At 36.0% G+C, this 72,089-nt stretch overlaps 1 protein-coding gene across 1 annotated transcript; it reads left to right on the top strand.

Annotated features, from left to right (window-relative positions):
* Window positions 1–42,288: 42,288 nt before the first annotated feature.
* Window positions 42,289–47,690, top strand: SLITRK5 (SLIT and NTRK like family member 5). The gene is made up of 2 exons (XM_065649733.1): window positions 42,289–42,361; window positions 44,806–47,690. Exon 2 carries the CDS (start codon window positions 44,814–44,816, stop codon window positions 47,688–47,690), a length of 2,877 nt encoding a protein of 958 aa, XP_065505805.1. The 5' UTR covers window positions 42,289–42,361; window positions 44,806–44,813.
* Window positions 47,691–72,089: the final 24,399 nt, after the last annotated feature.

Below are 72,089 nucleotides of genomic sequence, written 5' to 3'. Positions count from 1 at the left end.
CCTCTCTAAAGCCACACAGGAGAAAAGATGAGTTTTATAATGACACCATGAGATTAAAAGATATGAGCTGTAGCAGACCAAGGAGGAAAACAAAACAAACAAACAAACAAAATTCTGAATCAAGTAGTCCTAAATCAAACAGCCTGACAGCTGACTACATGGAAGAAGTTCTAGGTCAGGAATTTCTGGTTATCATAGCTCAGGCAATATAGTACAAGAAAAGAAATAGTCTAACCAGCATAGTTTAGGCTTTTGAAGGTGAATCCTTAATGCATTAATTTTACACAGAAGCTCACAGGAAGTTGAAACTCAAAGGTGTCCACTGCTGACATAAGAGTGCAAATCCTGCTGTTTGGACTGCTGACTGAAGTGAAATGCAATGTTATTATTTTGGTATATATTTATTTCACTGTAGGCTTTGTGCTGGTGAAAACTACAGAGTTCAAAGTAAATCTGATCTGAAAGCATTATATTTTCAAATTTATCATCAAAATCACTGTTTTGCTCATTGTCTTCACAAGCTAGATTTTTGGGGCATAGACAGTAAGAACATTAATGAAATTTCTCCTTCTCTCAAAAAAAAGTCCTGGAAAGGCTTTGCACTCTGTTTTATTTAATAAGTACACTGGAATGCTTTGTATTAAATGTTTTATGTTTCATGGAACGAAAGTGAATTGCACAGAATCTCTTCTCCCTTGTATAAAAACACTATTTTTAAAGATACTGTAAAATCCACTTGCTAAGCACTGATCAAAGCTTCTGCATTACAGCTAGGGAAGTTATCATCACTCTCCTTTTGTGATTCTGAAGGAAATAAAGAAAACATGACTATTCAAAGCTATCACTATTGTCACAGACAAATTATGTTCAGACTTCACAAATATTGAATCCTACCTTAATTCTGAGATCTGCAAGTTAAAATGGGTCTAAATAAATTCCAGATCATTACCACCAATAGGAAGGAAGGAGGGGAAGATTTTTTTTTGCAGCTGAACGAAAGACTTAGGCCTGTTTGCAGAAATAAGGAAAGGACAAAGTAAAAAACCCCAGAATTCTCACCCTATTTTTTTTCGGAACTAATTTTCTTCCATTTACTCCCCTCTCTTTCCTCCAATAGAGACTGTCATGCTGAAATTAATTCTGGTAGGAATATATATTTTTTGCAATATACTCTCTTAGGAAGGTCAGTTATGAATTTAAATCTGGTAATTGAATTAGAAAATGTTAAGGTATACAATATAATTAGAACTACTGCCTATGCTCTGTACTCTAATTCTGAATTTTAAATATATGACTTATTTGCTTACCATAGAATGAGTTGTTGAGGTAACTTTGCTTTATATCTTTCAAAAAGAGCTCTGAAAATACAATTTTAAAATATAATAAAAAACTGAATTTAACATATTCAGAAGATTCAGCTGAACTGTTTTACAACTAAGTTGAGAAGCTGGTTAATCTAACAAGAAATCCTTACTGATTGTGAGAGTAAGGAAATGAGGGTGCTGGGTGGAAAATGCAAATACTGGGGAAATGCAAGATTTTCATCAAAACTCAGTCTTGAGAGTAAAGGGCAGGAAGGAGTTATGGACATCATTGTAATAATGAAAAATAAACACTGTTTTAGCATGTATTTTGTCACATTGGTCTAGAATTTTTGTTAAGAGTTAAATATAATTTTAATCATTATTCTTTTCACTAAATGGAACACAAATAGATTTGAATAGCAATTTAAGACATAGTTTTATAGATATCTTATGTATGTCATATTTCAGCCCTGTATGATGGCTGAGGTGTTAAATACTGAAAACGGGCATAAAATCGAAATACTGAAAGACAGGGAAATCCAGCAGTGCTACTGAGTGTAGTTACTGCACAATAATTTGCAAATGAAATACAGAACATCACTATGTTTCTTTTTACTGTCAGCTTAGCATGATTTATCTCAAATGGTAATTGCATGTATTGCATTATAATTCTGCTACAGAGCTTACAGGGTACTATTGCACTTTCAGTATACACAAATAGCCAGTAAAATTCGTTACTGTTATCTTTACAGTGAATAAATTATTACTGCTCAATGTTTCCAGTTATTTAATACACTTTATGAATATTTGGATTTATTTTATTTTTTATTTGTTACTATGATATAGCATTTTCCTACTACAGTGAAAAATAGTATGCATTAATTCTTCTGAAGAGAAGATACTATTTTTATGGAATACTACCATGATTTACTTTCCCTGAGAAAAAAAAAAGTAGGCTTCCTTCCACCCATGAGATTCCTTCATTCTTCATCTGAAGAATGCTGATGCCTTTATAATCCTTAATTACAGTGTTATGATAAGTAAATCCACAGATTGTAGCCACAGATAAGAAAATCTTTTTCTCCTCACAAATCATCTTGATCTGGCCACTTAATATAATGGAGTTTTGCATCCCTGGAGCAGAAAAATTCTGATGGTGCTACTAAGAAAAAGAAAAATTTATTAATTTCTTTAAACAACTCACTTGAATCAACTATTATAACTCCGAGAAGACAAGCCGAGGAATGCCATATTCTCCCTTGATGCTACAAACAGTTTTATAATATATGTTCTTTGGCAAGATTTCACAAAATATTGTGATGGAAATGAGGAAGAAGAGGATTGTATGCAAAGAATAGTTATTCAGTATCTGTTCCAGTTGACTAAAATCAGGCTGATGCCAAGGAACATAAATTGTAGATTTGTACTGCTGTCCATACTCTATTAATGATGAATTCACTTCCTGTGTTGTAGAAGGAAACAAGGTCATCACTTCAACATGTTCCTGTGTGTTCTTTGAACTTATCATTGAGTGACTGCTCACCCTTGGGGATTACAGCTGAGCAGCTCCTAAGCTTGCTATCCAATTCTAGCTTAAATGTATATTTTGTGGGGGAATTTGTTCAAGTTTTGAATACTGCTACACTTTCTAATTTTGTTGCCACAAGGGATATTTGAATCTTTCTGCTCTGAAGAGTTTGTCTTCATAGTATTTCTTGTGTATTGAAGCAGGAAGGGTAAGAACTCTTATGACAGAACATCCTTTTAGATTACCCATTATATAGACACAAAAGATCTCATCCAGTTTTCTACTATTAACCTGTTTATCCAAAAGAGTAAAATTTCTTGAACTGTCTTCCTAATGCTATGCATAATAAATGTTGCTACAGCATGTGTTGAACGTTTGAGGAAATAAATCATTTATTTGAACATCATCTATGTATTTAAAAGTAGTTCCAGTAATCTTTGTCAAAGGTAACTAATTCTTCCATTTTACAAGACTGATGGAAAGTTTAACTCTGAAAGCTCTTCTGTCTGACTACTGTAATAAATCATTATTCCTGCATTTAAACTAATCTTTAATTACTGAGTAGTCTTTGAAAACAAAGAGTTCTTAATCATTTTAATGACAATTACATAAAAACAAATTTGCAGAAAAATATTTTTAATATTCCATGTAAGTCTGACTAGTCTTGCCTTAAGAAGATGTTTGACTCAAAACTGCAGAGATTACACTGTCACTGCCTGCAGTATGCAATAAACAAAAGTTAGCTTTAAAATATTACTATCTTCCAGTGGTACGTTGATATTTAATATACATTGAAACATATTGTAATTAGCTTTTTTACATATTTGCAATTCTCACACCTCAAGACTTGTGGTTTATGATTAATATTTCCTTAGCTGCTACCACGAAGGAGTTTTTTTCCTACCATAGGAAATTATTCTTAAGCATCGGTTTCTTTATGACCAGGGTTTTTTTAGTTTATTGCCCCCACATTCCCCAAAATGTCAGGTTTTGCAAGTGAATGAACTTCTGAGTTTTGACTTTTGCATCGAATGACAGATCTTCAGTGTCCTTTGAATCTAATTACTGGATGGGTTGGTAGCATAAGATAGTACTCCGCTTTTACTAACATGAATTGTAGATGATAAGAAAATTCCTCCTCAGAGAATTTCTTTCAAAATTGCTTTCAGTTCATTCATTACACAGTATCCTTCTTCAGGAGATGTGAATGACAGCTGATCCCCAAAATCTCCCAATTCCTTCTCATTTCATTTCAATAATATTAGATTCAGAAAGGGGCAATAATTGTTTCAGTTAACTCTGATTAGATTTCAAATCTTAATTATAGCCTATGGTGCACGTCACCGTCTCTCGGACAAACAAGGCATATGTGTACTGCTATTTTGAAAACTCATTACCAATCTATTTTTTCCTGTTTACTGATATAATAGTTACTGTGACCACCTTTCTGAATTTTTAAGTTCTAATTTTTCTGATGTTTATAATGAAAAGCATGCATGCCATCTGGATGTTTTCATGTCATCCTTGAAGCTGAATCAAGCCATTTGCTTAGAACAGTTGCCTCAGCACACTGACAATACTTCACAGATCACTTGAAATGTGAATGGTAGAAGTGTAGGAAATGACAGCTTTGCATCATGTTGCTCAGCTGCTCCAGACTTCTGAGCACATCCTGTCTGATTTGTCATTCAGATTTTTTTTTTTAATAGAAATAAGATGTTTTCTGAATTTAATGGGAATATTTGTTGCACAAGTACTGTTTGGAAAGAAAAGCGACAATTGGGGATGGGCGGTTAGGCAAAACTCCTGCTGACTGTAATGACAGTTTGCCTAAGTGAGGACTTCTGAATATAGCTTAAATAATTTATTTGTTTCTCCATTATAGTTCTTAGCAAAATGGCTTAAATGTTGAGCATAACACATAAAAATACATATTAGAAATTAATATCTGCCACTTGTCAAAATATCTTTAGCAGTACTCACAGACACTGAAAACAGAAATAGTGATACGCAAAATTATTTTTTATTAATATTTATGTATGTGTGATGAGTTAACATTTTAAAATGTACAAGAGAACACATAATTTTCATATTTTTCTCTCTTTTCTCTTGGACTCTCAGGTAGAATCCACAAATCAGTGCAGTATTCAAGAATTCAAGGTATTTTACTGGACGCACAGCTTAGTAGCAAGTGCAATATTTTGAAAATAATAATTTAACCTCACTTCTAACTAAGAGGCCAATAAACTAATCAGCTGGTCTGCATCTGTGAATTTCATATTACTAGTTTGCCTTTGTGAAGAATAGAGGGTATTTGAAAAAATAATAATCTGTAGAAAAGTATTTGTCCATTAATAACAGTATCACATTTTGATGAAGTTACAGACTTTATGTACTAACTGAAACTGCTGATAAGTCAGGCCATTCAAAGGACATTAATTCTTGAATTTCATTTAGGAAAATGGCACTCAACCTTTAACAGCTGAGGAGCATGGGGCTACTTAGACAGGCTTCGCTGTAGATTCTTTCACACTTTTGCTTCGCTGTGGATTCTTTCACACTTTTAAGTTCTCATGCCCAGTCTACTCCTTTGTGCTTTTGACTCCTCTCCACCTATTAATTCATAATATTTTTCTCTGCAAATACCACTCCTTCACATGTTTAACATCAGAGACACTGTACATACTGCAAGGCATTTTTCCAGAGACCTTATATGCTACTAGCAGAGCTGTATCAATCCAAGTCTTCATTTCATTTTCTGTTTTTTTTTTTTTCTTTTTGATGCTTATCCAGCCTCTATAACTCTGCTATAAACATGAAACTGTTTCCTGAATGAAAGTACCTTGAGTCAATTAAGCAGCTGCCTATTGGTGAGGCTACCCCTGGACTAGTGTGTCCAGGAGTGGGGTCCTCAGTACAAGAGAGAAATGGGTGTACTGGAGAGAGTCCAATGAAGGGCCACAAAGATTATTAAGGCAATGGAGCATCTCTCCTGTGAAGAAAGTCTGAGGGAGCTGAGATTGTTCAGCCTAGAGAAGAGAAGGCTCAAGAGGCTCTCATCAATATATATAAATACCTGAAGAGAGGATGCAAAGAAGATCATAGCTTAACCCTCTGAAGGACATCCCATCCCTCAGGCATGTGAACTGCACCACTCAGCTTGGTGTCATCTGCAAATTTGCTGAAGGTATACTCGATCCCACTGGCTATGTAATTGATGAAAATATTAAAGAGTACTGATCCCCAAAATGGAGCGAGTTTCTTTTCAGTGGTGCCCAATGACAAGTCCAGAGGCAATGGGAAACAACTAAAATACAGGAGGTTACCTATGAACATCAATAAATACTTTTTCACTGTGAGGGTGGCTGAGCACTGATACAGGATGCTCAAACATTTTGTGGAGTCTCCCTCCTTGGAAACATCTAAAAGCTGTAGGACATGATCCTGGGTAACTGGCTGTAAGTGGACCTGGCTGGGGCAATTGGACCAGATGATCTCCAGGGGTTCCTTCCAACCTCAGCTGTTCTGTGACTATGTGATTCTGTGATGCATGGCTGCCCACTCTTCCCTTTCAAATGCTGTATTGTGGTTTAACCCTTGCCAGCAACTAAGCATCACACAGCTGCTCACTCAGTCCTGCTGGTGGGATGGGGGAGAGAATAGGGATTATTTTTTCTTGTATACCCTCCTACTAGCCTCTAATCCTTTCTCAAACTCTTCAGTTCATATGACTCTGCCTCATAAATTCCCTCCAAGGCAAGCATTTAAACACACTCTGCTCAAAAACATTTTTAAGAAGTCCTCTGCACAGTTACAACAGTTGCTAGAGCTGGCATAGAGAAATGATTTTGCCTCCAGATTGTATCTGCTTTTTTTTTTTTTTTTCATTTCCTGTTGCACAACAGGAATGAGCAGGATGTCAAGAAGAAGATGGATGCAGCCAGAACTAACTCTAGCTATTTGCAGCCATCTCTGTCTTGAAATTGCAAGGTGATCTAATTGCAATATACTGTCAGAACTATTTCCAGCCCTGTTTTTAAGTCTGAATGTGAGGACGTAGGAGGGAACTGCTGTCAAATTTGTTAAGGTTTCTACCTCACTATTGCCAGTTATATTCTTTCTAGAAAGACTCTACATAAACAGTGCTCACACACACAAACTATACTATATAAATATACTATGTATTTTCACTTCTTATATACACAGGAGATAAAACCTACAAGCTAAGGCATGTAGGTTTTGTTTAATATTAAAGTAAGTTTAAATGGTGTGACAGTTAAAAGGGGAAGGTCCCTGTATCTCTACCATTTTGTAATCCAGTGAGTACTACTCTAATCTTACCTTTATTACTTCATTAACTGCTTGAAGAGAAAAGTTTAAAAAATGATGTGTTCTGCATCCTCTTCTGTTTTATTATCAAAAGAGTAACTAAAGTTTTTTGAGACACCAAAGAAAACAGTGAGCTGTTTACAAGTTACATCACTTCATCGAGTGTAAAAATTTCAAAACGATTATTTTAGTTTCCTTTTGAATCACAGCCAAACAAATTTCTTGGTTCTTGGTCTCCTCTGGGGCCCTTCTGGTGACCCTCAGACCTCAAGTGTAATTATTTTTCTCGCCTCTTTTTATGTAGTTCAAAGTGCTTGGAATAGCATGAAGTAGTGTAACAGCTCAGTAGAACGAATATTTACATTGTATGTCTGAGATGTAGCATAAGAGCATGTGGGAATGTTTGAGGGTGCAAAGCTGGCCAGAAGAGTGGAAAGAACTGCAGAGGGTAAACTAAAGTTGATGTAATCATATAAATAACTACTCTTTTGGAGCAGCCCTTGAACAAAACTGTTCTTGTAACCATTTTAAAACAAACTTGGACTTTCAAAGAGATGCTTGGAAAAGTCTCAAACACAGGCAAAGAGTGAGAAAAGAAACGTTACAGATGATTAAGAGTCTAACATTTAAGTTTTCTCTGACTGTCTAAAAGATAGCATAGTAAATATGCCACGAATGTTTATAATGTTTTTTTAAAGTTCAGATGAAGATAAGGTTAGTAAGACTTTTTTTTTCCTTTGAAACTGAAATGTTATGCCAAGCACAAATAAATACAGATGGTGGATTAATTTACTTTTACTTTAATTCTTCTACTTTCTGAAAATACAGCAGCAACTCCTAAGTGTTTCCTTTATAATCAGTGAAAAGGAAAATTCCTGTCACTTAACTTCCTGAGTAATCTTAGAAACCTCTCAGTAAAAAAACATATCTTTTTCTACTGAATAAAAATGAAGCATGGACTTCTGGATTCCTTCAAAAACCCGAAGTACATTGTAAACAATCTCATTCTTACAGGGTAGTATGGCTGACCAAGAACGTAGAATAGCTTAGTGCCCTTGCAGTAGTAAAGGCATACATACCTGACCTCCCATTAGGTGCTCCATGTAGGTAGGTGTCAGCCATAACAGCTACATCCTTTATTTAAAGTTGTTACTAACATCGCATGTATTAATAAATGAATTCAAGAATTTCAAATAATATCACAGGACAGAAGTTTCTGGCTGCCAATGCACTTGTGGCCAATATTTCCCCAATAAAGAAAATTATTAAATTCAAATAAAATTATGCATATTCTTTCCAAAATGTAATGCTATTCAATTCATATTAAAAGTTTCACCAAAAACAAGTCTTGATTATAAAGCTTAAGTAAACTCTCACTACATGCATAGACTGTCTTTGATTTCAAAAGTATGCAATATATCATAACGATTGTTTATACTGCTGTCTAGTGTACTTGAAACATCATTGCCATACCTTGCATAGCTTTAACAATTAAATGTCTGAATATGGTATTTTTAAATGTTATATTTTGAAAATAAATAATAAAAAATCTGACAATTCTGTTATCAAGTTACTGCAAAATACAGTTCTTTTACCTTTTAAAAATATTTATTAGAACATCTGGGACTTATATAACTTTTTTAGGGTTAGTATGTATGAATAAAAGGGAAAACAAATTTGATAAGGCAGAACCCAGTATTTCTCACAATTAAACACCTTATGGGAGTTCAAGCTTACCCTCATTTTCAGAGGCAACATTCCCATAGCATTGTATTTTATGCACTCTTTATTATAGATACCTGCACAGAAGAGAGGAGGTATTTAAAAAACAAGCAGATGCCAATCTCTCAGTGACATTGAGAGAGAGTAGGTTAGATAGTTACCTTTAAAGATCTGTTTCATATTTTCGTACAATCAGGTTGCCTTTTTATAAAAATTAGCCTTTTTTAAAAGGTATGTGTCTAAGCTTTTTTAAACTAATTGACATCACAAATTTCAACTTATGATTACTCTAGGTTGGAAAAAGTATAGCTGGCAAACCAGCTAACTTACTATTAAGAGATTAATAAATCTCTGTTGAAAATTATCAGTATATAGACAGCATTTACAGTGAGTAGTACAGGCATAAAGCGGAACTATGCCAGCTTAGGCCTGTTAAGATGTTGGCTCATGATGCCATCTGTACTTCTGTGGGTTTCCTGTTTGAAAAAAGTATGATGGGCCCTCGCTGCTTTTTCAATCACTGAGCTACGGTGTGTTGAACAATTTTGAGTGATTTCTGTTTCAAGACATAGCACCACCTTAAACTGACATTACTGAAGGCTTAGCTGTTATAAAAGTGAAATTGTAAATTGTGGCTACTCAAGCTGTTGTTTCCTACCCAGCATGGATTTCAATAAAATGTAGCACATGGTCTTAACCACTCCACAACCCTGAGGAATTGTTGACATTTGAACAGGCACAGGAGTCATGGAGAGAGACTATAAATATCATCCAATAGCAAATGTGAGTTTGACTGAACTTTGTAAATTAAATGTTATTAGAATCATAGAATAGAATTGCCTTTGTTAAGTTCAGTAGGTGAAGGGAAGGACAACAATAATATTTTTATTTAATTTCACCTACCCTGTTCCTTGCACTGAATAATGCCATTGAATCAATCTTTCTTAAAGGAAGTCTGATGATAGATTCTACCTTTTTTAGGAAACATGAATCTCATCCAAACTTTAGATCTTTGCTCTTTCTTATAATCATTCTCTTTCTGTGTTTGTTTGCTTGCTTGCATTGCTCAGAACACAGGTTCATTTAAAATCTATTTTTTCTTACAACTTCGCTAAATTTTCACGTCTGGGTATTTTGTGGCTCTGGATTGTATCATAACCAATAGACAAAAACACCATGAGAGAAGCACTTTAAACACAACTGTAAATTCTTACATAGCTGGGTTAAAATGCCTGGTATGTTTTTTTGGTTTGTTTGGGGTTTTTTGGGGGGAGCTACTTCTGAAGATCAAAGAGTTCCAACAGATGTGCTGTTTTTCCAGTCTCCACTTTTTCCCAAATGAATATTTGGGATTCATTAATCAACAGCAGGTTCTCCTTTCCTGTTTCTTTTAATTCCTGACATTATAATCCAGTATCATTGCATATTTTATGCCAGATAAATGAATAGATATATCTAAATTACTAATTTATATTTACAATAAACTAAATCATATTACAAAATTTTATCTACAATCATGAAATTATGTTTACAAACTCACTAAGTCACTACATTATAACTCTAGTTTGTACCAAAATGAATATATACAGCCTGATTCATAATAGATAATATTATTCCAGGATTTGCACTAATGTTTTCTTATTCTCTTTCTTTAATCTTTTCTTGTAGTAATTGCTTGAGGCAGAAGCTTTATATTGTTGATTTTAGATTGTATAACAAGTTACGATATTTACCAATATAAGTTCTATATCTACTGATTTGTTCCCTATGCTACAATCTGTTTTGCTCTTACTTGAGCTCCAGTTTTTGTGCTAGTTCTTGTCTATAGGCACCATGGTGATATAACATTTATTTAGGTTATTTTATAGATCGGTCCCATTGGAACCCTACAGAAAATATAGTATAAAATTATCTGGTAAGGTCTGGTTGGGCAGCTCCTAATAGCACAGCTGCAACATCACCCAAAGACTGAGAAAAAACTGTTCAAAGGAACTTGAAAACTAAGCCTCTATGCAAGCTAATTTCAGTAAAAATCCTCTGAGATTTGCATTATGGAAGAAGAGGACCTCTGAGCTCTTCCAAGAGGGCAGTCTGATAGCCTGGCTAATGAGGGATTTGTAAAGGTATCTTACATGGAAATTGTCTTTCCTCAAACCACTATTCAAGCATTCTTCAGTGGGAAGGAGAGGTATAAGGTACAGGTCAATGCGCAACGTCTTGCCACTCTGGTAGATACTCTCACTACTCAATGCTGCAAATCTAGTTTTGCATGACTAATTCCACCAAAACTGCAAAATGGTTTCATGGTGACAAAACCATGTTCATGTACTGGTACAACAAAACAGAACAGCAATTTGTTTGGAGACATATATTTCATTCTCTGTTGATACTTCAAGTCAAGGAAAAGGCATCTCTGATGTGAACAGGGAGTGGGAAGACAGCTGAGACTCCCATACTTCATATCAGTTTACCTGTCAGGCTGTCTCTCCCTTTCTGTGAAAATCTGGAAATATTAGTGGGGAAACAATCAAGGCGCTTTTTTTTGGTTTTGTTGTGTTGTTTTTGGTTTGGTTTGGTTCGGTTTTGTATGGGTTTTTTGTTTGTTTTTTTCTTTGTTTTGTTGGTTTTGTTTGTGGGGGATTTTTTGTGGGTTTTTTTAACTAGGGAAAAGGATTTCCCCTCCATTTCTTATTTGACCCTGACTTTCAGACACATTAAGCATCTCTTACATGAACTGTGTTTCATTTGCCTTAAAACAAACATCTGCACTTGAGAGACAGCCCTTCCTGGCCAGAAAGGTAACTCTCCTACAAAACAGATCTAATATGTGCATATTCCATATAGTTGTCTCAGATACCCTAGAGCCTTTCAAATATTTAATTGAACTGCACTCATAAAGTCAAGGCATGAGTTAGCAGCTGAGCTGCTGCTCTGAGAGCAGTAACAGCATCAGTGCTGCAGCAGGAAAGCTGCGTGTGAGGGCTAACGTGAAGGCTAAAATTTCTCTTCTTCCTTCTCTATTTCTCCCCCATCAATCCCACACATAGTTCTTCATTCTAGAATTTCTAAATATAGTCAATGTTAACAACAGACATATTTAATTTCAATGCTAAACATGTCAAAATACCACAAAACCTGTAAGCTTAAAGATGTGGATATGTATTGGTTTCACAGATGGCATTGAAATATGGACTCTTCTAAAATCTGAGAGGAAGTAAAAGGTAGACACAGGTGACGATGAAGCAATCAGTGTTTGGCATGTGCTAATTCTGAAAAGAGAGCATAAAAAGCTCAGATTAGGCACTAGGCCAAAATGTAGGATGTAATTAAAAAATAGAGAAATCAGCTGGCATCCTATCTGGCATGTGAAAATGTCTGATAGGCTCAATTAAAACAAAAGGATTTGTGAGAATACTTATTTATAATTACACTAAGATTTTATTTTATTTCAGAGGAGGCCTGTTATGTTGCCTAATGACAGCTGAATGGTTTTATATTTATTATATGTGACCATATAAAATAATAAAATAAATACCTCCAGCAAGAACTACAATCAAAATTGGTGACATTGTGCATTTACAAAATAAATCAATTCATTCTAACCATGTTTGCAACATTTTTGTTTCACTTGCTTTGAATATCCCAGCAAAGGAACTTCACTAGCAATATAGCCCACAAAAATTGACTGTAAATGTTGATCTTGGGTGAATGAAGACTGATTGGAAGAGTTTGTAGAACTGCATACAAACCCAGTAAACAGTAATTTTAGACCACAATTTAGCTGTTGCCAATTGCTTAGCTGAGTTAGGAAATCAATGAACATAGGTTGCACTTCTCTGTTTATGCAGCGTATTGCAAATTTTAATTATCCTTAATTAATTGTTCAGGAGTAATTTCAGGCTATTCTGTGAATTTGATCTGTTCCCTCAGATTAAATGTCTACATGTTAAGTTATTTAACTTTCACGAAAGATTTGATTAACAAAGTACTAGGAATTATTTTTCCAGTTCAGTTTTCCATGTCGTTTGCTGTACCTTTTCTAGGGTATCTAACTGTTGACAGTATTGATCAAGTGCATGTTAACTCTGACTTGAATTCTTTACATACTATAAAGCTCATTGAAAATTAAGGGGAGATATGGGTGGTCAAGGAATGCCACATCGAGGAGGTGTCTTTTACTGCATCATTTCATTGACTTATTTCAAGAGGACCCATAAATCCTGTGGGTTACTTTCTTAAAGTGGGAAGAAAAAAAAAGAAAAAAAGAGGTGGGAAAAAATCACAAGTTCGTGTCGTAAATAATTATTTTGTCCTACATCTTGACAATTTCACTACAGGATGAACTTTCCAAGAAGACAAATGGAGAAGGTAGCAGCAGCCTCTTTCCCTAGGATCCTTCAATGTAAATCCAAAGTCTTTACATATTTTTGACCTCGAAGATTTTACAAGGCTCTTCACTGCAGAAGGGTAAGTTTGTCTAAGTAAAATTGCACACTGGAGTTTTTCTCAGAAAAAACTCATCTTGCTACTTTCTTTGGGATGGTGTCATTGAATTCATATAACCCTCAGCATCTCTACACAAAGAAAGAATTAGATATTTTAACTTTAGACTGCTATATTGTACAGTAGTAAAATGTAACTGATTCTGCAAATTTATAGAACAATACAGCTCATATCTTCACACTGAACAGTCCCACCTGTCGATAAAATTAATGTGGATCATGCAAACCCCTAAACACATAAGTATTTTATGCATTTCAATGGCTTTGAGGTATGAAATGTATAATTTAAAACTTGTGCTATTTGAGTGAATTACAGCATAGAAAATGAATGTCCATATTAAGAAAAAACTGCCTATATTGTATTCATTACTTTTTCCAATTTGGATCTTAGTCAAGATCAGAAATTAATGGTATAATTGTCATATTGACTTATTTTTCAAATATTATTTCTAAAGTACATAATCAAGAAGAAAAAGGATACAATCCTGTATATCCGTGATCTTATGTGCTTTACATTTCAATTGTTGAAATTAAAGATAAATTATTTTAAGGCATTTTATGCATCATTTTAGTCTTACTCTTCAGAAAACAAGAAATGCAGAGAAATTAGACATTACTGCCAAGTCCCTGATCTTAATTCAAGGAAAAATCAATTTCTTTAGACAACACAGACTATTGAAGTTTAAACCCAGCTAGGAAGCAAAACTATGATAGCCACTCACTCATCCCTGCCTCCCACCCCCATACGCACACCCTCAAATAGGGGAGAGAATCAAAAGAGAAGGGAGAAACTTCTGGACTGAGATTAAAAGAGTTTAATAAAATAACGAAATAATACTAATATGCTATTACTGCTACTACTACTACTATTTATAAAATTAAGAAGCAGTGGTGATGCTGGATCAAAGTTTCAGAACTCTATCACTATGAAAGCAGGATGCATGGTTTTCAAATAACATCAAGCATATTTACTGGAGCAGTTAACTCTGATTTTCCCTGATATAAATAATTATATAAGGTATAGAACCACAAAGAAATCTCCCAAGTATTCTTAAACTAATCTAGAAAAGATATAATCCTTTTTCAATTATATTTTTTCTTCTGTCTCAACTTATATTTAATTCATAATCAAAACTTCTGTTTACCAAGAAGTGCTATTCACACTGTAGAATCAGGAAAAAAAAAAAAAATATATATATACATATTTCCACTAGAGTGCTTTATACACAAACTGAACAATGTTAGCAGAATTTTATCTAGTCTGTATTGGTTTATTTTTCACATGAGTATACGTGTTTATTTCAATTGGTTTTCATAGTAGGATAAAATGTTCTTTGAACATGTAGGTTAAAATCCGACTAGTTTACTTTTTGCCTTAGCCCTGTAAAAGGCACAGCAGAGAGTTCTGTTTACCTCGTAAAATATTCTTTATGTAGTTTTCCTGTGACTTAAATGAAGGACACAATGTGTGCAGGAATAAAATCTTTGTCCCAGTATAGCAGTCACTACAGACAAATCTGACTTGCTTTTTCTCAGGTAAACCACTTCGTAGCTAAACAGTTGTTCAGCTTGATGGCTGGGGATAGGAAATCATTCCCGTCTGGTTTTAGCCTTTATCAGCTGTGTCTCTTGCAAGGGCACTACCTCCATGTACCAAGCAGCAGTCTCAGGCAAAGAAAAGCCTCAGATGCAGGTCCTGAAAAGAGTACTCTAGCTAGCTGGTGATAATTCAAAAGGATATAATGATGGCTGCCACTATCTGCCATGGCAACAATGAGAGGCTGTTATCCTTAACAAAGATTATTGTTTTTCTATGATCCTAAAATTTCTTGAGTCTACCATTAATCAAGAATCTTGACCCTACTAATCTACACAGATTAATTAGAATTCTAAAAGCTTTCAATTTCTATCTCAGGGATTTGATTTTCCTTATTCTCAGGAATTATTTCTTTGTACAACAGCAATCTTTTAATAGTTTTCTCATAGGCACTGTCCTTAATTGTTCATAGTTATTCTTCAAAATAAGGTTAAATGAAAACATATTCTCTTTGGCACAACATAAATTTATTGATGTATACTTTTTAATTACAAAACACTATCACAAAAACTATTTTTGTTCATGGAGATGCTAAGTTTTGGACCACAATTGCTGTATCAACTTCGTTGGGTTTTTTTGTTTGTTTGTTGCAAAAAACAGCTAGCTTTTATTTATGCTACATGATATATTTTTCCCATTCATAGTCAGTGTTATTATTCTTATTTAAAGCACATTACATCTTCAGCTACTTCATTCTGCATGCAAAGACATCTAATGGTGAAGGAGTTTTGCTCACACTATATACTTCAGGCTCTGTCGCTCCTGCTAAATACCAAAAAAATAGTCCACGTTATGTTATTAACGCAGCTGAAAAATCAGTGTCTCAGAATTTTTCATCTCGCGATGTCTAAAGAAAGAATGGATATCACTGGACTATCACTTCTACCCTTCCAGTTCTCTCGCTATCTCACTGTGGGGCAGTGGATGAGCAGCCTTACCTGTCTATCGGGGTTAACCCACAACATCCTTCCAGTGCTTTAGATCTTTTGGCAACTGTCTCTAGGGGTTTTCTCCCATCTGGAAAGATTTGGCCTCAGATAATTCGCATACTTTTAGTAGAATAACTGTATGGTTGAGCTAATTTGTTTGGATGAGCTATTTGATAAAGGACATAGCAATTTCTGTTCAAAGTACTTCTGCTAGTATCACTTATGCCAATTCTCGGATTGAAATTATATATGAATACAAATGAGAATACATATTCCTACAATACTTTCCACACAGATATGCCTTTTAAGAGTGTCAGGATTTTGTTTCATTTGAATTTAAACAGTCCTTCAGAAGTGGAAAAGCTTTGGCATTGGCACTAGCACGAGTTCCATCCAGTAGATGTTAAAAGTGATATATTTGTTGTAGAAGGTTCCTTTGTAAAACAGTTTAAGAAAAATAAAACCACTACCTCTATGCTAAATGTTTAGGAAAGTAGATCAGAATGATGTTATACAGGATTTCAGAATTCAATGAAAGCACAGCCCAGATGCACCAATGCAAGTAATATTGGCAAATCGTACACAAAACATTCTATATATATGTTAAAATAAATCTTAGGACATACTTTAAATATAGGTCCAAATGTTGATACATAAAGTAGGTATTTTTCTTTGTATGCAAAATACATTCAAAGCAATAGAACCAAGTACTACTAAAGCTGAAGAATGGAATAAAAACTGTTCTGTGTTTTACTTTTGTTATGTAATTATTTTTAAAATAGTTTATATTAATTTGTATTATGTTATTTTACACAAGTTATTAACCATACTGATAGTTTTTCTTGTCTTTGTCTGAATATGTTATTCGAGGCGCTGGTTTGTTTTACAAACTGTAATCCCTGAAAGAATGGGATTCCATTAATTAAGGCTGAGATGAGAGTTGTTCTCTCACAAATCAAGCTAATTTTATAAGTGTGTAGGCCAAAAGACATAATCTTAAGAAGCTATTTTAGAAGGGTCTTTTATTATATTGAAAGTTATTCTTTTTCAAATAATAGTCGCTCAGACAGATAGACTTGTGGAAAACGATGGACATAAAAGTTTCAAGTTTGTTTGTTGTTTTTTTTCTTGCTGTTTTTCTTCTTGTAAAGACATAAGTTCTGTCTCAAAAAAAAACCAAACCAAACATCGTCATAACTCATAAATGTTCTTTACAAGAGAACAAATAAATAGTTAAACAAAAATTAGAACCATAAATATAAGAAATTTCCTTAAGGTTTTTATGTTCACAAACAAAGGAGAATATTTATTTATACTGTTACGACAGAGAAAAGGTTTTACATTTTAAACAAATGACATCACCTTGAACTTCACTGTAAATATTACATAGAACAAGAAGAAATAGCACATGCAATTTTTTCCCCCTTTTTGGGAAATCACTGAAAACCAGAGAATATGGAGCAAGATTATATCATATGTCAGAGCAGGTGGATGCGCCCAAAGGAGGCTATGACCTCATGGAGAGCCACGCTGGAGCAGGCTCCTCACAGGACCTGTGGCCCTATGGGGAACCCACACTGGAGCAGTCTGTTCCTGAAGGACTGCACCCTGTGGAAGAGCCCCATGCTGGAACAGTTCATGAAAAACTGCAGCCAGTGGGAAGGACCCATGTTGGAGAAGTTCGTGGAGGACTGTTACCTGTAGGTGGGACCCCACGCTTGAGCAGGGGAACAGTGAGGGGGAAGGAGTGACAGAAACAATGTGATAAACTGACTGCAACCCCCATTCCCCATACCCTTATGCTGCTGCAGGGAGAAGGTAGAGAATTCAGGATTGAAGTTAAGCCCAAGATGGAGTGGGGGGAAGGTATTTTAAGATTAGGGTTTCTTTCTCATTACCCTACTCTGATTTGATCAGTAATAAATTAATTTCTGTTTTGGCCATGATGGTAATTGCTGAATGATCTTTTTGACCTTACCTCGACCCAGGAGCCTTTATGTTATATTTTCTCTGCCCTGTCCAGTTGAGGATGAGGAGTGATAGAGTGGCTTGGTAGGCACCTGGCATCCAGTCAAGGCCAACCCACCACACATATATACAATATTCAAAACTAATACAAGTCGATTTTCAAAGGAACTCAAAAGCCATTTCTTATCAATGACTCCAGGCTAATTGAAAGTCACATTAAGTTAACAAAAATTCCTTTACAGATATAAATAAACTTTGAGTTACTCCCTTGATGATTGTGTCAAGAGCAGCATTTAAAAAAAAGGCTGATAAGACCCGATATTTAGAAGTTGGCCCTGCTTTGAGTGTGGAGTTGGAAGAGATAACCTCCAAGGCTCCCTTCTGACTTAACCTAATTTATAAGCTTATGATTCTATGATTTGAAGAACATCAGTAACTCAATCAAGACTTTCCAAATGTCAGATGAAACCTAGAATTGGAACCAGAGAAATAATGCCTAATAAAATCTTTCTTAAGAGAAAAGAACTTGGATAAAAACAAAAGTAATCTCTTAAATCGGCATGAATTTCACAATGGAAAAATCCCGTTTATTCATTTAGTCAGATCAGAACACATGACCTGAAAATTAGATTAATAGGTGGATAAGTAAATGTCCTCCCATACATTTTTCATGATCATAACATGATTACATAGCACAATAACAAATAAGCTTATAGAAATTTATAAATAGCATTTTAAATTAAACAGTAAATTGTAGTCCTTGTATTTGTTCAAGGAAGAGGTGTAAATCAGTCTTAATATTTCTCTTCAGAAAGAGAAAGGGGTACAAAAGTGTTCTTGTAACTGGTTAAGAAAAGATTAATCAAATAATACACAATATTTCATGTATCCCTGAAAAGACAAGACTTTGTCAATACATAAAGACAGTAAAACACCAGGTGAGTATAAATGGTCTCAATTTTATATTATTTTTTCTCTCACAAAATTATTTAAATAGCATTGATGGAATATCCTACTACTGACAGAAAAAAAAAAGGAAGACAAAATATGTGTGTTTTAACCATATCCAGTGGAGATGATCAAGCATTATACCCTTAAAAGCAAACTATATTCTTTTGTTTGGCTCTTTGACAGAGTTCTCACTTTTTACTTGATTCAACTTTGCAAAAAATTATAGACACATACTACAGACACATGTATGTTGCCCAGAGAGGTTGTGGAATCTCCATCCTTGGCGATATTCAAAAGCCATCTGAACACAGTCCTGGGCTGCCTGGTCTAGGTGGCTCTGCTTGAGCAGAGGAGGTGAATGGGACAAGATGACCTCCAGAGGTTCTTTCCAACCTCAGCCATGCTGTGATTCTGTGATGTATTTGTGGTCATACATGTGTGGGTGTTTCTAGACATTAGTATGTCCATACATACTTATTAATCTGTTCAGGAAATACTTGCTAAAATATACTATATCAGTTACTGTAAGTCACCAAGACAACATCTTCCAGTTTCCAAAGAAATATATTGCAATAAAGATAAAACATTCTGAGTATACATTTTGATGTATATTTTCTAATTTCAATCCTTATCGATTATGTTTCTCTGAACATATTAATTACACCTGCACTGGGTAAACTGCATGCAGACTTTGCCTACAACTCTTTATGACTCCCTGCTCTCAGAAGAGGATGATTCTAAAACTCTGTTTTACAACTAATTTTGAACGATGTAGCTGATGTTTACTCTCTTTCCCCGACATCTAATGTTCTTAAGAGAGGTTGAGACATGAGCATGCAGTTTGCTTCCCCATGATTTGTTCCATGGAACTGTGGATTAAGCAGCTAACAGTTGTCATACAGTATGAAGACAGGAGAGTCCACCTAGTTTAGCCTCATGTGCTTGACAGTAACTATGATCAGCTATCTTACAAAAATAGTGCAAGAAATATATTATTTTTTTGCTGCTAAAAAAATCAATCTATTGTACTGGCTCTGGCTGGGACGGAGTTAATTTTCTTCATAGCAGCCCACATAGTGCCATTTTAGATTAGTGATCAAAACAGTGATGATAACACACCTATGTTTTGGCTATTTTTGAACAGTGCCTGCACAGCATCAAGGACTTTTCTGTTTCTCACTCACCCTGCCCCTGCAGGGAGATGGCTGGGGGTGGGCAAGATGTTGATATGGGACACAGCTGAGACTAAAGGAGTATTCAATACCATCTAAAACCATGCTTAGCAATAAAATGGAGGGAAGGTCTGGAGAGGGGGTAGTCTTTTTTTTAAGGTAGGCATTGGTTCGCGACTGGTTGGACATCAGTCTGCGAGAAGTGGTGAGTGATTGCCTCTGCATCACTTGTTTTGCTTTGCTTTGTTTCTCTTCACTTACTAAACTTTATTTTGATCCACGAGATTTTCTTGGTTTTGTCCTTCCAGTTCTCTACCCACTCCCACTGATCATCTCCATTCCAAAAATCTTGTCTATTCCAAGAGTTAAACTCTGAACTTTTGCATTATCCATATAACATTTACCTCTTGAGTCTGGATAAACATATCGCTCAAGGGCTACCAAGTTACTACAGGTTCCCTGTACTAATCAGACATTATTAAAAAAGTGTTTCTATCATCATGTCTTCTGCTTTTCAGAGTAACTGAGTGACAGTTTATTATTGTGCTAGAAAACATGGTACAAGGAAGGTTTCACAAAGAAAGAGCAATAACATTTCAAGTTATATCATGTTTTTTTCCTGAGGGTTTCACCTTTTATTCCATAAACAGTGACCAAAATGGAATACAGAATTCAAACAATGACAAATATCTACTCTTTCTTATCCTTCGTGGAAGTCTAGTCTTTTGACAACTTGCAAGTCCTGAGATGATGAAAGGTGACTTCATTTGAGTACTTTTCTAGCCAAAAAGGATATGTCAAATTTCATGAGATAAAGAGCTCCCAATGGTTTAGAAAGTGAATGCCTCAAGGCTGCTTATAAACCTGTGGCAACATGATGGCAATGCAATAATAATGTGCTATTTGATATAAATATTTTCTTGGGCTCCACAAGATAGAGTACTGAACACATCTGTTGACACAGCTTTTCTCCCCTGTTTTCAGGAATGGGAATAAAATATACTTAATAACATATCTTTTGAAATAAACTACCAAATTTCTTTCTTGAGTATCTCTTTGGCTACTGATTTTCACAGACTTTTTCAACAGTGTTTTTTGAATATTTTTTAAACATCATGGAGGTCATCTCACCCATTTTTATATATATGTTACAGTACTTAGGGTGATTTGATAATGGTGAATGTCTAAAATACTGTGATTTGGATCTGGCTTTCAAAAAGAAGGGAGAGAAAAAGCCACAGTAAAAACATAAAAACAACCAACCAAACAAAAAAACCTTACTATGTTAAACTAACAAGTAATAGCAACCCAGAGGACAAGTAATTTTCACTGAGTGGCATTCTGATGCACTGTTTAATATAGCAAGGCAGCACTACTCACAATATGGCAACATTCAAATCCAAGAGATTGTCTTCTTGAGGAAATCTGGTGCATGATAAGGCACAGAGCCATTTGTACAAATACTTTGGTACCTGGGATATTGATATCACAGATACATCCAAAATCACTGGCCTGTGGCATCCACTTATTACTGCAGAAGAAAAAGAAACTTGAAAAAAATGTGGCGTTTTTTAAGAACAACAAAAGTCCTGAGAAACGTGCATTTACAGGTCTTTTATATTAATACACTATATTTTTTTTTCTGGAAATTAGCAGAGAAATTTAAAGATAAAATCAGTGTGCTCAGAGAAACTGAACATCTAGAAAGGCTCCCACTGAGCAGCAGTCAGTTACTATGCTACACACAGGAGAGCAGCTTGACACCCTCATACACCCAGACATGGTTGCAGAGGGATTTTTGCTGTAACTCCACAGCAACCTTCCACATTTCTATGCTACATAGTTAGCCTCGAGAAGGTAATAAAGTTAAAAGTGATAAGGTACATACAAGTAAGGTGGATCAGGGTCAGGAATGAAAAAACAAAGAGAAGTCATGATTCTTAAAAAGTCATCCCCCTCTTTCCTCCCCTCCTTCTTCTTAACAGTGATTCCTTGTATGAACTGGCAAACACTTTCAGCTATTTCCAAGTAACACAAAGAAAAACAAATAAAAGAGATTTGGGCCAAGGTTCCTTGGCTAAGCCTGTAAGTCCCCTGTGCATTAACACTTAAAATTTTCATACATAAAATGGTAGCCTGAAAATTACCAGATTTAGTCATAAGAAAAAAAACCCAAAACTTAGTTAAAATAAAATTTTGAAACTGCTTTAGACATAAAAATAGGTCATAAAAACTATCCTGATTGTAATTCTTAACTGGTGTCAAATCTATGATTGGGTCTCTCTGGCTTAATTGTCGTTTTTTTTCCTCTCCTTTAATTTTTGACATATTCTTTAAGATGACATTCTGGAGTATAGTTCAAAAAATGGCAGTGTTCACTGTTTACAGCTTTATACTATTCTAATGTGTACTGTGCACTTCCCAGAAGAAATAAGAAAGGATGGTTTCTGTTCCCAGTTGTTTTTTCTATCTCTGTGCTATAATTATGCAAACTTTTCAAGTAGACAATGAGAGAAGGGGATTAGAAAAAATAATTCACAAAATGTGGCATAACACCAACATTTTAGCTCAGATTGTTGTTGTATTTCTGAGAAATGCAGTTGCAGAGGAATTCCACAAATGAAAATGAATTTTTATACTGCATTACATCACAATATATTTGTTTCTCTGTATATTTAATATGAACAAAAAGTGAGGAACATTCAGAGTGTCTGCAGGAGAAATGGAGTTGTAGATAGCACCCTTACTGAAGTAAAAAGAGAAGGATATGACTATACTTCTTACTGTGGCAAACTGGGAGGATACAATCCCATCAGTCCTATTTAGTTTAAATATTACTGCTGTTTTTTCTTCATAAATGCAACAAACCAAATTTTATGACTTACAGAAACTAAAAACCAGAGTTAACTGCCTTCTGTTCTTTCAGGAAGTGTAAGAAAAAACCCTGAAGATAGTAAGCATTTTATTTCAAAACTTGATATCTTATAATTTCCTAAATTCAGAAGAAAACTGCAGTATGTCATTGGAATACAAAACAATAAAAGCAATAAAATCAGGCAATGGAAATTACAGGCATAGGGCACTGAGACTTTTTTTCTGATAAAGCACCAGAAACACCAGTACTAGCAAACAGACTCTGGTTGCCACAGAAGTTGTCAGTATTCTGGAAGAACTGCAGCTGTACTTTGAGTCCCACAGACAGCTAACTTCTGACAGCTGTGAATGGTTCTTTGTAATTGTAGACTTCTCTCTTTGACTCAAAGCTGAGCTTCTGGAAACGCTCCAAAACAGCCACTCTTGTGTGGCTGCAAAATGCTCCAAATGTATGCTAGGTGATGGCATGACAGACTAGGCATATCTAAACGTGTGTAAAATCTGCTGATGCTCTATCTTTCTTTCTCCAAATAGGGATTGTGAGTTGTCTGGTTTGCACTTCCTGTATACTTGAAACTGAGGAACATCAGTAGGTAAAAGGAGTACCATCGAAATGCAGGGTCAAAACCACATTGCAACAGAGTGCTATAGAGACCATGTAAGAAGGAACTTACGTTTCAAGTACTCAAGCAGCCTGTCAGAAAAATAACCTCAAAATGTTTAAAGATGTTAGAAACAAAAATTACTTTTTCAACAGCATGATCAGCTCAGCTGAAATAGAAACTGTTTCAACAGTATCTTTTCGAACATTTATTCAATCTCTATTAAAATTGGTGAGATTTAAACTGTTTTCTTGGTAAGGAATGTATTTAAGACACTGTTCTTTATCCCAAATTTTCCTTTTTTTACCCCACAACCTTTCAGCTTAGAAAGCCTATTGATCATATGCTCTGATTTATTTTTCCCTATCTTGAGAATGCCACACAACCTTCTTAGTAATTACTACAATGCTGCCATCTCAGACATTATTTAGGCAATCTGCACACCCAGATTCTCAAAGGTATTTAGACACTGAGCTTTCACTGATCTCAAAACATGTTTTCAAAAAGATGCATAGCTGTGGTCCTCAGTGGTCCTTAGCTCCTTTTCAAATGCCTCCACTTTACCTAGATTCATTGTCACAAAATAGCATGTGATATTCCACTTGCAGTTGCTATAGATATATTCAATTCCTTATCGTATGCAACTTACAGAATTATCACAGTACCCAAACTCACTAAGCATGCACGCCTGTGCCTGTGTGAAAATCTCACCTAAAAGGACAGATTCTGCTTTACTGTTATGCAGTAAAATTAGTAGTGGAGAATGTAGAAAAATTATGCCTATATTCACACACCCTGCATGCAGGCAAGGAACAAATGCAGTCACTGTGTCTTGGGGTACTATTTGATCACTTTTCCTGTGTATTTGTGTGGTATCTTAAAGAAGGCAAAAGAGTGAGGAATGACACATTACTACTGGGTAGCAAAGCACACCCCCCAAAAAATACAGAGTTATACCTCTACATATAAAATAGGAGAGTTATATTTAGGAGATATATATTTATACGCTCTCCTATACGTACGCACAGGCATACACACGCATATATATACATGTATGCATGTAGGAGAGTTACACCTCTAGGACCTTCATATGCACTCTGCCATCTGCAGAGCCACTTCCCTTCACGTTTCTCTTGAACTGATCCTGCGAGTGTTTTCCCCCCTTATGCTGCTGTGACAGTTGTCAGTGGAGAAGAACCTTATTCAGGGGTCAGACTGACCTTAAAAGTCTTTGAGAGAAGCAGATTCAATACTGCCTTTGAAGTATGTTGTGACCATCGGCTATGTGAAGCACAGGCAAGTGTAAGTCTTTGCTCTTGTATTGTTACTTTATCATATCTGCAATGCAGACAATATTGAAAGAGAATAGGAGGGTATGCCCCGGAAAGAAAAAAAAAAGCATTTAAGAATTAAAATCATCCTGCCCTAGTACACTTCATCAAGAAAAGACTATTTTTCAGTATTTTCCAGCATGTAGTAGGTATTCCGGAATGTATTCAGAATTTTTCAGTACGTATTAACTAGCTGATTTAAAATAAATAAATTATCCCCATCACAAAGTTAATTCACAGAGGAGTAGCAAATTCCATGCTGTGAAACTGAATTCTGAAGTCTTATTCACTTAAAAGCTTGGGAAATTATAGTCTGGCACATTTATGTATCCTGGTGCATTTTAATGGAGAGCATCTTGCAAAACAAGTGATCAGCTGGAAACATATAATGCCACACACTAGACTTCATCCGGATCTCAAAGTTCATCTCACATTAATCTTTAGAGTGTCTGGAATTGGATTCTATTTACATGAGAATATTCAAGAGTCTGGTAATTATGATCATTTATTCTCCACTGAATAGGTAAGATAGGCATGTGGGGTGGAAGGGAAGAAAATATTAATAGTATCTGCACATTTTATTCTAATGGAACTGTAGAGGATTTTTCCCTTGATCACAAAGCTATCTCTCCAGATCTTTGTAAACTCCAAGCTGTTTACAAATATATTTTTTAAACTTGAAAATGTAACTGCAAGCATTGACCTTCAGTTATTGAGTCACTTCACATCTTTGGTGAAAATGTCACCAAAGGAAACTATAACTTTTTAAAACAGTGCCGTCAGCATGTGGAGGATCTAGCCAACACTGATAACTACTATGCTAAGCACTGCAGGTTCATACAGCTCTTTTCGTATTGGTTAATTTAAATGACTGAAAAAGTAACCCTGCTCTTGTTCATTTAGAGTTTGAAAAGGTCATGCCGAACTACTATAAGAACAAATTGAATACTGCAGTCAATGACTAAAAAGGCATTCCTGGAGCGGAATGCCAGGCTAAGACTGCACAGATCATTTGACAGATTATTAACTGCATATTACAAATGAAAAAAGGATGTGTAAACAAGCCAAATGAAACAGAGTAGAAATATTAAAGGTTTAAATCCATAAATGGCTTCATAAAATATAAAACCCTGGCCTGCTATGCTCAGAGCTTCCTCTGACTGGGAAGAAATGATTTTGAAACCTGTCAATTTGAAGAGGCAGTTAAACTCATGTTATCAAGCTCCTTGGTCAAAATTTCTTATCACTGAACTTCTACATGAAAGGAGTAGTCTCACCACATTTTACAATAAAATAGCATGCTGGGAGGGGTATGCTTTTCCTGGAATATTCCTTGAACGACATATGTGGGACAGCTGAGACAAATACTCTGTTTCTAATGATCTGTAAAACCAACAATTTGGTATAAAATTACACTAGCGTTCAGAGACACAGAGCTGGAAAGAAAAAATTAAATGAAAAAACACAAGACATTAACTTAAGCATAGAAAATATGTACTTTATATAATACGCTAAATACAGGATTTGTGGCAGAATCAAATCATATTAGATGTTTTGTAAAGAAACCAGAACAATGCCACAATCAACAGACTAACAACAACAGAATAACAAGAAGAAACAAAATAAAATCTCTGTTAGCAATTTCCAGAATATTGTAAGGTACGAAAAAAGCCACAAAATTCTCCAGGCAAAGCTTCCTGATATTAGCTTACAGCATTTAGATTGAAAATGCTGTGAGATGGTACTAAAGCCAGTGTCTACATATGGCAGTTGTTTTTAACCGCTTTTCAAAAAATACTTATGCTTGAAAAAAAATGTAGAGCTAAGCTAACATTAGATATGTCCAACATCCTCAGTATAAGTGTCATTATCTGGTATCAGTATCCATATAAGTGCCCTTATCTCATTAAGTTGTTGATGGCTGAGGTCAGGAGAAGGTAGCTGTGATGAGTCATAATGTTAAGGCTGGAGAGAGGAGATATTCCTCACTCTCTGAATTGGTATAAACATTGTAATGGCTACCACTTTCTTGGAGCATATATGTTGAAGGCTATGACAAGGAAAGACTTCTTTCAAGACCTTTCTGTGGTAGATATTAGGATGTAGATCACGGGTGTCAAATTCATTTTCACTGGGAGCCACATGAGCCTCGCGGTTGCCTTCAAAGGGCCGAATGTAGTTTTAGTACTGGATAAATGTAAATACTCCTACATTTATCCAGTGCTAAATTTACATTCGGGTCTTTGAAGGCAACCGCGAGGCTCATGTGGGCCCTGAGGAAAATGAGTTTGACACCCCTGATGTAGATGATACATTTATGTCTGGCATGTCACTTACGCTAAAGAGCTTTGTTAAAGGTTTGACAAGAGACGGCTCCTGATTCTCCATGCTCCAAAACCAAACGGACTGCAGAAAAGTCAGGAGGTCATCAAACAGCACTGGAAAAACTCAGCAGAGCAATGAAGAGATCTGAAGTCATGAGTTGGTTTTAAGACCTACAACATCTCAGCAAACAACTGTGAATTTGTCATGTGCGCTGTTTTTCTTTTGGGAGATGTGAAGGGGGAATGTAAGGCTAATTAACTCTTGAACAGGATTGTACTGAACTATAACACATCATGGAACATTTTGATACAAGTTAATAAAAACTTCTGCTAGCAGTCTGACTCAGTCAAACATAATTTTTGACTGCCGCAGAATCTTTTGTCCCTCAGATTTGCAATTCATCTGTTTTATGATTAAAGACTTCCCACAGACACAACCTCAAACTCAGATTTCTCGTTACTAACCTTTAAAGAACATAACATAATAGTGTAGATCTTTTGTATAAGCTGCTTCTCTTAATTTCCAAAACTGAGGTTAGCAGCACGGATGCTTACTCATTTTTAGTGAGTTCTGGCATAGCCAAAAATAGATCCTTGAACTTGACTTTCTCCCATCTAGCTCTCGGCACTTAGAAGAGCCTTTAAATTAACTTAGATCCCTACTTTCCCTGAGGCACAAAGAGACATAGTCAACTGAAAGAAATAGCTATCTTGAGAGGGTGATTCAGTTCTTAAGGAGGCTTTTAACACCTGTTTATCATTAAATACAGAGGCAGACTAGAGTATGTAAGCCTCCATTAAAATAGGCTCCAGTACCCATTTGCTGTTCTCGAATTTTTCCAGTACGTAAGCTTGTCTCCCATAGGAGCGATTTCTTGCCTCTTCAGGTTGGGTGTCACAGAAGAGCTCTTCTGAGCAGAACTATTTTGCATTATATTCCGATTCGTGTGAAGTCCATCTCAGCCTGCTTTTAGTATGCAAGTCCCTGAAATTTTATCCACAAGTTTCACTCTAGTTATAAGTTAATATATTTCTTAGTTCATTGAAGTTTTAACTTTGTAATCTGTTGTTATCAACAAAATTTACTGAAACTTCTGTTTAAAAAAAGTAAAAAACAACGGTAATAATAAACACCACACAATGCATTTGTGACGTGCTAGGTTATATAACGTGTGTGTTAGATATCTAAGCAAACACTTTTTAAAGCTTTGGCAGTCTGTAAATGAACAGCATAATTGACAATTTCGTTCATGAAAACTATTTTAAGTATCCTACCCGTAGTGGAAGAGAATTCAAGCCAATAAATAACTTCTGCAGGCATGTAAATGATGAAGCAAAACTGTATGGCATCTCCAGAGCTATTTCTTATGACTGTATTTCAGGCATTCAAATTTTATTCCTACTTGCAAAAAAGAAAAATAAAATTATATAATAAATAATGCTAGAATAATCTGGAAAAAAATATTTTACTTATATTGGAACAGTTTAAAAGTTTCGTATTACTGATTTGACTGTCCACTGACATCATGCTTTGCAAAGTAGAACTCAGAAAGGGGAACAGACTTGTGAGTGAGGAACCTACAGGTACTTTAGGTTTAAACCTTAACCTGAACAAATGTAGGGTATATTATCATAAAGAAGATTTGGGAAATGGGGTGAATGTCACCTATTACAACTACTTCGAAAGATTAAAAAATATGTACTTTCAACGGAGAAGTACCAAAAAGAAAAGTGAAGTCTCTCTGCTCACAGATTTTGTTACTGGGGCTTCCATTTTTCTGGACTAATAGAATCAGTGGAGTGAAATGCTACCCATAATGTCAGAGTTTGGTCCAGAATGAAAAAAAGATTTATGCAAGTTAGGAAACTCTGCAATAAAACACAAAGGTAATTTGATTAGAAAAAGAAAAACAAATTGCAGAAATATGTTTATGCCTCAAAATCTGAAATTATTAATAATTTTTTAAAATAATAACTGCAGTTTAATAAAGATTAGAAAAAGAAACAAAAAACAGATGGAGTCACATCATAATAGTGTGTGCTAAAGAAACATAAGGGATTATTAATTTACTGTTCAACAGCTACATGATAATGCCATATGAATCCATGATACAACTTTTTTTTTCACAAGATCAATATATTTAATATTTCTTACTCTAAATAAATAATACATATGGTATTTAAAAATACACTGTTTATTTGAAAGAGTATGCTGTAAGCAGCAGCATATGATGAATGACTAGGGATTATATACTTGTGATATCTACAAGGGTCAGAAAGTTTGTCACGATAGTACTAGATTTCTCCAGCTAAAAATTTGGAGTGAAGATACATATGGAACACACAAGTAAATTAAATCAGTTTTTGTCAAAAGTAGAAATAGAAGATTAACCATGTGGGGTTTATAGTAGCATTTTGGTTATTAGTGTAGCAAATTAAAGTATATGGTAGTCAGCAGTCATTACTGATAAGTCACGTGACAGCCACTGTTCTGGATATCCAGCCAAATCTGCACATTTCATTGGCAAGCCTGATGACAGCATTTTAATGTTTTTCTATGCTCTCTCTTCAGCATAACAAAGACACTTATTCCATTTCATCTTGGATATGAAGGTTAACCATTAAACTCTATTAACCATAAGCAAACAAAAAGCGCAGGTTTAAAGTATTATTAAGAACAATGGAATAAGTAATGAAAGAAAATAAAATATGAATTAACAGAAAACTCTTCTCATTAAACATAATTTGTTGACTAAATAGTAAATGCCATGATAAGAAAACATAAACACAAAGAAAGTAAATTGATTTCTTATTATGGCATCCACATGACATTTTAAGCCATGTATAACAGCAAAAAACAAAACAAGCAAAAATCCCCGCTTCTGACTACACAGGTCTGCTATCACATCATTAATCATAGAATCACAGAATCACAGAATCATTTCAGTTGGAATACCCCTCGAGTCCAACCATTACCTAACCTAACTCTAGCACTAAACCATGTCCCTAAGAACCTCGTCTAAATGCCTTTTAAACACCTCCAGGAGTGGTGACTCCACTACTTCCCTGAGCAGCTTGTTCCAATGCCTGACAACCCCTTCTGTGAAGAATTTTTTCCTAATATCCAATCTACACCTCCCTTGGCATGCTAACAGCAATGTTTCACAATCCATATGTTCATCCACATCAATTTAACATAATAATAAACAAAAAATACATATTATTATAGATATAACTACATAAAACAAACTTAGTCATTCAAAAATTTTCATGTGCACTTGCTAGTGACCACATAAGCTATTTTTTGAAAGATAATTTAAGATGTTTCTGTGATATTAAGTTTTTAAAAGTACTTTCACTAATGCAAATCGGAATTTTTTCTACAATATCTGCCTCAAGATCAGTAGCACCATATTTCCCAAAAAGTTCCAGTCAGGTCAGTCAGACTACAAATGACATAAGGTATAAATATAGGTTAATCTTTTTTACAGTTATATTTAGGTATCTCTGGTTTAAATACATTGAGACTGACCACTTATGAAGTATGTGTCAAGCCCACTTGATTTTAGGTATCAGCTCAGGCACTAAGCTAAATGCATTATGTACAGAAAAACATATTATATATTTAGAGCCAACTTCAGGTCACACAAGTAGAATCATCCTTTGGAGATGCCCATCTCACATCGTTATCTCTAGGACAGTATTTAAGATGAATTGGCCCTGATTAGACACCATGCATTGTTGCCTAGTAAGTCTTTCAAAACACAGTACCTGTGTTTAAAAAGTGTGTTTTATTTTATAAAGCTAAGTAAAATATTTCTTGCTTTTCCTACAATAGTTGGGAAATTGTTCAAGTGGAAGGAATTAATTTCATTTAGCACTGCATAGATGCATTTCAGAAGTAGGTGATATTTTGTAAAGGAAGGAAGCTTCCTAACAAAGCTTGAAGCTTGAAGAACCTACGTAGGCTTCAAAATGCTAAAGTTTCTCTTAGGTAACAGAGACTTTGCGATTTAGGTACTGATAGTGCTATTTATGAAACTTCTCTTTTGCCATCTATTTCAACAATACATTTGCATTAAAACATGGATTGAAGCAAGACATAAAAGGACATTAAATATTTCCAACATTTTATTATATTAAGAGTTAGATTCCTTTTCTGGATGAGATATTGAAGAGGGAGATCTGAGAAATTTAATTCATTCATAGAATCAGAAAATCATTTAGGTTGGAAGAGACTCTCAGGATCATCAAGTCGAACTGTTAACCTAACTCTGGCACTAAACCATGTCCCTAAGAACCTCATCTATATGTCTTTTAAACACCTCCAGGGAAGATGAATCAACCACTTCCCTGGGCAGTCTGTTCCACTGCTTCACAACCACTTCCATGAACAAATTTTTCCTAATATCCAGTCTGAACCTTCCCTGGCACAACTTGAAGCTGTTTCTTATTGTCCTATCACTTGCTACTTGGGAGAAGAAACCAACACTCTCCATGCTACAACTACCTTTCAGGTAGTTATAATAATACAATAAGTATTCAATAAAGTATTCCGTATCCCATGTGCAACATTTCAGTTAAGCGATCTCGTTTGGTTTCAGTTCCTGAAATGAAGACCAGGGATAGTATTTCCTCTCACCTCTACTTCATCTGCTTTTTCTACTTTGGCTGGAAATTTCGAGGTAGCCAAGTACAGTTAAGTAAGTTCACACTAGTTACCACTGGATTTCAAGAGGACTGACACTCTCACTCCAAGTGATTTTCCTTTAAGTTGTAGGTTCTAGTATGGCAATATGTAATTATACTATCTGATTAGACACCTCTAATGAACAATCCAGATGTCATTTGCAGCTACTAGGTATCACCATAGTAGTAACAAACATACTAAAATCCCATGTGACTTTCTACTTAAGTTTTCTAGGATATTCATGTTCCACATAGAAATCTAGAGCTAAAACTAGATGAAATAATAAATTTGATACCAGTTCTATGCAGAAATAAACTGCTTATCAGCATTTTTTCCTCTGAAGACTGTAACTCTACATTTCTTTTTAACAGAGGGTGTGAAAGTGTGCTTGGTGTATTACAACTAGAGGTAGAATAAAACTTATACAATGTTTGCAGGGCAGTTTGATACCCCTAACTAAGGTGTATCATATAGTTATAATGACTTTTTTCTTTTTTTACCATGTATTATATTTTTAGTGTCTTGCAAGATATCTGGATACTTAATATAGATAATATATGCAATGTAGAAGATTTCTTACATATATCACCACAATTTTTCACTGAAACTAATAACTTCACTGGTAAACTAATAAAACACTTGTATTATTCAGTTATTTTACTGATAATAAAACACAAGCAGATTCTTACTTGTGTTTTTCACTGGTCGATAACAATGGTCAAAATCCCTTGCTCACAAATCTTGTTCTATTTTTTCATTTGAATGGTAAAGCACAACTCCTCCTCCTTCAATTGCCTATTGTATAGAAATTTTAAACTGATTACCAGTTATAGCAATCAGTCAGTTAACAGAGTAAAGAAAGAAAAGGCCAATCCTTAGATACCATTTCTCTTTTTATGCATTACCATTAAAATGGTAATCAATAAAGATACTCAAGGTAGACTGATCCCAGCCTGTGGTTCAAAGAATATGGGACCACACCACAATATTTTTAAAGATGGATTTTCAGTTCTGTAATGCATTTTTCTCATAGCTTTCTTGATCTGCCAACAGTCAGTCTTGTCAACCAGACATATTTTAATTTAACTTAATTTAAAATAGATAAGTAAAAATCCAGACCAAATACCAGATTATCATATCTGTCTTGATACAAGTTGTTTTCACTTTTTCAGTCAGTTTACTTCCAAAGAAGAATCAGTAACATGAAGTAGACAAGGCTGACTAATAATAACAAGCTATGGTTTATGAATGCATTCATCAATTCAGGAGTTTTCAGTGTAGTGGACTTGTAACTCTCTCACCTTTGAGTTAAAATACTGTGGACTCAAATATTAAACAAAGACCACAGCTCTCTTAAAACCAGTAGACACATTCCAATAAAATTATATTGTTAGTAAATACTTTTAAAATAAAATCTCTTTCCCTAATCCCAAATTCTTACACTATGTGTGATACAAATGTCCAGCAGTAAAATGTTTATCAGTGCTGAAATCTCCAAAAAAGAATGATTGTTCTCTATAAATTCAAAACAATTAAGCTCAGAATTAGTTTCAGCATTATTGACTGCAGGTTCAGAAAAGCAGCTTTTCTGTAGTCATGTTTTGAATAAGTAATGAGAAGGATGAAACTTGTTTGCTTATTTCTTTGTTTCTTAAGTAAAGGTCTGTATTTTGAAAAAGAGAAGGCACTGCTCAAGTACTCCCAGTTTCTAGACAATAAGAGTATAATCCAGCTCTCAGTGTTGTACATGCTGACTTTTGATGTTACAGAGTAACAACTTAATCCTCTGAGGTATCTGTTCAAGTATCTTGCTTATTATGACTGAGAGAATATATCTTCACACCTCTTTGCAGTTTTTCTTTTCTTAATAATAATAATAATAATAATAATTATTATTATTATTATTATTATTATTATTATTGTAAAAGCTCTCCTGTCATAATGGCTGCTGACTTTGATTAAACAACTAGCTCACTAGAAGAATGCTTGCGTAACATTTAATAAAAGCTTGATTATGAAAAGAATTATGGCACAAATGAAATTCTTTTCTGCTATGGGTAATCTATTTAAAATTTAATTGTAAGGTTTAGATGGCTGTACAATCCATCAAAGGCCTTTAATTCTTGAAACTTCCCATTTATCAGGATGTTAGAGAAGCTAATCACAATACACATGTTTCTTCATCACTCTTAGACATAATTAATTAAAAGAGTTTACTCCTGAAATGTTTTTTTTATATCAAACTGTATGAATAGTTTAAAAATTATAATAAATTTATGAAATAGAAAATTTAAACTGACATGTTTTTAGAAGATTTTTCCCAATTTATATATATATATAACATCACGAAGACCTAAGACCACATTAATATCCATGTTTTTAAATGTTTGTTTTGAAATCTAACTGCACAATCATGAATCTATTAATGTCCTCTTCAGTAATGTGCAATATGGTTGTCAAACAGAATTCTAAAAATCACAAAGAAAGTTTCCTATCCAGTTTTCTACCACTCCTGTTCATTTGCTCTTCTTCCTCTCCCTTAGTTGGTGTTTTCATTGAGCATTTTCCTCCACACAGGTGCATATAGGGACACCTAGTGGCAGCAACCCATGAAAGCTCCCCAGTCAGAAGACCTGGAGGAGTCACCTGTGGTATGAAATCCAGATCACACTTAATACCCTGAACATACTTCTTCAGCTCACTGCAAGGCTTCTGTGCTTTTACTGAAGTGAGTCCACCCACTTAAAAACCAAACCATTCCTTTTAATGCAACATAACATAGTTATAGTGCCTATTAGACAGAATGGTTAAATAATAGATTGATTTTTTAATTATCACTGTGTAAATAAAACTTCATATTTATCTTAAAGACCAAATTCTGCCATTAAGAATCAGGCTACTCTATGCTATTAAGTGAATGCATGTATATAAATATGTGAAACTAACATGTATCATGTCTGTATTTTGTAAATATATGTTTATACATAAAATGTAGAAATCTGTAAGACTGGATTTGTTTTTTAGAAATCAAAATGAAGATTTTTTTTTTTTAAATATAAATTAGTGTGTGTGCAGATAGGTTGTCTCAGCTAACACTTCAAAAAAAAAAGTAAACCAACTGATGATTCTCACGCAAAACTATTCAAATGATAAAACATAAAGCTAAGCACGAGCATCCATTTGCAATCACAAAGGGCTAAGTTTAAAAAAATATATGTATTCTCCTACCTATTATTTACGGTGTCCAGATCCGGTATTCAGAAGCCACTGAGACTGCCAAATTTCTTGCAGAGTACTTTCATGTGCCTCAAGATTCTGTATTGCTTGCTGTATATTTTATTGACAATAACATTTAACCAGACAGCATTTTTTTCATAGATATTAGGAATCAGATTAGTGCTGTTACTACTAAGCCACTTGGAAGTCTAATTTACACATAATCACTGATTTTCAATTTCTGACTTCCCCAATGTTTTTGCTTGTGAGAAACAGTTCAACAGAAATTCTTATGGAATCCTTAACTTCCCCAAAGTGAACAGGAACAAGCTAGGTCAGTTTATATGTTTGAAGGATAGTATACTGACCATATTCAAACTTCTAGTAACTAATCTGGAGTAAAAATTTTAACCTAGGTCCTTCTATTGAATGTTTTAATCATGAAGTCAGAAAACACTTGATAATTCTCTGAGTTTCTCCTGTTAAATCTGTTTTACTTACTGCATAAAAATTAAAGCAGAAAGAAAAGAATAACCTAATATATTCGTAACTTAAGGTTATCCTTGTGTTTGAGATTATGAATAAACCTCTGTGTAATCCTTATCCTACAATGTCTACTAGAAAACCTAAGAAGCTACCCCAGAAGTGTTCAGACCCACATGAAACCAGGACCCTTTTATTTCAGTTATTATGGACAGATTTAGGTACCTAATATTAGATGTATTTTATGCAATATAATTATAATTATTTGATAATCCTAAAAATAGCAAGGAGATAAGAGAGATGAAACATCAGATCTGATGTATAATGACAGAAGAGTTTAGGAAATTTTAGAGAGATTTTTCCTATGTCACTTAATCCATACCATGTCCTATTGAAAATGCTGAAAGCTTAGATAGTATTTTCAGAAGAATGGAACTGAGATGAACATTATTTTCATAAGAACTAGTAATAGGAAGCATACGAACATAGAGCTGGAAGGGATCATCTAAATTTAAGCATCCTCAGAGTTGTGGGTTACCACTAGGTATGTAGTAAAAAAGAAAAAAATTTAAAAAAAATTACAGAACTTTTACTCTAGATGGTATTACCAGCTTTCCTATACTGACTCAAAACCTTTAATTTTCAGTAAAGACCAAAAGCCAGACCTTTAATATTCCTTGGGGAAAAAAGAAAAAAAGGGGGAACAAGGGGAACAAGGGCACCACCAATGGTCTACTGAGGCCCTTGCAACAGGAGAACATATGCTGGAAATTGTTTGCAGAATGTTCTAGGAATTAAAAAATGTCTCACTTTACAAAGGAGAACAAAAGAAAGACATGAACAGAACTCAGAATCTAAATTACACAATAAGGGGAGAAAACACCCTTCCTGACCTGAGAGCCTGCAGTAACCCCTGAGGCAGAGAACAGATACAGTATAAATGTAGAACCACCATATTCCATCAAGAAGAACTATCCATCCTAACTCCGCACAAATGCCACTTTCCTATCATGAACTGTCCCATTCAATGACACAATTTTTTCTGTAAGCTTTTCAAGTTCTATCTTAAAACAATGTTGGTTTATTAGCCTGATTACCTATTTGGAAGACATTTCTAGTATCTCACTTCTCAGATAGTCAGTAAATATAAATGTTTGATGACATGCCAAGCTCACTCTTTAGTTCAAATTACTTCTGTCTTTTTAGTATTTAACTAAAAAAGCATTTGTAAGGAATCACATGCCCTCTTGATTTCTATTTGGCTATGTATGCCTTTAAAAAAAATCTCTCTTCTGTAGACACATTTTCCATGCCCTAATTACCCTAGTTTCTTTCTGATCTTTAAATTTCATTTTAAGATCTTCTCTGAATGTATGACCACACATAATACAAAAGGAACTAACGAAAAAGCACATCTGTTACAATATTATTAACACCTGCCCACCTATTAGAACAATCCTGCCTAATACATCATAGAATCATATTTCACTTTTCCCTTTAAATCAGTACTTCTTTTATAATGGCAACATATAGTCACTTTCTGATTGACCACTACCTTAATATTTTTGTAATTTTGGATAAAATTTAATCTTCCCAGTTTATAGTAGAAGTTTTCATTCATAAATTTGTAGATTGCAGTATCCAATTTCACACCATTCCTATCAGTCCAGGCCAAAACAAAATAATACATAGATACATACGAATGAAATTCATAAATATTGACATATTAAAATATTGATAGTAACATTAAATTTGTAAATATTTATATAGTGTATATATATTTGTATATATATGTATCTTGACATAAATATAGGCACACAGATATAAATATGTATTTGTATATATATACATGTATATTTACATATAGCATTTATATACAAGTTTTCTTGTCTCATTATCTGGTTCTCAGAGAGACCTTTAGTTTTGTATGGTCTACAAATTCTGCCAGACCTGCTTACCTTATATCCTGAAATCAGTACCAAGTATATTACAAAGCATTGGGCTCAAAGCTGATCACCAAGGAACTCTACTAATGACTTCCATCCATTCAGGTAACTTCTCTCTCAACATTATGCGCTGTCTGAGCTTCTTGGAAGTTTTGGACTTGCTTACTTCTGGAATTGTATTTTATGTGTTGATCTTTTCAGCACTCTAGGATAGAAATTTTCTGGACCAAATGCTTTTGCCATACAGTACCTGATACACTGACGATGTGATTTCTCTCACCCTATTCCTACTTCCATTATATATCAAAATTTATATATACATTCTTACCAGAAACAGAGGCAACTTTTCCAGTAACTATTTAGTCCAGACCTATTCTATTCTTAATGTCCGCCCCATCTTTTAATATCCAGGCCACTTCTTAAGTTCTCATTTTACTTACACGGCTTAAGAAGTTTCTGCTATGTTCCAGTTTTCTGTGCAAGTTTTGGTTTAACAAGATTTCTGACCATTCTCAGTTTGGTTTTATACCATCTGACTTTTGATACAGATTTCTCCCTGCTGATCAATATATCTTTTTCATTCTTCATAGGTTTTGTGATTACCCTTAATAACTTGCTTAAGTTTTTTACCTTCCGGGAATTCTTTCTCATCCTAGTTGTTTGGGGGTTTTTTTGTTTGTCCTCTCCCAAATGTAAACATTCAATAGCGTTTGCAATTTCTAACACATGGTAATATCATGCCTTATCTGAACTCTAATTCTGGTGGTCCTTAATCAAGACTATCTCACTACACCTTTTTGTTTCTCAGTTTGCCTTTCTGAAACACTAGACTACAGTTACAGAACCTCCACATTTTTCTGTCTTGCAACTTCACATGAAGTGGAAAAGCTCAAAACCACCAGTTAAGATAATTACCTACCATGAGTTTTTCCTGCAGATCCTATAATTTGTTAAAATTAAGTCTAAGTTATCCTTGCCTCTTGCTTGCTCAGTGTCTGTTCCACAGAAGCAGCTATCCTCTATTACATTCAAATTCATACCATCCTCAACATCATTGGTTGAATTTTTTTCTGATATTTGCCTGTGAGAAAGCACACAAATTGCATAATCACACAATAAGAATTTTTCCTTTTTTCTTGTATTTTTAGGCATTATTATCCAGACCAAGTCTGTACCAGCAGATTCATAATAGATTGCATCCCGTGAAACTTTTTTCCTACCCTTTACTCAACAGTTTTCATTCAGACACTATCTCTTCTTCACTCTCAAATTTAACTTCATTGCACTCTTAACTGTTTTTACTCCTTATCAGTTTTGAATGCATTAACATGAAATTATTTCACCACCTTTTTTGTCTTTCCTAAACAATGTGTATTCTTCAGTTCCAATATATTTCACTTACAACTTTGGTACCTTCCAGTTTTCCCCTAATGTCTGCTTCCACACGCTGTTTCAACTGTTTCTGCTACTCTTATTGATTGAAGTACTATACAAAGAGTATAGACCTGCACAGTTACAAGTTGCTGCAGTTATAATCCATATATTCATAATATCCTTTTGCTTATCTGTCTTTTCTGCTATACCGTCCTCATTCACGTCCCTCTATTTGTATTCCATATGAGGACTAGATGAGTTACTTCCAACTTTCCTCATGAGTTTTTCAGTTTAAAGGTTTTTAGGATCTCTCGGTTTAATGAAAAAGAGATGAAAGGTAAATTAGCAAAAGGCAACACACCATAGTAATAAATAAATCTTTATTTCTCATAAATTTAGCAGCACTGTTTGATGTCTGTGTGCTCAGGTTGATAATGACAGTTCCAGTTCAAATATTCAAATATAACTTTCCACTGTAAGGAATACTTTCAGATTATGTAGACTCCATTCAAATGGAGTCTAATTCTTTACTAATTTCAGTAAGGAAAACAGAGCTGTGCCCTCATGCTAGTCATGCACTTGAAATAAATATTCTGCAAAACTATACAGAACTTTAAGGTGTTTTAACAAAAATATAATGTTAACCAGAATAAGAATGAATGGAATAGTAGCATAATAGTTCTACATCAATAACTATTTAAACCTTGTGTGTACTACCAAAATAATCTAGGAGTGTAACAACTTGGAAGTAAGATTTTATTAAATCAGATTTTCTATTCATTATACTTTTCAATATCTCATTAGCACAGGACCAGAATAATTAAACTGAAACATACATACAGTACTGACTTTTACAAAATGTTTTTTAACACAATTTCAGGTTTATAAAATGTCAACTTTTCCAAAATTGTTTCATTGAAAGAATTAACCTCAGCCTAGCTGCCAAGGTTTTTTAAAATATCTCTCCTATGAATAAAAAAGTATTTATGTGTGTTTGACTTTGTGTGTCAGAGAGAAAAATAGCATAGAAACACAGACAGATGCTATAAATATGACAAGCCTTAAAAATGAAAGCATACATGCATAAAATCCCATATATTCAAAACCAGAATTATTAATTCAAAACAAAAAATATTTTCAAAAATAGTCAGGTCATAAGAAACTCCTGTAAAACATCCCTACTTACAATCTGTAAATTCTTTTTATTCCACTATCATCATATATTTAATGTGGAATATTAGAAAAGCATTAAAGAGTGGAGGGGGAGGCGGGGGAAGTGCCCTGAGTGGTTTGGTATTCTTTTCCTGACTTAACATAGTATCTCAGAAATCAGGCTGAAGCCATACAAAACCTTCCACTGAAACAACTGGGTTTGCATCAAAACAGGAATGTCAGAGATTCTTTAATAATAGAAGTACTTCGTCCCACTAAGCAGCTTTCCAAAAGCTTTCGCAAGGTCAAGAATATTACCTGGTTTATATAAGAAAGTTGTCTTCCATCCAAACACCAGATCTTACTTATTTCAGGCCTAGGAAAAAAGGATTTGAGTCACACTCCTTTTATGTTTGCAAAGAGAAGAATACACCTTTTAGGGAAGGTTCAGCATTAAAAAAAAAAAAAAAAAAAGTGTTTCTTTACAATCATTCCTGGGTTTAGTATGTTGGGATCTTAAGATATGAGTTGACAGAGGTCTGCTGAAGATATAATAGATGTGATGAACTCACATATATGTATTCTTCCCTCTTTAGTGTTTAGACTGGCACAAGAAAACCTGTGAAGGCACAACTACGTCTAGTATTACCTTTTGACTTAAAGCTGGATGCCAAGCTCTGTGCTGTGCACATGGGATGTACTTTATGCACACCACCTATTTGATTTACATACTAAAATGTACACAGCACATCACAGTCATGAATACACAAATGCGAACATGTGCACATCTTTGCACGTATGCAATTAAATTACCTTTTTTCTTTGAAGATCAGCCAAATACGTAATTTCGCAGAAAATAAAAACCTAAAGCTAAACGTAAAAACCATCACCACTGCCACTGCCAGCTTTGCACACACAAAAATCCCTCCATGTTCCGTATGCAAATGAAATAACGGCAGTTCTTCGAACCGGCGACAAAGACAATGCAGTCGGCACAGCGTCGCCTACTTCGTCTCTCCGCGCCGCGACCACGAACGCCGCCCGGCAGCCCAAGGCCCCCCGGCCCGCCCCTGCGCGGCGCCCGCCCGCCCTGCGGGGCTGCCCGGGGCCGGGGGCAGCGCGCCCGCGGGGCGGCCCCTGTGCCAGCCGGCGCGGCCCATCCGCCGCCCTGCGCTGCCACCTGGCGGCGGTGGAAGGCATCACACCGCTCCGCGGCCGCGGGGACCGCCCGGGTATGGGGGGCGTCCGCAGAGTGGTCTAGTGGTTGCTGCTGCATCCCCACCCCGACCCCCTCCGCGCCCCGCGGCTGGAGTGGGCAGAGGAGTAAAGATACACTCAGCGCCCCAGACACACACCCCGCGTCCCCGGCTTCGGAGGATGCGCGTAGCGAAACCTGCCGTTTCCTTTTCACCGCGACCACCCAATTCCCTACGGTCTCCGCGGATGCAGCGGAGGCTCCGGCACAGTCAGAAGCAGCAGCGGCGGCCGCCGGGCCACTGGCTCCAGCCACCCGCTCCGCGCTGCTCCGCCCAGCCATGGCCAACGAGCGCCGCAGGGAGAGGACGGGGGCGGCTGCGCTGCCTCGGCGCTGCCTACCGCGGACGGCCGGGCCCCGGGACTACGGCCCGAGGGTTTGGGGAAGAGCGGAGGCGGCGTCCAGGGCGGCGGCGGAGCGCGGGGAAAGTTGGCCAGTGCTGGGGAAAGTGTGAGTACAGCCCCGGGGTGCGTGGGGGTGGGGGCGTGGCGGGGGCGCGGCGCTCGTATCGGCATGTGTGTGCCTGCGCGTGTGCGGTGTGTGACCGTGCGTGCGGGGTGCGCAGTGCCGAGCGGGGCCAGCTGCCCGCCGCGCCGTCAGCCGGGGACACCCGCCCCGCCGCCCTGCACCGCGGCCCTCCCCCGCGGACCCTCCCTCCCGCCTCCCTCGTCACCCCCTTCCGCCTCTCTCCTACCCTCGACACCCCCCGCCCCTCTCAGCCCCCCCTCCCCGCCACCGCCCCGCCCTTCCCTCCCACCGCTCCCCCTCCCGCTGCGCTCAGCGGCGGCGGAGAAAGCGCGCCCCTCCGCCGGCCGCCCCCCGCCCTCGCTGTGCGGGAGCGCGCCCCCGCGGCTGCTCGGGCACGCGTCCGTGCGCATGTGAGTGTGTGTGTGTGTGTGCGTGTGTGTGTGTGTGTGCGCCCCTGTGCGAGCGCGGGTGTCTCGGCGCCGCCTGCGTGCGGGGGGTGTTTGTGTGCGATCCGCACCGAGCCTCCCCGGCTGCCGCGATACTCGCCTCCGCCGCCGCCCCGGCGGCTCCGCGAAGCGCCCGCGCAGCGGGTCGGCATCTTCATGGGTTGCCACCATGCTTAGGCCCCGGAGATTTCGGGCGAAGTAAGTACCGCGATTGACTTTTCTCGCGCTCCCTTCCTCTCTCTCTTCTTCCTCCCTTCCTCCCCCCGCCACCCGCCCCTTCACCGCCGGGTCTTTCCTTGCTGTTGCTTTCCACCCCCAACCCCTCCCCCGTCCCCGTCCTCCCCCCCCGGAAAGCCATTTCTCCCAACTCTGGGTGCTGCTCAGTTGGGTGGCAGCGTCCGTCTGGGGCTGCTTGCTTGCTGCTGCTGTCGGCGGTACTGAAAGCTGCTTCGAGCCGGATATGCAGTGCGGTAATCTAAGGGCTGAACTCTTCGGGGAAAAAGCCACACACACACAAGAAAAATCCCGATGCAACCCCTTTCCTCTTCTCCCCTCCCCCTTTCTCTCTCTCTTCCCCCCCCCCCCCAATATGAACCTCTGTAGGGAGCTGGCGAACAGCAGCATGCAGTCATCAGAGAGGGGTTTCCAAGGCGGGATTGCAACCTTGCATACAGCCAGCTACAACTTTATTTTCTTCACCTCCCATCCCCCCTCCCTTCCCTTTTTGTCATGGAAAGGGAGAAAGGAGGAGGGAGGGAATATTGTATTTGCCTCCTTTACTAACCATAATTGAATTAAAGTTGTAAAATGCCTGGGAGTTTAACACTGACCAGGCAGGTTTTCAATAGCTTTTTTCTTTTTTTTCCTCCGAAGAAGAACTGTCAGTTAATAGATGAATGGATCTGATCAAGCTGAGAAAGAATATGAGAGATACATGCCTTTGAGTAAGATTTCTGCTGCCTTTATGCAGTGAAGCCTTTTGCTTTGAGTAATTCCGATCCAGTTGACGTCTGGTCAGAATTAAAGAGATTCGCCGAGACTTCCAGTTTCTTGCTGCATGACTGCCTTTGCTGCAAGTGCGAGATTTGCAGCCTTGAATCTGATGCTACAGGAGATGTCTTGCAGTACTGAGACTTGCCGTTTTTTAGGATGCGTTCCTCCAAACCAGAGTTGTGGCATGAGGATTGGAGCTCTGAGGTGGACGACAGAAAATGCAAGCCTGCTCCAAGATCCCAGCATTTACACCTGGATGATTTATTAGTCTTCCCCTACTGACACACACAATCCATTTATTTTCCCTATTCATATTGTTTTTAGACTAGTAGAAGAAAGCCACAAGGAGTCAAAAAGACTGCAAGAATGAGTGGATTTGGGATCTCTTTCCAGCTAGGTGAAATTCGGGTATTATATTTCTGACGTAGGTCAATGATAGGGTTTCCCTTCTACCCCCCTTGGCTTTTAATCAGCCTGGGTGTCTTCTCCCCTAAAGGATGAAGAGTACTGACAGCCATCGCTGCTTATAATCAGTAACTCTGATGCTTGGAGTGTTGGCGATGAGATATTTTCCTGAGACCTATTTAGATCTCTCCACTTCTACAAGGCTAGTTTTGGAGAATGTTGGGAATAAGCGTTATGTCAGATATGGCTGAGACTCCGAAGATGACCCACATGTTTTACATTTTTCACAATTTTTGGGTGAGTGGTTAAAACATTTCCTTTAAGTGTGTGTGTGTGTGAGAGAGAACTTAAGACATCTGCTTGATAGGCAGCTCTGTTACATTGTACATAACTCATGGAGGATGAGTGGGATCAGAAAATCAATTAAAATGATTTACTTGTGTAAAGATACAAAATTTCTCTCACTGAAGAGAGCTGCTAAGTGCACTGAAGTAGGACATTAACTTATTTCATTACTGAAGAATTCTGCCACAAAAGTCATCTAGGGGGTGCATGTGTGTGTGTGTGTGTGTGTGTATGTCTGTGTGGGTGGGTGTGCGCTTTGTAAATGTATAGTTAGAAAAAAAATAGAGTTTTAAGAAATGGTTGAAGTGGAGAATGTGTTGGTATTCTCTCTATTGAATTAAGCTGCCGTTTTCAGCACTGAGCATTTTTCTTTGGATTCCTACCAGGGCATTTCCACCACTGGTTAAAAATCAAGGTAGAAGGAGGGGAAAACCTTGGTGCGCTGTTCACTGGGGAGGTTCTGAAGGGAATGGGGGAGCTGGGTAATAGGGAAGGTGGGAAACCTCATAAAATGGTGCTTCTTTTCTCCTAAATTAGAACTGTGAAACTGAACTGACAGCCATTTTATGTATATTTATGGGGCTGGTCATGAAAAAGAAATCCAAGGAAGCATTGAAATGCACCCCACAGGAACAGAACCAGAACAATTCCTACTGTGACCTCACCTTTTTAAACACTGCAGGCATTTGACTCTCTAGGAGTTGCCTATCAACCTTTTAATCAATGCATGTCATCCAGTTTTCGAAAGTGTGGGAATTAGAAGTGACAGGAGGGGGTTTTTTTTGTTTGATAAACAATCCATTCTCTCCCCCACCAAAGACATATGTAAACTTTGTGTCCACTTTAAATTTTACAGGGCTATGCTATTATGCTGCTTTTTTTTTTCCTTACCCTTACAGGAGATAAAATGTACGCTTGCTGCTCTACAGTAACTTTGGAACAGGACCTCAACAAAAAAATGCATATCTGGATGCTGCAGACAATTGTATTTGCTTTAACATCGCTAGTCCTTTCATGGGCAGAAAGCATCGAGTATTATGGGGAAATCTGTGATAATGCATGTCCTTGTGAGGAGAAGGACAGCATCTTAACAGTGAGCTGTGAAAACAGAGGAATCATCAGCCTTTTTGAGATCAGTCCACCAAGGTTCCCTGTCTACCACCTCTTGTTGTCTGGGAACCTTTTGAACAGGCTCTACCCAAACCAGTTTGTCAATTACACGGGGGCTTCGATTTTGCATCTGGGTAGCAACGACATACAAGACATTGAAACAGGGGCCTTTCATGGTCTGAAAGGTTTAAGGAGGCTGCACCTGAACAATAACAAGCTGGAGCTTTTACGAGATGACACTTTCCTTGGGCTAGAGAGTTTGGAATACCTACAGGTCGATTATAATTATATTAGCGTCATTGAACCCAATGCCTTCAGCAAACTCCATTTGCTGCAGGTGCTGATTCTCAATGATAATCTCCTCTCCAGTTTGCCCAACAACCTTTTCCGTTTTGTGCCCTTAACTCACCTGGACCTGAGGGGTAACCGGCTTAAGCTGTTGCCCTATGTGGGCCTTTTGCAGCACATGGATAAAGTGGTGGAGCTGCAGCTGGAGGAAAACCCCTGGAATTGCTCCTGTGAGTTGATTGCTCTGAAGGATTGGCTGGACAGTATCTCATACTCTGCTCTGGTGGGAGATGTGGTTTGTGAGACCCCTTTCCGCTTACATGGTCGAGACTTGGATGAAGTCTCCAAGCAGGAGCTTTGCCCCAGGAGGCTCATCTCGGATTATGAAATGAGACCGCAGACACCATTAAGCACCACAGGGTATTTTCACACTACCCCAGCTTCGGTCAATTCAGTGGCCACTTCTTCTTCAGCTGTTTACAAATCCCCCTTGAAGCCCCCCAAAGGGACCCGCCAACCCAACAAGACGAGGGTGCGCCCTACCTCCCGCCTGCCCTCAAAAGATCTGGGATACAGCAACTACGGCCCCAGCATTGCCTACCAGACCAAATCCCCGGTGCCTTTGGAGTGCCCCACTGCCTGCACTTGCAACTTGCAGATTTCTGATCTGGGCCTCAATGTCAATTGTCAGGAGAGGAAGATTGAGAGTATTTCTGAACTGCAGCCCAAACCCTATAATCCTAAAAAGATGTATCTGACGGAAAACTACATTGCTCTGGTACGCAGGGCAGATTTTGTGGATGCTACTGGGCTGGATTTGCTGCACCTGGGCAATAATCGGATCTCGGTCATTCAGGACCGGGCTTTTGGGGATTTAACTAATTTGCGAAGGCTGTACCTGAACGGGAACCGGATCGAGCGGCTGAGCCCAGAGCTGTTCTATGGGCTGCAAAGCCTGCAGTACCTCTTCCTGCAGTACAACGTCATCCGGGAGATAGAGGCAGGCACCTTTGAACCTGTCCCCAATCTTCAGCTCTTGTTTTTGAACAACAATCTTCTCAGATCTTTGCCAGGGAACATTTTTTCTGGTTTGTCTCTCTACAGGCTGAGCCTGCGGAGCAACCACTTCTCCTACCTGCCAGTGAGCGGGGTGCTGGACCAACTGAAATCCCTGCTGCAGATCGACCTGCATGAGAACCCCTGGGACTGCACCTGCGACGTGGTGGGCATGAAGCTGTGGTTGGAGCAGCTCAACACCGGTGTCCTGGTGGACCAGGTTATCTGCGAGTCCCCTAAGAAGTTTTCCCAGAACGACATGCGGGCCGTCCGGGTGGAGCTGCTGTGCCCCGACTACTCGGACATCGTCGTCTCCACGCCCACGCCGTCCCCGGGCCAGCTGCCGGTCAGGACCACCCCTTCCTCCTCCACCGTGCGGCTCAACGGTACGGCGGCGGCGGGCGGCTCTGCGCCCGCGGGCGGTGCCGGCGGCAGCAGCTCTTCGGTGCCGCTGTCGGTGCTGATCCTCAGCCTGCTGCTGGTCTTCATCATGTCCGTCTTCGTGGCGGCAGGGCTCTTCGTCCTGGTGATGAAGCGGCGCAAGAAGGGTCAGGGTGACCACGCCAGCGCCAACAACTCCGACGTGAGCTCCTTCAACATGCAGTACAGTGTCTACAGCGGCGGCCACCAGCACCACCACCCCCACCTCCAGCAGCACCCGCCACATCGCGGCGGCGGCGGGGGGGGAGGCGGCGGGGGGAGCACGGCGCTGCCCAAAGTGAAGACCCCCGCCGGCCACGTCTACGAGTACATCCCGCACCCCCTGGGCCACATGTGCAAAAACCCCATCTACCGCTCCCGGGAGGGCAACGCGGGAGAGGATTACAAAGACCTCCACGAGCTCAAGGTCACCTACAGCAGCCACCCCCTGCAACCCGGGGGGGGCGCGCCGCCGCCCCCCCCGCCCCCGCCGCCCGGCGGGGAGGATGCGCCCGTGCGCAGCCCCGCGTACAGCGTGAGCACCATCGAGCCGCGGGAGGAGCTGCTCTCCCCGGTGCAAGACGCCGATCGCTTTTACAGGGGCATTTTGGAGCCCGACAAACACTCCTCCTCCTCCACGCTGGGCACACCCGGCTCCACCCTCCCCGACTACCCCAAGCTCCCCGCCGCCTACACCTACTCCCCAAACTATGACCTTAGGCGTGCCCACCAGTACTTGCACCCGGGGCCGGGGGACGGCAGGCTCCGGGAGACGGTGCTCTACAGCCCCCCGAGTACTGTCTTTGTAGAGCCCAACAGGAACGAGTACCTGGAGCTAAAAGCAAAACTAAACGCAGAGCCGGACTACCTCGAAGTGCTGGAAAAACAGACCACATTCAGCCAGTTCTGAGACACAGCTCCCCTCTCCCCCAGCCACAGCAGCTCCTTCTCTAGAGTATTTGTATTTAACAACCACACGCAAAACAAAGAAACGTAAATGCTGACCTCCTCCCCCCTGCCTCCCTACTTTTTTTCCCCTTTTAATTCATGTTATTGTAGGGTGAAGTGCCTTGGCACAGGATTTTTCAGCTTCGGTGAATGATTTTGAAAGGGTGTGCTGTTTATTTTATTTTTTATTTTTGTTTTATTGTGTTTGGAAATAGGAAACCACCTATTGTGTAAATTGGGCACAACACTGGTATTGTGCATATGTCCGTATGTGCTTGGGGAAGGTGGTAGGATGGTCTTGTCAGGTCATATTCAGGTTACAAATACAAAATTAATGGTCACCTTTTTTTTTTTCTTTTTTTTGTACAGAGATTTTTAAATTTTGTTTTCTTTCTGGTTGAAGAGTACAGCGCACATTTTCCCCTTTTAGCCATGGGTGAGTCTAAATGGCTTTTATGGAGAGATTAGCACACCCCGACTTTAATACAAGGTTTCCTTTTTTTAAGGATGTGTTTGTATGCTTTCTGGACTTTTGAATTAAAAAAATATATTATGATATTTAAAAGGATCACTGTAGATGTGGAAAAATCATTAAAGAGTGCAGAGATATATGATCCATAACTGGTTAGTGAAAATAACTTATTGATGAAATATAAAAAATATTTTATTGTAGCACCTATTTTTATATGCACATTAGCATTTCTCTTTCCTTCACTATTTTAGGGCCTAATCCTGCAAATTCTAACTTGCTTGAGTGTCTTTACTTGTGAAAGAAGCCCCAGCTTAGGCCTTCATCCTGCAGGCACATGAACAACTTTACCAACGTGCATAGTTCGTAGACTCACTCATCGAGCAAAGTTAATCAAATGCCCAAAAGATTACAATAAAGGATGAAGAACTATTCTTACAAGTAAAACTACTGGGATGTTTTAAGTGTTTTTTATTTTTTCAGGATGGGGTCCAAAGTCTGCTGATTGCTTTAAAGTGTTGCGCTACACCAAGAGCTTTTTTTCCAAAGCTGATGTAGTATCAGGAGGAGCTTTTAAATCACTACAGATAATGCCAATTATGACCAAATCGTAACAGACAATCCAAGACATATAATTTAACCACAAGAGAAAAAAATAATGTTCCTCTATTTTAAAATTACCTTTTGGCAACCTCTCGCTCAGGCGTCTGGTTGGGCAAACTAGTGAGGGACATGTAGAAGATATCCGTTTTACCAGGAAAAAAGTGTATTTCATTTTTGATTTGTCAGTTTTCTTTTTTTTTTTTTTTCATTATTTAACCAAATTATAATGGTTTTACAATCATTGTAGCCATTTTCTGATTGTTTAGTCAAGTAAGATTGCACTTGTACAGATCCACATGTTTACTGGTATCCCGAAAGACCAACTTATGGACTGTACACATCTATATAAAATGTCTTTACCCCTTTGGGCAGCAGGCAATGGCAAAGATATTCATATACACAGCATCACTGTAAATGAGACAACTGATGTCTCACATGTATCCCAGCACATGTGATTTTTTAATAGTTTCTGAATAAACACTTGATAAATATTTCAAATGTCAGAACATGAAGTAATGAGTACCTGAAGTTTAAAATTTCTTGCCAAAATTGTCTGTTTGTGTGTTGGATTCTCTTTGCTAGCAATTATGGCTCATCAGAAAGATCTAACATTTTTAGGCAAAATATAATGTGTTGTCTATTTTCAAAACACAACATATGATACTTACCAGCATATATAACATGGATCAGAGAGTGACACGTGGGTATGTGTTTCACCAGCATACTGGATAGGATAGTTTATGTTTTGTTTTCTTGCTGAAGCGCTCTTTAATACATGGAATGGGGTGTTATTTCACATGCGATTTTGTGTTTTTTCATTAGGTTATCATGTTTGGTATTGTTTGCAGAATTGCTCACTAGTACATTTTTTATTGCTAAAGGGCTCAGTTCTCTTCTGCTTTTTCTCTCCATGTACAAACCGTCACTTTCTACAAAGACAAAGCTATATAACTGGTCCTTTGGAATTCAAGATAAATGTTTTTTGTTGGCATGTGTTCTTCCCTCTATGCCACCTACACTGAGCAAAAAGAAAAAAAAAAAAAAAAAAAGTGTGACTGTATTTAGCTTGGACAGTTTAGTCAGTGGAGTGTTATTTCAGTTTGAAATGCAGATATGAGGAGTATTCTTTTGTCACTAGAGACACAACACATGGCTGTTCTGTGCACTGCTCTGGATCTCCTGCAGACCTCCTGCTGACACTAGTGAGACATGTGGGTATTGCTGCCTGAGGTGCAGTTCTGGAGCCCTAATTTTGAATTACCTCCTTTATAACTATTGCTGAAACCAGTGGCCTGGTTCTCTTCCATTTAAACTCAGCAGAGGCCCACTTGTTAAACAGGCATAAGTAAGAAAATTTTCAGCCTCACTGGCTTCCTCATTCACTAAGCGAAAGTCTAACTCGGTAAAGATTGAATGAGAAGGTCCTACAAACAGTACGTGTCTGTTCATGTATACATGTATTTTTTTCTTTCCTCTGTGATTCTAAACTCATAAACGGCAGTTTGCATTGGTGTCAATGCAAATGTAGGATTAGGCCCTTAATGTGAAAGGTACGTTTTACATGGCATTCTGCCACAAAGAGGCAGCATCCACAAATGAGTAAATGAGCAGGAATTGCTTGGATTTGTAAGAAATAGCTGATAGAAATGCCTCGGCAGTCTGTTTATGCTTGCATTCTGATGCTGCCATTTCTGAAGCCTGTAGTAGTGCTGCTTCCATGTTTTCTGCACACAATAACTGGTAATGAAGAATTTTTCTACGTGTCTATACTAAAATTGGAACAATTAATTTAAATCTCTTCAATTTCTCATCTTCACTAGAAAAAATATATTATCGATTCCATTATTGGAGGGAAAAAAAAAAAAGAAATGGCATCAATTACCTTCAGAAAGTGCATTCTTGAAGATAAATCCTTAAAAAAGGATACAGAGTGCAAAATAATATTCTTTAGTTCATAATTATCCTGAAACACACCAGAAAGGCCTACTTGTAAATGGGGACTTTAATGGAAGCAGGATTTCCCACTCCCTGGCTACAATGGTATATTATCTGTGGAAACTTATAGTAAGAACATGTAGATGGGAGTGTGACCTGAAAAGGGTGATGTGCTTCTGATTTGAAAACACAATTTATGTAAACAAAAAACATTTGTATAGTGATATGTCTTTTGTTCTGTTAGCAAGATCAGTGAAACCCTCTGCGTGATGATGGGCTGAGTTAGTGCTGACCAAGTGTAAGAAGAAGAAACAACAAAAAAAACCCCTTTTTTAAGAATTCTGAATATTATTTTAGCTTGGTTTAGGTTGGTTATCAAACTGATTTAGATTGGGTATTAAAACGATTCCCCCCCTTTTTTTTTTAGTCTATTGACAAGGGATATTGATCTTACTGAATCACTCATATGGCTTCACATTTTTTTTCAGAAGTGTGAGAAATTCTATAATGAAAGAGGAGAAAAGGTGGAAGAGGAATCCTAATTTCTCAGTGTAACTACTAGAATCAAACCATGGCTTGTGATAATATAGAACATTTATTCTTATGAAGTAAAAAAGTATTCTTTGTATTTCTTTTTTTTTTTTTCATATTGTACCACAAATACTAATGATGCATTTAGGGGTGAGATACCTTTTTCCCTCTCCTCTCCTCTCCTCTCCTCTCCCTCTCCTCTCTCCTCCCCTCCCCTCCCCTTCCTTTTCCCCTTCCCTTTCCCTCTCCCTTCCTCTTTCCTTTTCCTTTTCCTTTTCCTTTCCCTTTCCCTTTCCCTTTCCCTTCCCCTTTCCCTTTTCTCTTTTTTCATGTTTATTTCTATGTTTATTTTTATTTTCCCTCCTTCTTTCTCTTTCCTCCTCTCCTCATCTATCCTATATTACATACTTTACTCCTGTCTTTGCTAAAACAACCTGAATTTCAACTGATCAGTCCCAGAAGATATACCCTGTAATTTCTAGACATTCTTTCACACTATTTGAAACACCAGATGTTATGTCAGTCTCATTATCAATTAGAAGTCTGACATACATGCAGCTTCACTTTTATGCTTCTATGGCCCACATTCTCATACTTTTTTTTTTTTTTAGATTTACCTCTCATTATTTTAATGGTCGCTTAAGGTTGTAAAAACATGTTCAGTTGATTCCGTATATTGCAGTATTTAATTTCTGAATGTTTTCTTATGTTTTCATTTTTTACAAAGCGTATAGCAAATTCTTTGCGTTATTCATCTTAGGAAAACATTAGATGTGGTGCTACCTTTTCTCATATCACATAATAACTTAATTCTTAAAGTAATATAACAAAATTAATGGTAAAATCTTACAAGACCCTCTCACCCATGGAAAACACATTTTAGAAAATACATTTGAAAAGGCAGGAATAGCTAATCGTGGTTGTTGGTAAAATCTGGTAAAATCTGAAGGTAACATCCTGGTTCTGTAGTTTGTTCAGACTTTTATTTATTTGGAGCTAATATGTCTGACCTGTGAGTTGTGTGTTTCTTACAGAAACTTAAGAGTCTGCTTAATGCATATGGTTCCCTCTCAGGGGGCAAATCCATTAAGACAATACATCCTGAAGGACAGCGTAAACAAGAGCTCCTTCATTTTTAGAGGGCAGGTTCTTTATATTGCTCTGTGTCTCCAGGGAGCCTGAATAGCCTTTCTCTTGGTTAAAGACTGACATACCGAAATGCCGTGTCTCCAAACCAGCCTCTAGAGAAGGAGGCCAAAACCTTTGTTTGTCTTATGCAGAACTGAGAACGCTGTTGGTGCTACAGGCATTAAACAAGAAAAATGGGGAGAGAAGAGAGAGTGAATGGCAGACAATTCCATAGCTGTCAGCCTTCAAATGGTCTTCACAGCTGTATTGATTATTTGATTGTAGGGAATTGTACCTCCCTTCTGCAGCATCCATTTACTCTTGAAAACATAGAACCTCAAGCTAAGGAGTGACAAGTGGATGGAGGAGTAGATGAGTGAGGCGGTTCTGTGGGAAGAGTGGGCAGGACAGCAGCACTCTGAAAGGGGCGGCTGTACTGATGGTTTATTTACACCGTTTCTCAACCCTTCTAAGAAGCTTTGCAATGTTCTCTGATGAAATGAGAGCACATAGATCTCCCTGCAGTCCAGCAATACTGTCTTACAGATTTGTGTTTATCTCTGTGTTAATACTATCCTAATATAAATACGAACGAGTCTTCACAATTTGTATTGTTTTTTTCTGTTCATTATTCAGTTACATTTCAGAGCACCTAGCTGTATGACAATACTCCAGAGATACTAAGCAAGCACAGTTATGCTTTAGAATAATTGTTTATTCTTAAAACACTGAACAGAAGAGAGTTAGGAAACAAAAAGAGGCACATTTCAGTCCTAGGAAGCAGAGGCATTTATTTAATTGAATATACAAAGAAATAAAGTGTAATGAAGTTTGTAATTAAATGGTTATCAAATTAACTATTTAACTTACAGCTAATGGGCTACATTTTGCTTGTAGTTTTGTAAGTACAAAACTGGATTCCATTGAGATCAGGAAATTACAAAACATTTACTTTGGTCTTATGAGTTTGGCTTATTGTCATTGAAATAAGCCATTCTCTTAGCATTTTTGGTTAGTAAAGGGAAAAATCTGAATACAGGAATGACAAACATCTGTAGTTCTGCTACATACCTCCAAAATTAATTACATCTATATCCAATCTGCTGACAAATTAACTGAACGTTAATGTGGTATATAGCACTGTAAAATTTATTGTGGAACAGTGTTGTCCTGATTATATGGGAAGTTAAGTTTACATCCACATGGACAAATGTGGTTCGTGAAAATGACGGACTCTATGAACTGACAATATATCTTTATTTAATTCTGTGGGCTTGGTCCTGAAATTGTGTATTAGATTAAATAACTTGATAAAAGTTTTTCCATTTGTGGTGGTTTTGCCATGGAAGATGCAACCACTTTCACTGCAATTTTGAAGCCTCATATTTACAGTATTTTTAAATTTTATAGAAATCTATAGACCATAGATAGTCGAATGTCAATGATTTTTTTTTTTTTTCCTGTTTGGACACAATTACTATTGCATATCATGACATGGTTGTGAGTGACCTTCCAAAAATAGTTCTAGAAAAGGGGGAGATAAAAATTTGACATATTTCATGTAATGAAACATTTTCTTCTCATGATTTCAACAATATATCTGATTTTGTGAACATTAGATTATCAACACCTTCTGGTAATTTTGTACCAATACTGTGACAAAAAGTTTATATTCCTGTTTGGGAATGGAGACAAAATAAAACTTGAAAGGTGACAATCTAGTACAGTTTTCTAATTTCTGAAAGCAGAGTTTAATGACTAAGTAGATTATTATTTTGACCATCTGTATTTTTTTACCATCTGTATTTTTAAAAAGAAACATATATGTGTGTGTATATGGAAGTGTATGTATACATATATAAGTATGCATATGTATACATACACTTATATTCATATATATTTCTTAAATTAACATTGTCTCTACTGTCATGTAAGAATATTTCCTTGTGTATTTTGAAAGCTTTTAGGCCTGGAATGAAGCAAAAGTGCTTTAGATAGCATACGAAGCATATAAATGCTAAATCCAGAGTCACCAAAAAGTCACTCCAGTCCTACAAGACTTCAACTTGTCTAATATAGTACTACAAATGTTGTTTTGTGGTTGCTAGGAACAAAAGTTCAGGCCCAAATCCAGTTTGCAACTGGCTGAATAGAGATTGAGGGACAATAATATTCTTGCACCTTAAAACTGTACCTTTTAATTTTGGAATAGTATCATATAACAAGAGTGGCCTGACTTTAACTTTGCTATAACTTCATTACAATAGCAATTAGTTTGTTGATTCAAATGGATAAATAAACACGTACTTATGTCCTTCCCTTACTAAATGTATCTATGAGAATTGAAACAGTCCTTAAAAATCTCTCATGATTAGATATCTGAATTTAGTTTTAAAATAATAATTTCATAACTGTATTTAATTACGCAGTAAAAATTGCATGACAAAGAGTTGTTCTCTTTCTAAATGCTGAACTTAGGAGAACAGTTCTATTTATTAGTCACAACTATAATAAAGCTGGGAGTCCCAATGGCAGTTGCTTTCTGCTAAAATTAAAGCAGGGTTGTTCACAGTATTGATACTCTTCAGCTGTGACAGTTTTATCATTGTAAATTCTATTTTAGAATTTATATATTAAACATTTAAGATGCATTTTCATGTTGGCATTTTATTAAGTTGAATCAAATATGTCATTACATTTATCTAAAATTTATTAGTTATGCAATTTTAAATAGTTTTCACAATTTTTAGGTCATTCATAGGACTATTTGTAAGGAATATAATGATGTGGTTACATGAGTTTATGTATAGTTACATACAGTACTTCAGTTAGATTTTATCTGATAATTTATAGCACACCCAAATGTATAATTGACAGTATGTTTCACATGAAGGTCAAAAATCAAGAATATCTACATTTTTCTGTTTTCAGATTTTTTCAGATGTCTACATTAAGATCAAAGAAATTGAACCATAGACAGTCAAAGAAAGAATATTCTGCTGAATCATTTCTTCCCAAGTATAAATATCTTCCTTTAGTGATGATGAAAAGTACATCAAAGGAAAAAATGGCTAATCTGCATTTTTGATGTTTTTAAAGTGAATGAAAATTCTCCCATTGATTTCATTTTTTGAAAGTATGGAATGCCTTTACAGTTTATCTTAGTTTTGTATCTTCCTGTTAGAGACTGTTTACTAGCTACCTTGCATAGGGAAATGCGGCAGGAAAATACCTGCTGCAAAATTGTTTAAAATCTCCATCAGTTATAATATCTCTATCTTTTATAAGTTGGAGTATTTCTAAAGGTTGTTTTCTCTCCTCAGTGACTAAATGATGCTTGGTCTTCTAAGGGTGGATAATTTTAGTTTATCTCCATCTGAAGAAAGCATACAATATAGTTAATACTGGTTGTGGAAATGATTTAAAAATACTATATATTGATGGGTTCATTAAGTTATAGCATTAATGTTTAAAAAAATCTATCTCTTTAAAACTGAGTTAACAGTTATACATTTTCTATTTTAATGTTCTGTTTCCTTGTCTTATTATTTTTTTTTTCCTACACATTACTGAACCAAACTCTTTGCCTTTGTTTTGAAGTTTGCTTTTTTATTTTGAGTATGGAGCACAATTGTCTGCAGAGGGACCTAAGCTATTGTTCTTAGGGGTGTATATTTTCTGTTAAAGAAAAAATTTTACTCTTTTAGATAGCTGTTGATTTTCTATGCAGAATCACATGTTCCTCATTTCTCCCCTCCTTTTCTCTCCGTTCTTACACTGTGAGGAAGTGAAGAGGCATAAGTGTGTGCTTTTGTATCTCTGATAGGTGGAACAAGAACTTGAGTAAAATCCTCATCAATATCAAAGGAAATTATGTTTTAGGTAGGGATTAAAAAAAAATTCTATCTATAGCATCATTAGTGTAAATCTGTAACATAAATACATACATTCATAAATACGTATTTATATGTATGTATGTCTGAGGCACCAGTGTGCAGAAGGAAGCTTTTTTTTTGTTGTAGTTGATTTTTTTAATGCACCTCGTCTCAAAAAGAGGAACTGTCTTATAACTAGGCAATGCTTATATAATAAAGCTTTTCAGCGTAATAATTTATGTGGTAAAATGAACTCCTTATCAACAATTTCTGATCTGGTCTGAAATGTTTCTTTTTACCTTTTTAGCATAGCAGGAGGTAATAGCTACCAACAAGTAGGAATGTACCATAATATCGTGTTGAACAGTATAAACTATTAGGTTTATTGAGCAACATATCACTTTAAAAGTTTTAAATGGTAGGAGACTACTAATGCATATTGTACTAACTTGTACATCAACTCTAACATTTTTTTTTCCCTAAAAGACAAGAAATTGCTACTCTTTTGAGAAAAGTTATTTCTATAAATATAAAAAGTATTTAAATAATTATTCTAAATTCACCAATTTTTAGAAACATCATTGAATGTATTTATAATGGTTAATAATTTTTTATCCATACATAATTTTATACAATGAATATGTCCTATAATTTTCAGTATATGTTATATACTGAATGTTATCTGTAATTAAATATTTCTTAAGAATTCTCAGATTACTAAGAAGTTTTTGTTAGATTTGGTTAGGATCAAAGGTATATGGAGAAAAAAATAATCCTTTCATAATTTTGTCTTCATAACATTTATCTTAGGATCAATTATCCAATCGAATTGGACTAATTCTTAAAAATGTTAAAATATGTATTAATTTTACCTCATTTGCTATTTGAATGTTTGAGAATTATTTACTGCTCTATGTGATTATCTATGGTAAAATATCAAATTTCCTAATTTTGTCCTGATCGATACTATGTAATTTCCATTTACAGTTACATAGTAAAACTGTTTCTCTTTTATATTTGTCCTATACTTAGTTACCCTTACCTTCTGCTGTCTGTGTTGATGTAAAGCCTCACAAATGATCATTTAATCATTAAAGCTCAATATTACTTCACAACCCTAACGTAAAGATAATTTAACAAAGCAATGAAGACAAAAGTTCAAAGGTAGATTTTTATTCTCTGACTACTTCCACATGTGAATAAGTTGACTGATGTGAGTAGTCCCATCAAGTTCAGTCAGAATTCTTATATAGCACATTTCCATGTTTGGAAAAAAGGAATTCAAATATATGTCTGACACATGCAGGCTTAAGTCAGTCCTCAGTCTGAGTTCTGGTTTGCTTGATGAAGTGTATGTTTCTGAACATATTAGGATGTTGACTACTGTTACCAAAGTATTTTATTCCTTTAAAAAGGGAATTTTCTGTTTTCACTCACGTAGACAATGTGCAATTAGGTGTGTGTATCAGAGAGCATTTTGATATCGTCACAAAGGCCTGAGGACCTTGAAATCTAATGCTAGTTCAATTTCTACAATGCTGAGTTTTTATTTCCCTGTATTTTGGTTTTAACTGAATGTTACTGGTTTGAAAAAGTTACTTAAAATCACGTTTAAGCCTAATGGCAGAAGGATACTGGGAGGGTTAATGAATATTTTTATTTATTCAGAGATTTTAATTGTAATGACATATATGGAAGATAAATAGTTATAGGTTCTGAATGTCTTCATTTTGTCTTGTCTTCTAAAGTTATTATTTTTTATTCAAACAGGAAGTACAGAATTTGAATTAAATATAAAGATGTTAAATAGCTGTCATCCAAAGGCTTCAATAAGAACTGCTGTTATTATTGGTTTTGTTGTTGTCATTGAACTCTGAAAAGTCAGGTCATGTTTATTTTTGGGACTCACTGGGTGAGTGAACAATGGCTAAGAGGCCTTGCACCTCTCTGTGTTACGACAAGTTGAATTGCCACAGTGATGAAATAGCAGCCCTTTTTAGTGAAAGTATGTTTTGGCAATATAGTCAATTTATATTTATCTCTGCATTTTAAATATACAAAAGATAAATGTTGTCAAAACTATTTCTTAATATTGAGAAAAAAGTAGTTATTTGTAGGGCAGAGAACCTGAAAGCAAGGATTGTCGTTACCAGAAGTGAAAACAATGACTTTTCTTTCATTGTCCAAATGTAGAGATACAAAAGTAATAACATACAGAACATAGAACATTGAATACTTAGAACATTACAAAATCTTAAACATGTAAGCATCCTTTTCAGATATACAAAACCTTTTAACCCTTGATATAAGAGTCTTATGTATAAAGGAGATTTTAGCTATAGTTAGGGCAGCATCAGTCCAAAGAGAAGGCAGGTATTTTGGTCTATCTCATTTTATATAACCTTAGAAAAATCCTTCTGGTTGGCTTAGACTTTTTTTTTTTTTTTTTTGTTACACAGGAATCAAAATTCTTCATATCAAGTTGGAAATTATGGTGTCGCAAAATGTCTCAGTATCTGGACAAATAATCATTCAGCAGCAGTATTAAAATTGCTACAGCAAACACCTTTCTTCCCAAAGGATCCTAAAGTGCCTTACAAAATTAGGGCCTGTTCTTGCCCTGATTGAAGTCAATGGGAGCACTGCCAATGGGAACAGCACTGGGCACTTAAGAAGCTAATAAAAGCTGCATTCAGACATCACTTCTACCACTGAAATGTGTAACTGTTCAACTTACACAGCAATACTCCCCAGTGTTTTAAGACAGGAAGTGAATATTATCATATGCATATTTCAATTTTTAAAAACAAAATATAATTTTAAAGGGTTACATGGCCCCAATATTAATGTTAATATCCCAGCTTTTGGTTAAGATTTCTGTTTGAGACTTCATCCACAAATTTTTGTATTTTTTTCTGAAGATTTGAACATTAGTTCCAGTAGTACTAACGGCTAATATCACTTCCATTGTTCATATATTGCATATACATATTTTGGAGCTCAGATTTGCATTCTATGTGCAATAGTATAAAATAATTTCAGAAAAAAATGTAACATGGAAATATAAGAAAGCTGTTATATATTTATTGTACCTTTTTCTGATTATTTTTTAATTGCTACCTGAGGAAAGCTTGGTATTACAATCAGTATTTGGCATATACTTCCACACTCTTTCATTTTACATACTAAGCTGATTGCTGAGATATCTCAAGGAATGGTTTTGATGTTTGTATACCTGAGATGCCAGTTGGAAGCAAGCCTTGTGCCATGTATTCTGATATTTTTTTGTCTATTTTTAATACAGGGCCTTTCATATAAAATTTGTCAGCTATAAATACAGTGGCATGCTGTAATGAAAAAAAAAAAAGTGGGAAGTAATGCAGATATTCACAATACTATGAAAAGGCCTGATTTTTTTTTCATTCAGCATGTTTTTCTCAGCCATTCACACTGGTGAATGATGAAATAATTAAATTATTTAACAGTTTTGAAATTATTAAAATTTAACAAATGAAAGAGGAAAACTTTGAAGACACAATACAAAGTTCCTCATCTGTGGGACTGTTTTGTTTGACTCTAGTTAGATGCTTTAAGATGTGACTAAAAAATAAGCTGGTCCAAGAGTAACTAACCATCAGAACAACTTATCTAACTGATATGTACGTGCTGCATATTCCAAGAGAAGTTTGAGGTTACAGGGCTACATAAATTCAACACTAGTCTTACTGAATCCTTCTAGTCTTTTTGAATAAATATTTATTAAATAATCTGGCAAAATCACAGAAGATGCAGCTTTGCATTTTTGACATGTCCAAGATGAAAATACTCTGTATAGTTCATTAAAATACTGTATTTACCTTATTAAAAACAAACAAACAAAAAGTGGATGTAATCCCAATTTGAAAGACTGTTCTCTTTTTCATGCTGTACCTGCATAAAATATTTGCAGTGTAACTGGATTCCCTTGGCCATCCCAGAACAGAAGGTTAAAGAGGTATTTCATAAAAGGGTGTTTCAGAGAAATCACAGCATATTGTATGCATCTGTTATATGGACATGGCTTTCAAGTGTTTTTGAATGTGTTAGAGGAAGGCACTCTGTTAGAACTTAATTCAGAATTGATGCATTAAGTTTGCGCTTAATTTAGTTGGAACTTAAATTTCTCTGTCTACTAGAAACACTATATTTTACAACCTTTTATAACAATAAGAACCTGGAAATATACAAAGTCTATGCAGGATGAACAGATGCCATGTTTTCTTACCTACGTTTCTGGCTAGAAGACTCACATCTTATCCAAAGGGAATTTGACATAAGTAAAAATAATTTGAAATAATTGTTCCAGAAGGCTACAGACAGATATGGAACAGAGTCATTAAACAGCCAATTCTTTTCATTTTCTTTCATATGTGTTTTCAATAAAAGTATTATTAATACTTTTAATTCAGTCATTATTACACCATAAACACATTTTCTAGATTACATTTCACAGAAAGACATTAATGTTGATATTGAACTCTTTTACACAGACAAAAAAAAGTAAGAAAGAAGTAACTATGTATGTGCTGATGACAGGGCAGGAGGAATTTAGCACTTCGGTCAAAAATAGGATTAGGTTTTATCCTTAGGATAGGATTAGTGTGTGATGTCATGCTCACTTAATATGTTTCCTATTAGATCTTCCCTGAGGCCTGTTTTTGCAGTCCTTAATCAGGCAAAACACCCAAAGAAATCAGTGCACTTTTGCTTAGCAAAGAAGTTTTCAGTCTCTTCTTTAGACTTCAAATTATTTAATTCATACAAAATTATATAATAAAGGGCTAAATTACAGCTACTCAATAAAATTTAAAATGAAGTCTTATGCCTTTGAGGATCTGGGCCTAAATGACTAATGCAATATTAAGATCATATGTCCATCTTGTACTAGAAATAAATTAGTGATTGTCAAATTCTGCGTTCTTTGCTAATTTCCATCTCGCTTAGAAAAGCATTGTAGGATCCAACCTTTAAAATATTTTGTATTGTATTTCTTCACTAATAAATATTTTGTAAGACTTTACTGGGTACTACAATACTTTTTTTTTTCATTAATTTCCATTAAACTTATTTTCATTGGTATATCTATAACTATTATAGAAAACATAAACTTTGTATTAGAAAGTGAGGTGAATATAACACTTTTTTTTTGGACATGCTCAGTATGAGAAACCCTACACCTTTTTCCTGAGAAAGTACTTTTTTTCAGATGTATTTTAGAATTTGTTAAATAAAAATCTTCCTGATGAACAAAACATGACTTTGCCTAAAATAAAAACAAAACCAAACATTCAATTTATGTAGTTTTATACTGAGAAATAACCTTTCTCAGAAGTGAATATTGCTCAGTATTTGAATGTGCATCACCAATCTTGCCCCCCAAAATAACAAAATCTATCAGTAAAAATATGGTTGATCTAAACTGCTAGAAACAGTTGCATTCAGCTATCTTACAGAATGTATTGCTTTGTACTCTTAAGTTTAATTAATATACTATAGTATTAAGAGTATAAAATACTTATTTTCTTACAGTCGTTTCATACTTGCAAGGTATAACAAATTTTACCAATTCATTGTTAAGTTTCAAAATACTTTAATTAATTAATAATTAAATAATTATTTAAGTTTTGTTTTAATAGACCTTTAAAAAGCCATACTCAAAAACCCCATGAATTCAAGCAACATTGTTTCACAGAATGGTTTTGAATGTGTTATTGTCAAATATAATGTGTATTTTAAGTGCAGTTCTACAGCAAAAATAACACTATTAATGGTTAATATATTGCTGATATTTAGACTTGCATACTCTGCACAATATGAGTAATTTTACCTTCAGAAATTAGAAATTTAATAGTATAACCAAGAGCCACTATGGGAGTAAAATTGTTCATATATCTAAGTATTTGCAGGACTGAGCCTTCAATTTTTGGTTGTTTGATCAATTGGAAAAAGTCTACTGAGTATTCACTGGAGCTCTTGACCTCATAAAATTGGTTCGTGTATTTTTTTCTGACAGTTTCCTATAACAATTAAAAACCCCCTCACTTTGTACCTCATCCTTCAATGAGCAGAAAAGAAAGCAAATATCAAATAATATTAATACCTCAGAAATACAGTGAGATACTTAATAATCCAGACTGTCTTTAGATTGATAATATTTATACTTGTAGTATTAAGCATTAGAAACATTGGAAAACATCATATATTATATACGTAACTTCATAACTATGGACACATTTGCTGTGTATTTTCTTTTATACAGCATCATAGGTGTACACGATATCTATGTATGCTTATATATGTATATAAAAATCTCATGTATTTCAAAGCACATTAGACTTAAATTAAGCAGCAAAGTGCCACCATAATGTATCTGACAGTTTCACTGAATTCTGTTATGTTAATTTATTAAATGGTGTCAGATAATTTTCATTGTTATCGGTAAATTTCTGGGCGGGGGAAAAAAAAGCTGGGATAGGTAATTAAGATTTTTCTTTCTGACAGAGAAGTACTATCCTTGTGGTGCTCAGGCACTTCACAAGAGGAGAGCTTTTCGCAATACGATGCCTCCTGCGGTGCAGTGAGGCATGAAGCAATACAAGAAGTAGACGGAATTGAAAAATGTCATATGAGGGAACGCTACTTCATAGGCAACATTCACAAGGGGAAGACAGCTGTTGTTATGAACTATTAAAGCCAGGAGCAGAGTTTTCTTTTCTTTCAAGGTTTCAGAAGCCTGAGATGGCATTTCCTTCTATCTTCTTCCCTCTGCTGTCTGTCCTCTTCCCTCTCAAAGGAGGTCTGCTCTGTCAGATAGCTTTCATTGTGGCATGGACTGAATCATTAGGGTTCTGCCTGTTGCTGCCCTCTCTTTTGCCCTTCGGTTAAAGATTATCTGGAACTGGACCTCAGAGAGCCAAAGAACAACTCTTGTGGTTAAAAAAACACTGTAGGTAGGACTAAAGAGCCAGCAAACAAGCTGAAAACCGACTGAAATGGCTGAAAATGGATATTGTTTGGAGGGAGATGCATTTATAATTGTATGTCTATGGAAGTGCCACTAGAGATATTTGTAACTTAGTACATTGTTAGTAAATTGTTAGTACATTGTTAGTAAATTGTATGATTATTAAGTTTAGACACAGTGGCCTCTGATTTTCAAGGACGGAGTAGGGGATGGGGATGACAAAGAAGAAAACTGAGGTAGCATCGACGGTTCTTATTACACTAAATTTTAGTCCTTAGTTATATACACATAACTTCTTTAACTTTAGTAGGTTTGCTTTGCTTAAATCAAACTATATGTGGGACTAGCTGGGAGTATGCTTAAATTTCTGTATAGATATGTCCATATACAAAAAATATATGTATAGCTTTCCACACTGGTTTTTACAGGTTTGTAACAAAATAGTGGCCTAAAATTTTCTTGCTAAAAAAAATTGATATCCGTAAGGTCCAGGCTGTATTATCTGCAAATGATTTGTATAATGATTTCCTGTGAAGATTAGTATACAATTTTTGCCCTTGATTTTTCCATGTCTTACAATGTTGAACTCTGTTGACATTTCTGTCTGGCAGTAACTCCAGATTTAGATCAGACTAAGTGAAAGGATGTGCAAAGGATGTGTCCAGGCTGCATTAGTCTGCTTCTTGAGGGGAAACACTTCAGAATAATGAAGAATACCTTTAAATTAGATTGATATTCTACATCTGGGAAATCTAATTTGGATTATGATCACTTGTTTAGCATACAACATGGTTCAAAAGCAACTGACACAGAAGGAATGTATAGCACACATAAAAATTACTAGCACAATGGGTTTCAGATTCCAATGGGCTCTTTTTCAGTGCAGCTACACATAATAGAGAATCACAAAACCCAAAAAACCCAAACTGACAGCCTTATAATAATGCCACGATCAGAACTAATATTTTCTCATGGATTTACTTTGTTGAAGCAGTTGTCAATATTTAAACACCAGAGATGCTTCTTCATCATAATGTTTTCATTTCTGCAAATTCTTTAGAAAACAATATCTGCATTAATCTAGATGTCATGTAGAGGGACTACAAGTATTCCTAGTTGTATTCCAATTTTTCAAATGTTGTTTTTATCCCAAATTTGAAGGTGCAGAGCTATATCATAACAAAACTGAGTTTTTCATTACACTAGGGTCCATGCTGTCTTTTATGAACAGCACTTTTTTTTTTTTTTTTTTTTTTAAGATATGGGAATACTGAATGTCAAAATAATTCTGTGATTACCTGTATTTAAAGACATAAGATATGATCTCTGGCAAAGCAATATCCAGATAGTTACTAATTAAGGATCTTTTATTCCATAGAAGAATGCTCTAGATATCTGTTTCAATAGCTTTATTCTCTTGGCATTATTACACAGTGTTTCTATTGCTTTCACACATTGTTTGTATCTGCCAAGCAGAACCAAATTTAGCCTGAAGCCTGGGGGAAGATAGAAGGAAATTATATTAGCTATATGGATGATAATTTGGAGGAAAATAGATGTTGAAAATATTGTGCTCATATTTTTGGTTGCACAACCTATATGCCAAATTTTGCATATATCTATTGTGCATAAATGCAGATGTCAAAGTTTACATCAACAAACTAAAGTTGTACATGCAAAATGACATCCAGATTTTTGTATCCGCCTTTTAATATTACACATACAGCAGGTTATGTAGGAAAATTGACCCAACTAACAGGAAAAGTTTAGGGCACTTGGAAAATCTGGTATTCAAATTATTATCATTATTAGAAAGTATTAACAGTATGCTGAAAAATAATTCTCCACATGTTTTCTGACATTGATGGAACATCAAATCTTCACTACATATTACATCTTGCTGTGACACTTTTGATAATTATAAAGCTTTCCATCTGGAACAAGAATTGTAGATACATTACAAATTAATTATACTTGTATTGCCCTTCCAAACTTTTAATTATCACTAAATTGGAAATATTTTATTTTTCAGTTGTCATATAATTTCCTTTATAAAACTACTATTTATAGACTTTACTACCTAATTAGTTCTAATGAAGAAAGTAGTTTTCTCCTCAACTCTGTACTTTACAGTTAATTGACATAATATCATATGTACTTGTTGAACTTTCTTTTTCTATGATCGTCAGGCCTGCTGCATTGCATGGAAGTGTGAATGTTCTATTGTTTTAAATAGTGGTTCTAGAAGTGTATCAGCAAAGATGCACTTTCTTTCTTAGATGTATATAACAGTTTGCTTTTTGCCAAGCTGTCCTAAAACATGCTTACAGTCCCTTTACAAGTCAATCATTGCAAAATGAAAAGAAAATCTGACCCCATTAAAATTATCAGACCTGTGCTGAGCTAGGCTTTCTCAGACCATTGTCAGTACTGGTACTGTAGGGAATACATGGGTACAAATCACACTGGTCTGAAGAGAAAGTGGTGGGTGACTCCTTATTAAACAATTCTTATTAAAAAAAAAAAAACAACAACAAAACCCCAAAGAAATGCAAACCGGCTTCTTAATTTATTGTTATTTCTGCAACTCTGGACACCGTCATGTGGAAAGTTTGCTAAACCTCCAAAATTATTAGAAGAAAAAAAATATTGAATATTTTTAACTATACTGGAAATATATCTTTTGTGAATGTTGGCATATGTATGGCTGTCTCAAATATACGTAACTATTTTAAAATGTGCATAATGATCAGAAAACTTCTAAATGAACTCTCGATTTTTCTTTTTATGATTCTGTTGATGTTCTCTATGCCAATGTCTCTAGGTACTGTTGCCACACTGCCATCACCTGACAGACATTTAAGCTTCTTCGTTCAAAATGATCTAAAATATTTATGGTCTTGCTCGAGACACTTCTCTGGGTAATAAGGGAACACAGTGAAACATTTTAATTTGTTATGGCGTGACTACTTTATCATAGGTTCTTATATCAAATTTCAGAATATTGGCATTAAACATGTTCCCCTATGAAACTTGTTATATCCTTTCCAGTACTATTGATGGTTTTATCTCAAAACTGCACTTTAATCAGTGGCATCCATTTACTTTCCATAGCACTTAATTGTCTAATGTTCAAAGCGCACATAAATTGAATAACAATGTAAGAATTACATTATCCTAAAACTATTGATAAATTGAATAGCAAAAATGAGTGTTTGGCTTGATAGACTTGATTTACAATAACAAAAGAGGTAAATATAGCAGATTCAGAGAAGTGGAAGTACCAAGACAATGTGTCAGGAAGTTTTGAAAAGTTAAACTTACTCTGGGAGTAGAAGAATCTCGTAAGTTACAGTATCAGTTTTTAGTAGAAAAGTTTGTGGTGAAAATAGGAAACAGAACCTTATAATTAAGAAAAATATTCTGATTAAAAATATTCTGAAATACTAAAATAATCTGTAGTAGCAGATAGGGTGCATTTATGTTGGTCTGTGTGTGGCACATTGAGTGAGGGACTTTTATCTAATAACCTGATGTGGACATAGTTTATATTCTAGTTGTTCTGTGCTTGACAGCAGAAGTGTGACAATCAGAATCAGAGAAACCTCACTGTTTTCTAAACAGAGTAGGTGATATATTGGAAAGATTATTCTGGAGAAAAATAATACAGAATTGTCTTGCAGTGACTGTGAAAGATCAATTTAGTTACAATGTATTGACCTCTGATTCTTATGATTTGATGATCAGTTCTTACTAAATCCTTTCTAGTGCAATGGAAACTTGCCTGTTGAAGACTGTAGGGTTCAGCAGTCAAGACTCAGTTGGATAATTGGCATATAGTATTTTCTGGTATTACAGCATTACATTTCAGACTGAATTCTGTTTCCTTATGTTGGACCCCTCCCATCCATGTAATTCTTAGACATTGTTTCCATTGGAAAACAAACTAGAAGTTGCTTGGGTTTGGTTTTGTTTTGTTTTCTGGTTGGTTGGTTGGCTTGTTGGGTTTTTTTATATTTTTGGTGGTAGTGGTTTTTTGTTGTTCTTTTGTTTTTACATTTTCATTACTCACATATTACTCACATACTCACACAGACTGACTTCAGGCAACTTGCATAAATGTCTGAATTCTAAGGTTTATTTCTGTGTATCATCTGGAAGCTGGAATCTGGAAGTAGAAAAGTACTGAGCTGCTAGATTCTGTAATCTTCCAGGGAATTTATCTCAATCATTCTCCAATCTACCTCTCTGAAGATGAAATCACAGCAAAGATCCAGTGTGAATCAAGTAATGTTTGCCTCAGTAATGCATTAAATTTTTAAAATACAGAATTTGGTGACTAAAAGTAGAAGCTGAATGCAATTTCTTTCAGGTTATATGCTAGTACTAGTGTTTCACTGAAGTTTTTAGCCTCCTTTTTTCTTACAAATGTAGTTTCCAGGAAACAAGTATTTTATGCAAGAAATACTTAATGTCAAAAAGAACAATTTTACTGAAAAGTATGGCTATTGGAAAAGAGGTAATTTTGAAAGTACGATTTTCAGGAAAAGGTCTTTCTCACACGGGAAGTGCAGATACTAGAAAAGTGTGTAAATGTTCTTCCAATTTTATTAAAATATTTGAAATTTCACTTATATTAAATGCGGGTTGATATCAAATGCCACCAGTTTCCTTTATTACTTGGATGCTTCTCCTTGATAAAAGACTAGAAAATGCTTGACAATCCTTCCCATGGAAATTAGATAGATATTAGAAAGATATCACCTCTGCACCTAAATGTTATTTCCCAATGAAAATAACTGAATACTTACCACAAAAAAAAACCCAAAATACAAAAAAACAAAAAACAAACAAAAAAAACCACCAAAAAAACCCCAAAAAACAAAACAGCTTTGTTAACACCGCATTTCATTTTACACCACTTACCACTTGGGATCCTTCACAAATTTTCGTTCTGGTCAGGAAGGAGAATGAGATTTTTTTTTTTCTTTTTTTTTAAGTCTTCAATGGCTAACATCATGACTGTGAAGAACACCACATCCATAAGTATCATGCTACTTCTGTCTAGGGTGTGTGTGATACCTACTACCACATACAGTAGTCCTGCTGCCACAAGGCTGCTAAAGCAGAAAAAAGCATCTGAATGGATAAAATATTTCTTTTCTGACACATTTCTTATACCGTCTAAGTTTTGTATGGAACACTATCTTTCCATAAGAATAGAGGTTTGCTTTCAGAAGTGTTTAGTTTCTTTTTTAAATGATCTTCCCTGCCCTCCTTTTTTTTTCCCCAAGTATTTCATGCATGACTTTGTGGCATGACTTGGTTCTTCGTTTCTTGCTATTTGTATAAATCAAGAATAGTTACTTTGAACTATTACAGTAGCACAAAGTCATAGTTTTCTAGGATGGAAGAATTAGGCTATCTCTTGGTTCATCATTTCATAGTAAAATGATGAATCAAATAGTAACTTCTGTTATTAGAATAACTACTAGAACATTATTCTAATAGATTTCTAATAGTTTCTTCCAGTAACTTCTATTATTATAATAGTAACTTCCAAACCCCATGTTTTTGACATTCTTCCCTAAACTTCCTGTTATTTTCTAATACAATTTAGCATTTCAATAATATAAAAAAGCCCCTCAATTCAGTTCACCTTTAAACATTTTCCTGAAAAAAGTACTACAGGAACAAGTGCTTGTACTGGTGAGATACATCTCCAGAAAGATACTGATTTACATGCAATTGATTTAAAAATAAATAGTTAATTTAGGTGTTCTGAATGGAAGGCTTATGTTTTTAGGGACTTTTTCCCTCAGATTTAGAAACAACTCTCGTGCCACATAGCTGTTAAAATAATCTATTGTGTGATTTTAATTTTTTTTCTTAATTTCCTAAGTTTCATTAAATGGCAACTTAAATCCACAAAAAACATTTGTGTTTCATGGAGTACTGTAATTGTTATGTGTTTCAAGCACAAATTACAGATCTTGATGTTTAAAGTTATAATATGCTTAACTGTTCTTGATTTCATAACATCCTGATTGAGTTCACTCTCCCAAATCTTAAATCAACATGCTGACAAAGAGGCTTTTTATTTTCCTTCTCCCACTGTTTTTTTAAGTCTTTATGTTTTTAAATTAACTTCAGTTTGAAGGTCTTTAGTATATTACATATTTAAGTCAAATGCTATCCAGTTAGTATTGCAAATTAGTCATTATTTTTATAAGTTTATTTTTTATTAAACTCAGATTTTCCTTATAAGATAGGGTTAATAACCTTATTTTCATCATAAACTAGAGGTTAGATGCTGTAAACTACAAGAAATGTAAGTCTGTGATATAGAAAACTGAGACTGAAAGAAAAACATGTTTTTCTGTTTTAGCAGCAATATTTTGTCTTTATAAGTGGATTTTGCATAGGCTGTATGTGGAAAAGTAAGTAACACTTGCAAACTCAAAACTGAACATATTTTAAGATCATGTTTGTATTTACAAATATTTCATCATGAAATCTATAAAATGAATATACTAGTAAAGTAAAAATAAGTAATAACATGTAAATATGTCTAACATATATATGTTAGATGAGTAGGAGAAAGTAAATAGAAATATGAGTTAATAGGTTGTAGAAAGATTTAATTTATAGCTCTAGAAGATAATATCTAACACATCTGGAAAGACATTTATATAATTCAATTGGAAGGAAAAAAATAAAATCTGTATCATCCTTCCTTTGGGAAAAGTATAAAAGAGAGGGCAAAATTGATTTAAGGATCCATCTCATCCTCTCCTTCTGGGAGAAAGGGTCCTGTGAACTTATCACCATCTCTGGCAAATTGGATCCATAAGACATGATGCCTTGCATACTCATACGTAGAGTGTCAACGGCTCTCTGTATAGTTCAGTCAAACTTAGAAGTAGATTATCCTTACATCGTAAATTCAGAAACATGAGTAAAAGCACCGAAAATTCTTTCCTCACAATCTGCCAATTGATTATTAGCACAACAGAAGTGCATCACTTGCATTCCTAGGCATAGACCACAACACCATTATGTCAGGAGCTGTATAAAGCAATTCCTGCCCCAGATAGCTTGAAGGATAGATCAAGAAATGGAGAACAGGTAAGACAATAAAAAAATCTGAGATGAGTAGTCATTTTTATTAAACAGTTTCTAAAAAAATTGATTTATGTGGGGCTATAAATGAGAATGCAATATTAGCACTACCAACAATCACAGGTTTCAGAACCTAAAAACTACACATAATTTAGGTAATGGTGCAATTCTAATCCTGATGCTATTATTTGGACTTCTCTTTGGAAAACAAACCAACCGCCCATATTCTTTGTTTACTTTTTTACACTGACAAATAAAAGCACAAAGGGAAAATATAGCTTAAAGCCAATAATGAGAAAGCTCAGTAATCTTCAGTTACTCAGATCCAAGCCTAATTTACACAGTTGTCCAATTTAAGGTCTTGTTTGAAGAATTAAGCAAGGCTTTGGGACTAAGTGTAGAATTAATTTCCTACAATGAAAAGGAGCCTTTGGGAAGTACTTCTTTCCCTAAAAATTGCAGACTTGTTTGTTCCTATAAGTTTTTAAAAATGATGATATTAGAGCATTATTGGATAGGTTGGAAAAGATACATGACATTTTATTTAGCCTGTATTTGTGTGATAAATACACATTAATCCTTGGGTTCACAGCCATAAAGGGAAAAGTTTAGGAAAGAACAACTGCAATTTTGCATAGACAGTCAAATAAATATATATCTAAATAGATAAATAAACAAATGCATTATTCTCTTGTGAATAAAATTTATTTCTAAGTCAGCTTCAAAACTTTAGTCTTAATATTTTTATTTAATTCTGCATTTTTTTTCAGGATAACTCTTATCAAGAGACCACCCTCCAAAGAAGATGCAGATATTGTCTCTGCAAATGTTAAGGTTCATAAAATTAGTTAGTTACATAAATATCACTCCTGGAGTTTGTGGAACCACATTAATGACTGTTATACATGGTTTTGTACTGGCTTTAATAGGTTAGACCATAAACATAAACTGTAAATTGATACAGAATGTGATATCTGTTTGAAAGGTCAGGTAAATATCATGCATCTAGCCTACACTGAACTCCATGCTAAGCCAACTGGCAGAGGTATACCCAACTGGACTCAGAGTCACAGAATTGACTATGTGCAAATAAATCATTAATAAAAATAGGCCATTTCATACTATTTCATTTTGGACACAGGACGATGTTTTTGGCAAAGGTTAATTGGTATTATAAATTTTTAGAGTTTTGCTTTTTATTTACATGTAAAAAATAATTTTCATGAAACTTTGTACCTGTGAAGTATGTCAATTTTACCTTCTGTTGAACATCAGCTTAGTCATGCTTTTTATCTGGAAAAATGTGTATATAACTGATGCAGTAGATATGACAATGTAATGCTATGCAGAGTGAGAAAATATGAAAAGTGTTGGAAATAATCTTGACATTTAAGAAAAATATATCCATCCTACTTACCATATGCAGGCTAGATCTGAAACAGAAGCAACAGCCTTTTTAAGCTATTAGGTAATACACTATTTAGTTTTAGGTAATGGGATCTAAGCTCTGCTCTTGGGCCACGGGTATTTTCATGCACAAGAAACAGGACCGTTAGTTGTAAGTGTCTAGAACTTTTTATTCTCTATCTATGGGGCTGGGAACTAAAAATACTGAACAACAGCTTAAAATGGTGTCTTCAATAAATTAATAATTTATGTTCCATTGCAGAGTCTAAATCTGGTGAAGATGAAGGA

The sequence above is a fragment of the Caloenas nicobarica genome, chromosome 1 (genome assembly GCF_036013445.1).
Source record: "Caloenas nicobarica isolate bCalNic1 chromosome 1, bCalNic1.hap1, whole genome shotgun sequence".
NCBI classification, from domain to species: Eukaryota; Metazoa; Chordata; class Aves; order Columbiformes; family Columbidae; genus Caloenas; species Caloenas nicobarica.
This window is presented reverse-complemented; position numbering and strand designations above follow the sequence as displayed.

Excerpts from the sequence above, each read along its gene's own strand:
- SLITRK5 (XM_065649733.1), top strand. The coding sequence starts at position 44,814 with ATGTACGCTTGCTGCTCTACAGTAACTTTGGAACAGGACCTCAACAAA.